Consider the following 72,089-nt stretch of genomic DNA (forward strand, 5'->3'; position numbering starts at 1 on the left):
TTTCAAAACCATCACTTTACCCTACATTGCTGGGATCACAAAAAAGATCTCCAAAATCTTGAATAAACACAAGATCCAGGTCCGTTTCAACACATTACATAAAATCCGTGATCTGGTTCCGTCTGTAAAAGATGTGATTCCGGACATACAATACCCTGGTGTCTACAAACTAAGTTGCCTCTGTGGTAGTAGTTACATTGGAGAAACCAAACGCCATATCTCGGACCGCATTCGTGAACATAAAGCAGACCTTAAACACGGTAGGACCAACACCTCGGCCGTAGCAGATCATTGTTCTAATTCAGTAGGCTCACATGCCATTGACTTTTCCAAGACGGAGGTTCTTTGTAAGCCATCTGGCTTCCATGAGAGATTCGTTCATGAGGCTATCCACATATACAAACACAGAGACAATTTCAACCGAGAAGATGGATTCTATCTTAGCAATCATTGGAAAGATTTGATAAATCATTTCAGTTCTTGATTGATTGTTCACGCTTACAGTGCCTTTCAGACAGCATACATAAAAACAAATTTCGTCTCCCCCCTCCTCTTTTCAAAAAAATAGATGGACTAGTCCTGGCAAACTGCCATCGTTGCGCGTGACGCAAACGTTATTTTTTTATATATATAAATAAATATGCCGTTTTCAAAATAAATTTATGCAAACCGACACACCTGATGATGACCGTTTGAGTTATGGTCGAAACGTCGTGAGAATTTTTTATTGTTTTATATATATTTTGTTATTTTGTTGTTTCTCTTCAACGTGACTTTACCGGAAAAAACTAAGAATATGAATTACTGCAGTCACGAAAGCTTTAAATCAAAATTTGAATAGAACGTGTTGTCTATATTTATTTAAAGTTGCGCATTTTGACGTGTCGTCACATTTCTCAAACCCCCCCCCCCGTCACAAATGTCTGACCCCCCCTCCCCAGGTGCGTGACGTCATTTATGGACGGCCCCCATCGCCTTAAAACGCGAACTCGCGCTTGCAAACTGAAACCGCGGAACTTTTTTTGTTCAGCAGCGCGATCCTCCGCGAGATGTAATGAGTCGGCCTCGCGCTGTGAGTGAGTGTGAGTGAGACAACATCGTCCCCCACTCCTGATGTCGAGGGTAAATGGGCGAGGTTTAGACCTGTGACTCATGCAGCTGCAATGGCTGCTTTGTGTACGCGGTCCAGACCTCCCCAGAGAACCTGGCTGACAGAGGAGGTGTTCAGGATGGTTGAGAAAAAGCGACAGGCTCACTCTAATCGTCTACAGCATCCCACGTCAGAGAATGAGGAGGCTTACCGCAGCCTTCGCTCGGAGGTTCGGAGAGACGTGAGGCGCTGCAAGGATGGGTGGTGGTCGCGGGTTGCTGAGGAGATGGAGTCTGCCTCAATGGCCCGCAATCACAAATCCCTATTTAACTCCATCAAAAAAGTAACCTACAGCGCCACACCTATTACCATTGTAGGGGTAATCGTCACTCACCACTCTGTGGGCTGGTAGCTTCCCCTTATCGTCAATAGGGGGCGGAAGCGCTATCACGCCAGGGCTAATGTCCATGGCCCAAAAGGGGCCAACGGACAAACCCTAGCAAACGGATCCTGGGACACATTCCCCGGGGCCCCGGGAGGAGGGAACCGGGGGATGATGTCACCTTCCAGAACGTTCTAGAAGGGAAGCGTGGCTAGGGCGGAGCAAGCCACGAACCATAAGCCGGACCTCTCAGAGGTCTGGCTCAGTCATCTGCAAGCTGAAGAACGAAGACCTGGGCTGAAGATAGGACTCTGGACCCCAAGCTCCGTTGTCCTTCTAAGGGCCGGAGCTCAGTGAGGCCAGTGGTCAGGACCCACGGACCGGGTGCGGTCAGGTCAAATAGCCTCTCCTAGGGTCCCAGCCGGAGGACGAAGGGTAACGGGGTACCTAGTGATAGGGCCCGCATAATCCGGAGGCCATACCTCCCCAGGTATTGGGTAAAGGGACCTATATTCCCTTTGTGTTAGAGACTTGTAAGGAAGACAATAAATATCGTGTTGCCTCATCAGAAGTTTATTCGTCAATTTATACCCACTACACCACCATTAGGGGAACGAAGGGTGATCCAATCTCCGACCCCCAGGGACAGGTTTGCAGATTTGCTGAGCATTTCTGTGAGGTCCTGGGGGAGTGGGAATCCCTCAGCCTGGAAAACATCATGGGACAAAGTGGGGATGACCCTGCTGAGGATGCGGTGCCTCAAATATTAGAGGAGGAAGTCACCCCCTGTGAGTGGCTGGCTGAGGTACCATCCATTGAGGAAGTACTGAGGGCGATCCAGAGTCTGAGACCAGGAAAGGCACCGAGCAGAGATGATCTCCCAAGCGAAATGCTGAGGGAGGGTTGCGTTTGTGCGTAGACTGCCCTACATGACATCATACAACAGTCTGGGCCACTGGATGGGTTCCGCAGGATTGGAAGGATGCCCTGGTGGTCCCCCTCTTTATGAAGGGGGACCGCACAGACTGTAACAACTACAGGGGCATCTCACTCAGTGTGCCGGGAAAGGTCCTGGCAAGGATTATTCAACATCGCCTTGCTAGGTACGCTGAGCAGAGGCTTGCGGAGCCCCAATGCGGTTTCAGGAAAGGGCGGTCCTGCACAGATGTCATATTTTCTGTCCGTCTGCTACAGCAGAGGTGGAGGGAATTCCAACGAGACCTACATCTCTGCTTTATTGACCTGGTCAATGCCTATGATACCATCAGTAGGCCTGGGCTCTGGGTTTTTCTTTGTGCTTTCAGAGTCCCGGACCCTCTGCTCACACTCATTAAGGACCTTCATGATGGTGAGCAGGCCCGGGTAAAACTACGTAGCCGGGAGTCAGAGCCATTCCCTGCGACAGGGATGTCCTCTGGCTCCAACATTATTTAACATCTATTTCGACCACATAGTTCGTGAAGCCTTCAGCAGCTGTACCAGAGCAATTTACGTCTGGTACAGATATAATGGGAGGCTGATCGATGCCCGGGTGCAGTCAAGGGATGGCTCCCTATTGGTCAACCACATTATGTATGCCGACGACCTGGTAATTGCTGCTCATTCAGAGGAAGAGTTGGAGGCGCTGCTGCTGAAACTGGAGTGTCCCACTAAGAGGTGGGGCCTTACCATCAGCCCCACCAAAACGAAGCACCTGCCTGGGTATTTTGTGCCATCGGGCACTCCACCCCCACAACTCCCAATCGGTGATGGGGCAGTTGGGGAGAGAGTGGAGAGTTTCCCATACCTGGGCAGTGTGCTCATGATCGGCTCCGGTTTAACAACAGAGGTCTCACTCCGAATTAGTCGAGCGGCATTATCTTTTCATCGGTTGTGTAACGTGTGGAAGCTACCTGGTCTGTCGCTCCGCATGAAGCTTCGGGTCTTCTCGGCCACAGTCATTCCCTCCCTTCTCTACGCTTGCGAAACGTGGACCCCCCTAATGCAGCATCTTCACCGGTTAGAAACATTTTGGCTGGCCTGCCTACGATCAATCCTAGGTTTAACCAGGCTGGATTGTGTGAGGAGCTCACAAATTCTCGAAAGATCTGGACAAAGTCCCATCGGCAAGCTCCTCCAGCAGGCAAGGCTGTGTTGGCTGGGCATGTAGCCCGCATGCCCAATCACCGCATGCCCAAACAGCTTTTGTTCGGCCGGATTGATGGAGCTAAACGGGCGTGGCACGGACTTGAGAAGAGATGGAGTGATGTGGTACAGGAGGATGTGGAGCTGAGTGGACTTGCCGATGACTGGTACCAGCGGTGTCAAGATCAGCCTCTGTGGAGGAGGCTTGTGAAGGACGCTACTGGGCAGTTGGAGGCAGTCGCCCTCCAACAACAACGGAGGGCGGAGGAGCGACGCTCAGAAAAACGAGCGGAGCGTCGGGTGGCTAAAGCTCAGCAAGTTGGCACAGTAGGGGGCACAGGTGGTGCATCAGCCAGTCATCTCAGTCATCTCAGTCAGTCGACCATTGGCACCTGGGTCTGCCCCGTGACCTCCTGCCAGCCGGCGATCGACACTTCACGTGGCCTCAAGGTGCACATGGCCTGGCACAAGCGTCGTGGTGACGTCACCACCACTTAGTGGCGAATGGCGGTTGTTTTGAGACAGTAAGAGAGTGTGAGGTCGACTCGGCCTCAGATGAGTACCTGGTGCGGTGTGTCGTAAACATCGCTACTGGGGGAGACAAAGGCCGCCGTGGAGGAGAATCCTAAAATAATAAAAGCTTTTATTATAATAAAAACTTTGATTGTAATATTATATTAATATTATAATAAAAGCTATACTTAAAGCTTTTATTATAATAAAATTTCAATTTGTTATGAAAAGAAATACAAATAATAAATTGAAAATAATAAAAGCTTTGATTATTTACAATTTATTATTTTATTCTTTTTATTTTGCTGCCACCTGCCGGCCACCAACGTGGCGTGTAGATTCTGCAAAATTAAAAAGTTACAAATAAAAATAAGAAATTGAAAATAATAAGCAAAAACCCAGATTAATATTCTTGGTTGCTTTGGTAAAGTCACGTAGATAGAAATAAAACTAAAATAATAACATAAATCTTCTTTGGTTCTTTCGGTAAAGTCACGTAGAATGATAATAAAATAATAAATTGATAAAATAAAATAACAATAATATTCTCACGACGTTTCGGCCACAACACAAGCGGCCTTCATCAGGTGAAGGGGGGCGAGACTGTCTGGTAGGACAGCGCTTTTTTTTAATTAAAAATACAAAAAATAAATTTTAAATAATGAAAGCTTTTATTATTTTCAATTTATTATTTATTTATTTTAATTGGCAGAATCTACACGCCATATTCTTGGTTCTTCAGGTAAAGTAACGTAGATTTGAAATAAAAAAATAATTCAATTTAATAAAAAATATATAAATTATATATTGAAACTAATAAAAGCTTTCATTATTTTCAATTTATTGTTTATTTTTTTAAATTGGCAGAATCTACACGCCATATTCTTGGTTCGTCAGGTAAAGTCACGTAGATTTGAAAAAAAAATAATTCAATTCAATTGAAAAATATAAATTATATATTGAAACTAATAAAAGCTTTTATTATTTTCAATTTATTACTTGAAATTTTTAAATATAAAAAAATAAAATACAAATAATAAATTGAAAATAATAAAAGCTTTTATTATTTTATAATAAATTGAAAATAAGAAAAGCTTTTATTATTTTCAATTTATTATTTTAATTTTATTATAACTTTACCGAAGGAAGCAATAATCTGGCGTGTAGATGCTGCCATCTGGTGGCCACCATCGTTGGCAGGTGGCAGTATCTACACGCCATATTCTTGGTTCTTTGGGTAAAATTTAAATAATAAAGAAAAGTAAAAAAACTAACAATTCATGATTTAGTATTTTTTCATTTAATTCTATTATTTTCAAATCTACGTTACTTTACCAAAAGAACCAAGAATATGGCGTGTAGATTCTGCCAATTTAAAAAAAATACAAATTAAAATAAATTGAAAATAAGTAAAGCTTTCATTATTTTCCATTTATTTTTTGTATTTTTTATTAAATTTTATTATTTTTATTTTCAACCTACATGGCTTTACCGAAAGAACCAAGAATATGAATCTGGATTTTTGATTATTATTTTCAATCTATTCTAATTTTTAAATTGGCAGCATCTACACGCCATATTCTTGGTTCTATCGGTAAAGTCACGTTGATAGAAAAAAATCAAATCAAATAAAAAGTGTGAAATTGAAAATAATAAAAGCAAAAAACCCACATTCATATTCTTGGTTCTTTCGGTAAAGTCACAGAGATAAAAAAAATGAAACAAAATTTTGATTTTAAAATAATAAATTGAAAATAATAAAAGCTTTTATTATTTTCCATTTATTTTTTTGTATTTTTAAATTGGCAGAATCTACACGCTATATCCTTAGTTCTTTGGGTAAAGTCACGTAGATAGAAAATATAAATAATAAAAGAAAAGTAAAAATGTAAATAATATTTAAAAAAATATTTATTTTATTTTATTGTTTCCCTTCTACGTGACTTTACTGAAAGAACCAATAATATGAATCCCTGCAGTCACGAAAGCTTTAAATCAAAATTTAATAATAACAATTCATGATTTTTCATTTAATTCTTTTATTTTTATTTTCAAATCTACGTGACTTTACCGAAAGAACCAAGAATACGGCATGTAGATGCTGCCATCTGCCGGCCACCAAGGTGGCGTGTAGATTCTGCCAATTTAAAAATTACAAATAAAAGTCATAATTTGAAAATAATAAAAGCTTTTATTATTTCCGATTTATTTTGTTTTAAATTTATTTGATTATTTTTAAATCTACATGACTTTACCGAAAGAACCAAGAATATGAATCTGGATTTTTGCTTATTATTTTCAATTTATTATTTTAATTTTTCAATTTGCAGAATCTACACGCCACGTTGGTGGCCGGCAGATGGCAGCATCTACACGCCATAATCTTGGTTCATCTTCTTTGGTTCTTTCGGTAAAGTCACGTAGCATGAGAATAAAATAATAAATTGATAAAATAAAATGACACAATAAAATTATCACGACGTTTCGGCCACAACACAAGCGGCCTTCATCAGGTGAAGGGACGAGACTGTCTGGAGGACAGCGCTGGAGCGAACAAAGCCAAGCTCAGATCGCGACCTTTAAGCTGTGTGAGAAGAAACAGAGCACCTTGACAAAGGAATTATCATAGAATTTAGCATTGAAATAGCTGAGTGATTAGCTTGTGACTGGTCACAGAAATGGCTATATTAAAGTCAAAGCATACACATTCACAGAGGCACCTAGTGCAAATCAAACAGGAGAATTTAGCATTGAAATAACTAGGAGAATTGAGCATTGAAATAACTGAGTGATTAGCTTGTGACTGGTCACAGAAATGGCTATGTTAAAGTCAAAGCCTACACATCTGAGCTATTCACAGTAACTGGGTATACACTACACTACATAATGAATACTACATAGTAAACCAATAAAAAACTAAAATATAAATTACCTCAATGTTATCAATAAACTCTATATATTCTCCAATCAGCTAAGCTACCACACAATAAGTCGTTATATATCACAATGCTATATGGCGAAAAAATTGGTGGATTCTTACCCTTAACTTTAGCACCACGGACAGCTACGAGCCCCGTTCAGACGGACGAGTTAATCCATGGTCGGAACAGACGAGGGGTAGAGAGACAGCTGCGAGGCGCTGTTATACTCCATGTTGTATATAGTATTCATTATTTAGTGTAGTGTATACCCAGTTACTGTTAATAGCTCAGATGTGTAGGCTTTGACTTTAACATAGCCATTTCTGTGACCAGTCATAAGCTAATCACTCAGCTATTTCAATGCTAAATTCTATGATAATTCCTTTGTCAAGGCGCTTTGTTTCTTCCGACACAGCTTAAAGGTCGTGATCTGAACGTGGCTTTTTTCACTCAAGCGCTGTCCTACCAGACAGTCTCGTCCCTTCACCTGATGAAGGCGCTTGTGTTGTGGCCGAAACGTCGTGAGAATTTTATTGTGTTATTTTATTTTATCAATTTATTATTTTATTCTCATTCTACGTGACTTTACCGAAAGAACCAAAGAAGATGAATCCTTGCAGTCACGAAAGCTTTAAATGGAAAAATATTCTCGGTTCTTTCGGTAAAGTCACGTAGATTTGAAAATAAAATAATCGAATTTATTAAAAAAAAAATTTAATTATTTTAAATTTAAAAATACAAATGATAAATTGAAAATAATAAAAGCTTTTATTATTTTGAAAATAATAATAAAAGCTTTTATTATTTTAAATTTTATTTAATTATTTGTATTTTCTATCGACGTGACTTTACCAATGTAACCAACAATACGGCGTGTAGATGCTGCCACCTGCTGGCCATCAACGTGGCGTGCAGATGCTGGCAGGTGTGATTTGAGAGGTGATTGGGTTGGTGATGTTGGTGAGTTGCATGGTGAGTGTGTCGGTGAGCACCTGGAGGATTCGCCTCCACGGTCGCCTTTGTCTCCCCCAGTAGCGATGTTCACTCCACACCGCACCAGGAACTCATCTGAGGCTGAGTCGACTTCACACTCTCTCACTGTCTCACAACAACAACCGCCATTCGCCAATAAGTGTCGGTGACGTCACCACGACGCTTGTGCCAGGCCATGTGCACCTTGAGGCCACGTCAAGTGTCGAACGCCCGCTGGCATGAGGTCACGGGGCAGAACCAAGGGTGCCACTGGTCGACTGACTGAGATGACTGAGATGACTGGCTGATGCACCACCTGTGCCCCCTCCTCACACTCACGCACGCGCACTCACTCACAAGCGCGAGTTCGCGTTTTCAGGCGATATAAAATAATTTATATTTCATGCCAGTTGGTTCTGAAGTGCGGCTGTTTGTAATTTGGGCGTTCGTAAGTCGAGGACTGCATGTAAATAAAGATTCCGATTGTGGATGTGGGGCTTTCACCGTGGGATGAGCTTGGCCCGATCCGCGGGGGCGTGGCTTGCACGACAGTGGGTGGGGCACAGCCGCGACAGGCGTGGCTTATCCAGGAAGTGGGAGGAGGAGTCTCGAGCCTACGTGGGGGCGTGCAATAACAAAGGGGGCGTGGAGTGTCACCCTGGGTGACGCCTGCGCTGACCAATCGCAAAGGAGACCGCGATCGCCGGATTGCAAGCCAGAGAGAAGCGCGCTCCTTTTAAAGTTAACAACAACATTGTTAAATGTAAGTAGCGCCTCTCTACTTTATTATTGTTTTATTTGTTTAATACATTACTTGTGGTGCCGTGAGTCGAGTGAAATGAGTCAATAACTTTGCTAGACATGGCTAAGCTTTTAATAAGGGGCGCCGCGGTGTCGGGATGTTAACTACCTCGCCAGGCCTACAGCAGCGTGGAGGTTCCATCCAGACCCTGACGCCTGCTCTGTATTTGTTTATTTTTTTCCCCTGTGGTCGCGTAGATTCTTCTCCTGGTCCTTCGGTTTTCCCCTCCACATTTAGAAACGTGAGTTTAGAGTACTTGACTGCTATAAATGTCCACATGATAAGCCACTTTCGTTGAGCTATCATTTGTGTCCAGGTCGCTTCTGATAAGAGTTATATAGCTCAGTGGGCCTTACCTGGTAAAATAGAAATAGTTTATAGTTTAGTTTATAGTTCATAAGAACTCGTGACAAGGGTCAGTGTCTACTTCAAATATTGTTCAGGCTCTGGAGACCTCCAAAGTTATTCGTGATGTTATACATTTGGTTCGTTTTGAGCATAATTGCGACCTTATATAATTATTGCGTGATACACATGCTGAATATACGCACACAAACATCGTGTACACGTGTGTCGTGCCCTCTATTGTCCACATAGACGGCTTGTGCTGACGAGAGAACGATCTTAACGTACAATGTCGTGACATGTATCAGCCCTTTGTCGATCCAGCGTTTTGATAGAGGCCTCCCCCACACCATGTCGTTCGTGGGAGTTGTTTAACCATACTTCACCATGCCGGTCAATGCGGGTTTGGCGAAGTGAGGAGGCCCAGAAACTTGTATATGCAGATACGAGTTTGCCTGTGCTTGCATCTGCAGAATTACATTCTCACACATCTTCAAGTGTAGTTTAATACTTCTAAAAATGCATTAATTCTTGAGGATTCCATAAAGTACTGTGGTAAAAATAAAACAACTTGATTTGAATAAATTTCGATTTAAAGCTTTCGTGACTGCAGGGATTCATCTTCTTGGTTCTTTCGGTAAAGTCACGTAGAAGGGAAACAATAACACAATAAAATCAAAACATAATAAAATTCTCACGACGTTTCGGCCACAACACAAGTAGCCTTCCTCAGGTGAAGAAACAGAACTGTCGGAAAGACAGCGCTCCAATGAACACTGCTAAGCTTGGCAGCGTATTTTAAGCTGGGTGGGAGGAGCAGAGCTCCTTGACAAAGGAGTTTACATATCAACAGAAGAATTTAGCATTGAAGTAGCTGTGTTAATGTGATAGATTAGCAGGATGTTAAAGTCAGAAATTAGCATGTAACTGGGAGATTAGCATGATGTTAATGTGAGGAATTAGCATGTAACTGGTGACAGAAGTAGCTATGTTAAAGTCAGAGTTTACATATCAACAGAGGGATTTAGTATATTGACGCTAAAGAACTGCAACTACCCAACTATCATACAATAAACCGATGTGAAAGAACTAAATATAAACTACATCAATACAATCAATGTACTCAATATATTCTCCACTAAGCTGAGCTACTAACAATAAGTTATTATACATTACACTTCTACGTCGCAAAAAATATTATAATATGCCTCCAAATAATATTTTTTTATTATAAACTGCCATAGACAGACCCCAACATTGAATTATACACTGCGTTACTATACACTACCCTATACGTTAGATTATAATAATATTAGACTTGTAATATTACACTATGTATTATTTTACCAACCCTACTGTATACCTCACTGCTGTAGATTCACTATACAATTACGATACTGTATATTACCAAATAAATTATATTAAACATTACACTGAGTACTTTGTTGAACAGGGAATGCTTTGAGCTTGTGGGTTGAATCCATCTGTGTGAAGTTGTGTTATTTCCCAATATGCAAGGTGGGGTCTCTCTGGGTTCCACTCACGCAAACATCTCAATGCAATGGGACCTTTCTGAAAATGCAGTACTTAGACGCAATGAAGCTTTGCTGGGTAACTAGTTAACATTGTAATAATTAGCATGAGAGATAATGACGTTCACTTATAAGTGCCATTAGTAGTACTATACTGTACTTTTAATGAAGACTATTTTACGTAGTTGTTTGTAAAAAAGTGTCCATTCCCAAAACTTATTGACGGGCCCTCATACAGAAATGATATTACAATCTTACATGGAGATTGCGAGTCAGAGTGTTGTGAATAGTGGAATGAACGTGTGGTGCCATCATTATATTGTTGGTGTGTATATACAGAAAGGCCTATTGGGTGGGTAACATTAGGAAATTGGAGGATGTTCGTCATTGTTGTTTAGAAACAAAATATTACTTTGGTGGATAAGAGGGTAAAATCGTACATGATAGGAACTGCAATATTGTGGAGTTCTGGTATAATGAGTTGTAGTATTTATGAATCTTATGTCACCTTAATTATGCCTTTGTGAGTACACTCGTGACACGGGTGTCATGCGCGTGACCTTTGTCTTTTGTTTCAGATGTGCGAGAGCAACTCCGCTGCGAGTCATGGTGGTGCTGGGAGAATTGCCTTCACCATCGATGGCACTTCACCAGCACCCGTCTCAACCCCACCTCAATCCGGTAGAGTTACAAGAGCGAAAAAACTTATCTCTTGTGACGTCTGTGGGAAAAAATTCCAACTGGCATGGTGCCTAGAAGCCCACGTAAGAACGCATAAGGAGACCCGTGAGCAATGGTGCGGCATATGTGGACAAAGGTTTAATCAGCCAGGAAAATTAAAAAGGCACATGAAGACCCATGAAAAGGATTATATGATAAACGGTGCACCAGGTATGGTGAATAACGGCAGTTTTGCCAATGCGGTGTTGAATCCACCGTCGCCCTATGAGATGTGCTCAGTCTGCGGATTTTTAAGTCCTTTTGAAATCCTGAAAACTCATGAAAATCTTCACGCACAGTTCTTGTACAGACCGAAGCCTGAACATGATTACACTTCGACAAAAGATAGCGGCGTTAAGATAAATGACATGAAATCCAAATTTCTTGAATGCTTTGGCCTAGTTCCACGTCAACAAACTGCTTCACCAGTCAGTGAGAATAAACCATACGCTGCTCTCGATCCTATTACGAGCATGAAAGTGTTGATGACCTTGCAGCAGAAGAAGAAGGAAAAGCGAAGTAGACCTAAGTCCATTAAAAGAAAGAAGACCACCACCAGTGTCACCAATTGCAGCAGTAGCAACAGCCAGAATTCGGACATCAAGAGGATGGACTGCACGGGAGCAGGAGGCTGCGTGGAGCAGAGCATCCCCAAGGTGGATGAACCCAACCTGGCACCTTTAGGTACATCCTAGTAATGCACACACTACATTTCATTTGGATGTAATTCATAATTTCACAAATTAGTTAATGTACGCATATGTTGACCATATCTGTATGCCTGCGCTGAGGAGTCTAGAGATCTGATGTGGTGCTGTTCGGATGTTGGGTTAAACCGTGAAACTCTGGGTTTTCTGTCACCGAACCACGATTAAACTGGCTTCTCATTGATGGTCTTATCCAGTTACCAAACACTTCTTCCAGCAAACACTTGGACCTACAGCCCCAGAGCCCACTTGGACTCTTTGATGAATACCTCGAGATGGGTACAATGAGCTCAGAGGATCACACTACGGAGTCAACGCGTTTTACTTTATTATAAAAAAACACACAATTGGGTATCATTTGACTATATAGGCACGTGCGTACGGCCCCTGTGTATCTGTCGGACATTATTGTGGGAGGGAAATTACCCACACTTCAGGTTGTTGAAGGCAGGGAGCACAGATGTAAGAGCTTAGATGTACAATACAACAGTGTAATTTGCTGCACTGTCCTCTGCTGCTCACAACCCCACAATAACTATTGCATGGTCACCCATCCAACCAATTTTCAGGCTCAGCTCTCCTTAACTTCTGGGATCTGATTAAATCTGACGCATACTGGGTGATTTGGCCATAGGCACCAATCTATGGATATACTGCAACACAATTGTCTTTGAGCATGCGCGTATGTGCATATGTACGGAGTTAAGTTTTAGAAACAATAGGAGCACATATTTGCTCCTCTTGTCTGCTAACCAATGCAGCTACATTGGTCAGCTTGGATTGACGTTTTTCCCCCTTACTATTTATTTAAAACTCTTGTGCATCATGTCCACTGTGGTTAACTGCTGTGATTTGTTGGCATTTCAGCCACAGTGCATATGCCTAAAAATGTGTGGTACGGTTAATAGATTCCTCAATACAGGATGTGATCTAGTTATTATAGCCACCTAGTGGTGGAAAATGGTGCAAAAGAAACCCAGGTGAACCAGAGCTGAACATTAAAGATGGTAGTGGCTGGTCGCATCTCAGTGGCCAATGTAATGGACACGATAATTTTGTGAACAAATTACACGAAAATGTGACCATATTTTGGGGTCTCCTTTGACTAAAACACATTCAATGCATTGAAAACATGTTTTGTTTGCTTAAAGTAATCACAACATAACAGCATTAAGAGTGTATGTCTATATCCTGTTTCACTCATTATCCTATCCTTGCCCCCCTACCCATTCTCAAAATATACCCCAGTTATCCAATTCGGGTTTGTCACTCTCTTCGTGGCATCATTTCCACTTGCGCCATTGCTCGCACTGCTCAACAACATCATCGAAGTGCGGGTCGACGCGTGGAAGCTCGTAACAAAGATGAGGAGGCCTGTGGTTTCGCGAGCAAGAGGAATTGGAGCCTGGGCCGACATTCTGAGTATCGTTGCCACCCTCTCTGTAATCACCAATGTAAGTCGCCAGATTGTCCGCTCGCTTTCTCGCTCAATATCCCATCTTATGAGTGACATAACATGACCAGACATGTTGTAAGATGTGGAATTACCTGCGCTAAAACAGTGATGAACCCATTTATATTGCTAATTGGACAGAGGTGGGGGAGATTTAAGAAAATGATCCATTGCTTCAACTGTTGTGTCAGGAGACTGAACTGACGACTGCCAGATTGCAAGTCCTTATATGGTAACCATTTCACTCTGGCAGCAACCCCCCAAATTGTATTTGTGAAAATTAATGTAATTGCCAAGGTAAGATGTTCAGAAGCCTTGGTCAAATCATTGCATGCTAAGTGACCGCTATCGCTGTGCCTCCGTATGCTAATTCCACAGTCATGCATCTTGGCGTTCACAACGGACATCATCCCACGCCTGGTGTATTATTATGGATACTCAGCAGAGTATGGCACAGGTTCGCCTACAATGCATGGGTACACGGAGGACAGCCTTTCAATTTTCAAGATCAGCGACTTCAAGGAGCAAAATCATCCCAACATCCTGCCAGCCTGGTTTGATCCGGCATTCCACACAACCTGCAGGTTTGTGCCATTCAGTGTCATGCCCAGCTATCGGGGGTGCCGTCCCTGCGAATGTGATGCACTGATCTCTGGGTGTGTTGTCCAGGTAGATGCGACATCCTTCTGGGTGTGGCGTCCTTCTGGCTCTGCCCCTTCCTGATTAGTCTGGTTCTCTTCCTCTTTTCACTCCGTGACTTTCCTTTAACGACCCACACTTCCCCTAGGCCCCACCTCTGTTTAGGCCCTGCCCCTTACCCTGGACACAGGGTTTGGCTTAGTTGGGTAGTAAGGGGTTGTGGTAGGGTTGGGGGAGGAGTGTGCGTGGTGGGCAGGGACAGTAAAGGGGGTGGGGGGGGGGGAATTGGAGGGGGGGAGCAGTGGGTACGGGTGGGATGGCTTCACAACCAAAGTCCCACTTAGAGAAATATAATAATAGATTGATATAAATTATAGCTCATTGTTACCCTGCTAAAGAGTAATGTTATTTATTTATCTATCGATCCACGACTGCTTAATTGAGTCTCAAGATCCCTTTTCAGGAAGACCGTGCATTGGGATTCCAGTTTAAGGTGGTTTTATGCATGTGGGATGCAATAAGAGGTCCTGGAGAACCCATGGTAATGAAATGAAGCTTAAAGGTCCACACAGACATGAAACCACTTGCTCTACAGCCATCTTCTGGTCTCCTCACAGCACAGTTAGTTAGGAAATTGATGCGATCTACCAACCCTTTTCTGTAACGTTTTTGAATTGCTGGCATACACAACTATAATCAATATAACCATATTGATCGATATTTAATATAACCTTACTTGACTATGACCAAATCACCACGAATACAGCTAATCTTAGATTCCGGAAGTCAAGCAGGCTTGAGCCTTGTTCGTGCTTAGATTGATGAACACCATGCACAATGCAGGTGCAGTAGGCGACTTTGGAGCTAGGTTGTCAGCAGTGGGTAGTTCAGAAAAAATAATAGTTGTGCTATATTGTTCTCCCATTATCTGTACTCCCTACCTTCACCAACCTGGTACGGACCAGCGTGAACCATGATCAATGGAGCCCCCACAAGCTGCACGTTGTGGGAAGGCCCTCTTTCAGAAGCGGATTTTTTAAAGGGCTGTGAACGCATATACCGTTTGTACACAACCACTTGTTCAATTTAGCGCCAACTCTACTTTCGAGGCACTTTGCTCAATATAGTCCATGCGTGCTTGTGGTTGTATGTGTGTAGGTATCCAGGTTATCGCTACCCGCCGGATCATCCCCAAGCCTACTCCGTCACCAAGCAGTACTGGCAAGTACTGACGGCAAAGCTGGCCTTCGTCATTGCCATGCAGGTACACATCAACATGCACACACACACATTCATAAACCCATTGAAAGATAAAGGTACAGCCCTCCAATTACTTGCTCATGTCACTGATGGCAAAAGGGCTCCTGCTATAGGGAGCTCAAGAGAGACCCTTAAGATGTATTTGAACTGCTCTTCCACACTGGTCAGACGTCTTGGGAAGAGCTGGGAGTTCCCGCACTGAACAGCACCAAACTCAGCCGACCAATTGACTGGATGTATTCCATTTACACTGCTAGGTGGATAGAGGCAGTGGAATGTAAAAAAAAACTTTCACCATTGTTTACACTGCCACGATCAAAGATCAATTCACACCCGCGACCTCTGGATTGCAAGTCTAGTGTGCAAAGCCTTACACTACTGCACCATCGTATAGACTCATCTGTGAGCAGTTGTTAAGGTCAGCAGAGCAAACCGTGATCATTGTCAATGGGTCATTACAGATAATGCCAGTAATGCTATTACACCTCACAATTGCACAGTATTTCTGAGATCACAAATAATAGTGGTAATACAATACGCTCTGTCATCATGCAGCAGACGATCCATGTTGTTTATGACATTTGTCACACGTAAGCATGTGTGCGTGTGGGAAGGGGAGCGGCTGCGTAGTTGTTCGTGAACTGCGCTACCAATCCTGTGTGACCGGAGTACTATTTCTGGCCACAGCCAACAACAGTGGAAAATATTAGAACCAGTGTTGAGCTTTCCTTAAGTTGATTCTGTCTTAAAATGAGTACTTGATGAAGTGTGTGAAAATCATCACTGGCGAGATAAAGGTGCACACCACCCCCGCAGGCACTGTGCCACCCTTCATAGATGCACTTGTCTCAGTCTGTGAAAGGCTACACAGGGAATCTTTGTAGTGGTGACATGGCCGAGTGTGTTTGCTGATTGTTGCGGTAATTTGCGGCTGCCCAGGTGAATACTGTGGGTGCATTAACTGCACATCATAAATGTTGCCTGCTGCATAGTGAACGTAAAAAACCCATTAAGTAATTCAAAAAGTGCCTCGGTATAATTTGCCAAATGTTCAAAAATTACTCAAATGACTTAATTTAATTGGGAAAAACGACGTAACAATATAATATCCCTAGGCTGCAGGTCCCCGGAATAGTTGACCTGAGATGTAAAGCACTTTAAGATGCTGCCATATTATATTTAGTAAGCACCCTTTACATGCAAATCCTGAAACTGAAAATCCTTTACCTGTGTGTGGACGTGTGCAGCACGTGGTGTTACTCACGAAGGCCTGCATTGCATACATCATCCCGGACACGCCATCCCATGTGCGCGCCTGCATGCGCCGCGAGCGCTTCGTCGTACAGACGATTCTGCAGCAGGCAGAGCTGGGCCGTCTCCGTAACACCCTCCTCACCGATGCCCCCAGCTCACCGCCATCGCCTCAATTCCACGTTGAGGATGAGCAGGCAGAGATGGGCCTGCTTCGCTGCTCGCTGCATAAGGAGTCTCCTGGCGTATTGCACCCACCCCAGCGGTGCCACATGGAGAATGAGCAGGCAGAGAAGACTGGTGACGACTCACTGCTGAAGGGATCCGAGGAGGAATCAAGCAACGAGGATTCGTCAACTGTCTTCTACAGCGTATAAATCTACTCTGACTTTTAAAGGAGGCTGCTATCCTAACTCTGTTTGCACGTGGACAAGGACATTGCAGTCGAGGACTATCTGTATATATATTAATAAATACTTTATGATTTAACATGTCTCAATCATCTCATGTCTTTTCATACGAATCACGATGTGAATGAGGAAAACTAGAAATTATTGTTATTTTGTATATATTTTAAATTTTGGTTTAACATGTAGGCTTTCGCGCCCAATATCATCCATAGAGGTGTTTTTTGGATTAGATCGCATACATATATAAACGTGTCGTTAAAACCCGCCACCACTCGACACAGCCAACTAGTAAGGGTTGTCACGGAAACAGAACAAGCCAATTCGTCACTGGTACTTTGGAGAGCCAAGCCACAACATTTACAATCGGAGTACGACGTTTTGCCAGTAATTACAACTAGCTTCATCAGGCGACAGCCAGATTTGTGGCACTCTCGCGCAAAGTGGGGGGGGGGGAGATTACCGAGTCAACGTACATTATGCATGTGCATTATGAGAGCCCTTTGATCTTGTCCTTCCTGTCTATTGTGTATTAAAATAGCCGTACCAATGGTAATCCCTATTGAAGTATGCTGCCCTTTATAGGCATGCATTTAAATAATGTATTATTTGTTGGCACCCATGTTCAGCAGTAGCAGAACACACGTGCCAACAAGGACACTCAGTTGATTTTAATGTTGAAATTCTGTGCAAAACTAGCTACTACTGCCCAAGAATAATTCGAGAATCTATCGAAATTGGAAGAAAAATTTACAGTTCGGATAGCTACCGCCTTTCTGCTGTGTGGAAGCGACTCATCAAATAGTACATTAGATGAAACTCCGAGTACCCACTCAGGAGGTATAGTGGTAAAGCAGTGGAGGAAAAAAAAGCATTTTTTTTTATTTGCCCTTGTTGAATGATAGAGCCGTTACACACAGCAAGCGAGATTAAGAAAGCGCATCGGAAGAAATACCGGAGGAGAGAGAGAAGACAATTGCTTGCTGGAGAAGGAAAGGCATTCCTACCGAGGGAGACAAGTTGACAAAGATTTTGATAATGGGAACCGGTGGCGTGGCTCGATCTTCCCTATGTACGCAACATGCTACCGAAAGAAAACAGAAAATCCTATTCAAAGGCTAAAATAAGCTCCATTTTTTGTATAAGAGCCCGATAAACAATAACCCCATCCATAGACTGAGGAAGAGAGGGAAGAGCCTGAACAAAGGGGAGGAGATTACGACGGAGATGGGTTGGAGGTGGAGAGAAGGGGAGAGGGGAGGCCGTAAAGGCAGCTGCACATTCAAGGAAAGCGGTGTAGAAAGAGTTGAACGGGGACATGGAGACAGTAGAGACAAGGGTGGAGAAAGAGGAAGGGAGGATCTTTCAGTGCTCGCTACAGGAAACCCACAAAACTGAATTTCCTAAACTCGTGTCGCCTCGGTGACAGCAGCACCACCAACGTCACAGACTCACGCTCCCCAAATCGACAATACCATCTCCATTGCCGACCAGCCACGAGATGGCTGCTCTCAACACCTCGGTCGTGGTGTAAGCAGCAAAAGACTTCCGGCTGGTGAGCAACCGGCCATTGCGAGGGTTGGAAAGAAACTGAAGCACGGGGCGACTCCCACAACCTTCGGGTATTTCCAAACTGTATGACGTCTTGGGATGAAGCTAGAAGTAAGCCAAATCTGCACTCAATAAATGGGACAAATATTCCAGAGAAGCCTCCAGAAATGTCACAGGAGGCTCGGGTGTGAGAAACCAGACTCCATGTGGGGTCCTCCAGACCTTTGCCCTCCAGTTCATCAACATTTGTAAAAGCAGGACGTCTCAAAGGTACGTAGCATGGGTGAGGTAAGAGGTTGAGAACCACGTTCCGAGATTAGGCGCTTTGACAGGTTGGGGTCCGAGTTAACGTTTAATGGAGCTCACCCTACGACATTATGGATAGAAGGGTAGTGTGCCGGCACAATCCGGACACCCTGCTACACCGAAACACTCTGCTGCACCAAACTCCCTGGTACAGCTAAACACTGGCACGATTGCGCTCAAATACACACAAACTCTCGCTCGGCCAGTTGGTACACAGGTTGTCAGTTGTGGGGGACGCGGGCCCCCGGCTCCCCCCCCCCGGGGGAGGGCTGATCTCGGGAGGGCTGCGGGCTCCGGACTCCTCGTTCGAGTGAGAGCAGCCGCTACTCGACTCCTCGCTCGCGGTGAGAGGGCTGCCGCTCTCCGGCTCCTCTCCTCGCGCCGCAGCCCCTCGGGTCCGCGGGTCCTGTTTGTGGGGCATAGCTCGGGGCTGGCACGTGGCTGCCTGGAATCAATCCGTCGCTTCTCAGCCACTCAAACGCGATGTCTCCGCTCACACAACCCCGCGCACCACTCACACGAACTGAACGGGGGGTCAGGGGTCAGAGGACAATGACGTCCTTCGCACATGCGTTGCCGCCGATGCAGGGCAATGGAGATTGTTTAAAGGACTGCGGGGCGGGGATTTGGAGTCAGTTTTAGAGCGACACACCAATCGCACGCGCGGGACGGGGGGGTCGGGGGTTAGAGGGCAGGGACGTCACTCATACACGCATAGCCGATTGGGGGGCTGTATTGGAGATTATTTAAAGGGCTGTGGGGGCGGATATTCGGGATTGGTGTTAGCCCGCAGTCACGAAAGCTTTAAATCGAAATTTATGTTAAGTGTAATGTGTTGGTGTTAATAAATAGTGTTGCCTCCCAAGAAGTTGTGTGCGCCTATCTCAGCCCATTACATATAAGTGTAGACATGATTATGTAATTCTTGTGTTCATACAAGGGTAGTGACACAGCGCTGACTGCTGTCCAGCAGCGGCAACTGCAGTGGAAAGTTTGCACACACGCCGTTGAGCATATATACGGGTATGCCGGCCGGGCAGAGGAATTGGGGCAAGGGTCATGGAAGACCTCATAGGGAAGCCTCTGGAACCCTCTGGTCGGTTCGAGAAGGGAGGCGTGGATAGGGCAGAGCCAAGCCGCGCCGAGTAGAATATAGAATATAATATAAGCAGCGGAGAGCGAGAGCTCCGGGCTGCCGGTTCTGGGAGTGGACTCGTCTCATCGTCGCTGTCGTTGCCACCGCATTCGCCCAATCATTGCGTGGCCAGACAGTAGCTGGCCTTCTCGGTCGACGCCGTCGGTGCAACACGGACAGGGTCGTGTCTAGGCCGGGCTCTATGGCAACGTGGTCGAGTGAGGCCGGAGTTGGTGTGAACAAGATAATAAAGAGACGATGTCTCCTGCAACTACCTCGTCTTCGACAGTGTGTGCGACACACACCACACGTCGGAAGGAGAACACTTCACAAGTATAAATGCTGCCTGTGTCAGTCGAGTCACATTTGCTCTAATTTATTTTGGTGACCTAAGACAGGAGAAGCAAAATGCACTTCTTCAGGAAGTGATATTTTTTTCATAATGCAGAGGCTGTGCCTGATACACATCTTTCATGTGTTGTTTGGCAACCCTGGTGCCCAGTAAACGCCATATGGCCAGATCTTTGCATTGAATTCCAAGTATTAATTCCTCCATACTTGTGCACAGTTGAGTTTTTATTCCATTCCCTTCATGAACCATGTCTTTGAACTTTACATCATAGTAAGATAGTACATGCCGATGAATAATTAATAGATGCTTGAAAACATCTATCCCCAACCATCTGCCTGTGTTTGGCCTAAAACCCAATCACCCAGAATGCCCAAATTCACCTTACATACTCTAGGAATGTAAGCAGGTTAATGCTTGGATATCCATCACAATCATCACCCCCAAATGTGAAGACATGTCACGAGACTCGCTGACTTTTCTTAAAATACTTGAGAAATACAAATCATAGCTGAATATTTTCAATTCCATGTGTATAAGCCTTTGTCTCAGATTTATTGTAAAATAAATATACATGTACAATATAAACATTCAAATATCAGAAAATATTTAATGTATGTTGAATTTCTTTCACACTGTACATAACCAATCATGCTAAACAAGACATGATAAAAACAATCCAAGTCATGGGTTGCATACAATATGCAACTTTGGTTTATTGATTACAAGTTACATAAAAGGTTCTGAAATTTTACAATACAGGTATAGTGCAATCTAAATAAGCAAATGTACTTTTACAGTGATTTCCCAAATGTTTATAACTACACAAATACTAGCATGTATGTTCCCAATAAAGTAGTCACCTTCCAAAATGGCTAAAACCAAAATAAGTTTAGTTGTGCTCACAATATTTTTCACATATCCGTTCTCTTTCAAGTGACATTTGAGTCTGCATGGATTTGCTGTGCAAAATACTGCTGCAACCATTCACTAACTCCAACCCTGAACGAACTTCATCACATTTTTCCAATACTTTGTTGTGGCACTGCCATTAACAGGGCAATTACTGTGCCCCATGGGCCCCACAAGTAATTGCGATTCACACCACAGCACCTGAAGTACCATTGATGTTTAACAACCATGAATTAGCAGGACCAAGCGAACGTATCCTTCTGAGTACAAACCTCGACCACCGCCTTAAAATGCAGCCATCCTTGTTCTCCTTGATGGTGTCAACCAGCTCTTTCAGACGCGACAGGTGGTACACGGCCCTGAGAAGAGACACGATTGAGAGAAAATGACTTGGTTAACTTATTATCATGGTGGAAGCCAGAAAAATCTCACCAAGTCTCAGGCGGGTTTGGCAGTGATATTTTGCAAATTTCATCAGCGAGTGGTATGTGAGAGGAAATCGGAGAACCCGGTGAAAACAGAGGGAGTAAAATGCAAAACTCCGGATATAGATTCAAGATTCCATTGCTGTATTACTAACTCCTGGTTACCTAGCAGCCAAAATCTATAATATATGCTATTACCAAATAGTCTCCCATCCAAGTAATAACCAGGCTTACCTGCTTAGCTTATAACATTCATAATCTGACATCATACTTAGAGGCGGTGCAGCCTCTATGCTGTGCGTGAGTGTGAATATAAAGATAAATTCACAATGGCGTGGAGGGGTTTTCCCAGGGACGATCAGCCCCTAGGAAGACGTCCGTGTTGAAGCTGCCCGGGGAGGGGGCCTCCAAGCCGAGGGATTCCAACTCCATGCGCGCCCTGCTCAGCAGCTCCTCCAATGAGGCTGTGCATCAAGAATCACGCATCGCACGTCACAACCACAAGGGTGGCCGCTCAGTCGTCTCTGTGAGAAAAGACTGAATATGTACCTGAAAACATATGAAATGTCATCTGCTATATACAGACTATATATATACACACACACACACCTAGGGATCTAAGGTCCTCTGACACGGGCTCCTCGTTGGCTACATTCGTAAGGCCGGAGATGTCCAAATCTTTGAGCCACTCTGGGTACTTTGGTCTGCTTTGCGGGCTCTGAGCGGCACCTGCTCTCTTTGTGCTGGTATCCGTCTCGTGGCTGCTGGTCTGGGAGTCCACATCGCAGTCACGCAGCCAGGCCGGGTACCTGAGCTCAGGAATGCTCGTGATCCCCGACACATCCAGCTCATCCTTTTGGCTTGTCAACCACCTGGGATAGGTACTTGTCGCACAGCCGCCGTTCGGCAAGTGCTCACGCCTAGTTGCTTCACTGCTCCGTAAGTACAACAAAACATTCTTCTGGTTAGAAAAGAAATAATTTTTGGGCTTTGCCGACTCATTTAATGGCATCAGGGCCTTGTTGCTTCTCGCTGTTGAGCTCAACCGTTCAGTTGGCTTATTGCCCCTCACCAATGATGCGCCGAGGCTGTGCGCGGTGACCCCGAGAGATGACCGCTTGCCTCTGTGCGACACTGCGAGGTCTCGGTGGGCGCCAGGCGAGCGGAACAAGGACTTGGAGGAACCGTCAACTGGCGCCTCTAGGAGCTGGTCCGTGGTTAGACTGACCGTCGGGCTATAAGCCATGACCGCTGCAGCGCAGCAGTGAGGCTGCACGTGCCCGAGATGAGGTCCTCCACAGGCAGCATGCCACCTGCAATGTAAGACCCACAGACATTTTACTGGTACACAATGAATTTGCTCTCCCCTAGATTCCTTGACCCCTGAACGGCAATCCTGCAATGTTGCCTTACTTTGCACCATCAGTAACTAATGATGTTATCCATTTGTGGAGTTTGTGAGAATATGGGATAAATCAGTGCATGAGCTGTTATTGTTTAAACTTCAGATGTGTCCAGTCTAGGATCTGCAAATTTTGACACAAAGGTTGGAGGATCACTTAGATTTCACAAACTTTACAAACGCGATAATCAGTGAAGTTGCTGGAAGATGACAGGAGAAAGAAATGCATGCACCGACCTATCTGTTCAGACCTATGCTATCCTCTCATATGCGTGTGCTTACTGTGGATAGTTTTCTCTGACATAAAATCAACTCATTAATGGAATTTGCCAAGCATCCCAGTGTGGGACTCTCACGAAAATGTATCTTTAGACCTTATTAAGGGTTTTTTTCTAGGGGAATTACATTACATTCATGATAGCATAATTGACAAGCACCCAGTACAAGCAAATAAATGGGGTTCTCCTCTCCAATTATCCCCCCTCCAGTCAACTAGCTTCGATACCTTATGAGACCTCCTTTGCCAGTAACAAGATATAGTAATAGGTTTTTACCCTTTTATCTCGCACAAAAACTGACACCTTTATACAAGGGATCATGTTTGCGATAACCACAACGCAAGTAGTCAAAATGCAAACAAGAAGACGCTAAGAATAAGAAGACGCCTTTTTGCGTCTTCTGGTCCAACACCAGTGGAGACTGGGATCTCAGAAAAGCCATCTCGGGTGTGGACCAATCAAATTCAAGGGCAGTGCATATTATCAGAGTTGTCTTTTTTGTTTGCATTTTGACTACTTGTGTTGTGGTTATTGCAAACATGATCCCTTGTATAAAGGTGTCAGTTTTTGTGCCAGATAAAAGGGTAAAAACCTATTACTATAGCTTCAATACCATTGCACCGCGTGCACACTCGATAGCCACTCGAGTGCAAGCACCACGGAGCGATTCCTCGCGTGGCGAGAAGCGCAACCCACCCTCATCCACACTGTGCATCCTCCTCTCCTCCGCGCGTCTCCGCTCCGCCATGCTGCGCGGCGCTGTGCTCTGCACGTATCCTGGGTGGCGGTGACGCACAGATTCCGCTCTGCTCAAAGTCCTCGATGTAGGCGTCCAGCGCACCGCTCGCCTACGAGCAGCACTGCTCTCCGCACACCACAGGGCTGCGCTAGCCCCCGCTTCCGGTCCGGAGCAGCGTGCTGCCCAGGCTGCCGCGAGGGCTTGTGTCCGTCACCGTGCTGTCGCCCGAAGGGCTGTTTGTCTCACCACCGTTGCAGTACATTTTGTACGATTTGGGATGCCTGGACCGGATGGGGCCAGGGAGAGGAATGGCTGTGGCTACAAGGTCACCACTGGTCCTGGTATGGGGGGCACCATGAGGAGCTGCTGTGTGCGGAAAGTGGGTCCGCTGTCGCAACGCGATCGCATGGGCCAGTGTCGACCACTTCGCGTTAGGTCTCTTAAGCTACTGTGGCTGTTGTCCTTTTTTCAACAAAAATTCCAGCCTTTCCCATGGTTTCCTTCATCACACCTGCAAGCTCTATGTACAATTGAAGTGTCATAAATGCACTACCTGCCTACTACTACATTATGAATGATATACATTTAAGAATTAGCTGGAGACAACTCCATGTTTAAATCACACTGTATTCAAAAGAGAAGGCTTAACATTTAACATTGGTTAACGTTTGGCATGCACACCTGCATATAAAAAAATTACCGTACTACTAATACAATGAATGCTAAATATTAAGTGGTATTACAGTAGTATGACTACTTATATTTATATATTATCGCACCTCCGAAGAGCACGGTTGGCTTTGTACGATGCGAAAGAGGTTCAACACACATACAGAATACAATACTTTCCGAGCACATTATGCGTACCGAACCTCCAAGTTCCTTACCCTACCCTGAATAAGAATGTGTGCGGAGTACAGCTCCTTTTTAAATCCATTGCTGGCTGACAGCTGTCCCATGCTATGCAGCTCCCAGGGGGAGGGGTTATTTACCATACTTCACCACGCTGGTCAGTGTGAGTTTGGTGATGGCAGGGGGCTATAGAAGTGCATTACAACCATGTACTGAATATTGCTGCACTGATGGCAGGGGGCTATAGAAGTGCATTACAACCACGTACTGAACATAGCTGCATTGGTGGCAGGGGGCTATAGAAGTTCATTACAACCACGTACTGAATATTGCTGCACTGGTGGCAGGGGGCTATAGAAGTTCATTACAACCACGTACTGAATATTGCTGAACTGGTGGCAGGGGGCTATAGAAGTGCATTACAACCACGTACTGAATATTGCTGCACTGATGGCAGGGGGCTATAGAAGTACATTACAACCACGTACTGAAAATTGCTGCACTTGTGGCAGGGGGCTATAGAAGTACATTACAACCACGTACTGAATATTGCTGCACTGGTGGCAGGGGGCTATAGAAGTACATTACAACCACGTACTGAATATTGCTGCACTGATGGCAGGGGGCTATAGAAGTGCATTACAACCACGTACTGAATATTGCTGCACTGGTGGCAGGGGGCTATAGAAGTACATTACAACCACGTACTGAATATTGCTGCACTGGTGGCAGGGGGCTATAGAAGTGCATTACAACCACGTACTGAATATTGCTGCACTGATGCTCGCCACGTGAGAGCCACACAGCAGGACAATGCTATACTGTACAATATTGAAATGATTCTCCTACAAATACTAAACATTATTGTCTTAACAATCAATACTACTTTTAACATGAACAATAACTAATAAATGCACGCGTAGTAATCGCCGTGCTAACCCTTAGCGTGCAATGTGAGCAGAACTTGTGTTGTAAGTCGTACCCAGTCCATTACCGTGCCACACACTCCCATTAACAAACCAACGACATTTACTGAATGTCCTCCTCCTTTACACGGCACAACCAAACAACACTTTGCACACCGAAGTGTCCAAGCCGCGTGCTGAGTGAAGCAAACCCCATTCAATTCTAGATTTAAAGCTTTCGTGACTGCTAGGATCCACTCTTTGGTTCTATTGGGTAAAGTCACGTAGGTGAAAATTGTTATTTTATTTTCACCTACGTGACTTTACCCAATAGAACCAAAGAGTATAAACCCCATTCACTCTGCGCTCAGCGTTCAACAAAGTTGAACCTGGCTCGCCCTCACGCCTGCCCATCTCTCTCCGTCTCTCACCGGAGATTATTCCATTGATCGTCTTCGCCTTGCCGTCCAGAGATCCGTGTGGATTATCCGTGAGGGTAGTTAAAGGTCGCGGTTATTCGGAGAAGTTTTTTTTTATTAATTTTCCCGCCACAACCGCCGCGTCGCCAACGGCCGCTGAAGGCGATGTCCGAGACGCGCGGCCTGCGCATGCGCACTGAGGGTTGAGAGAAACCTGCGGGGAGGGGCAGCGGGGGGCGGGGAAGCCGCCGCCGTTGGCCACACCCACATTCTGGCCACGCCTATATTGAACCGACGTCACGGTGACATCATTCTGGGTCGGACTTTATCGTGGGCTGGCTGTGCACGCGAGGAGCTCCTGACTTCTGACTCTGAATTCGAGAAAAAATCAAAGATTCACGATGTCTACCTTCGTCGAGATAGGTAAAGTTTAACGTTAGTGTTAGAGATGTGTGTTTGTGTTAAATGTTGAGCCTGTGGACAAAACTGCTGGGGATGTGCCAGATGTCTCCATCTAACGTTAAGGAGGTTGGAGCCTGGATAGTGCATACCAGGTGTTACAGGCTACACGATGGGAAGCAGAAGGCATTCTAGTAAAATAGGTTTTTGTTTGTACGTTAATGCTCCTACTTTTCCTTTACCAACCCATACTCACCGGCATGGTGAAGTATGTGCAAATAACCAACACGATTCGTGCGATCGTCAAGAGGCTCTCCAGCAGGGGATTGGCAAAAGGCCGTACAGGAGCAGTTTTGTGAAAAATCATTGATTCTTTCATAATGTACATCTATGATTTATTATTATTGTTCATGTGGGTAACCTCGGCGAGGGGAGAAGCAAGGTCGGGAAGAGCGGGGGATGGGGCCGCTTTTGACCACGCCCATATTTAGGTGACGTCACGCCCTTTTGCTGTGACGTCACTATAGCAGGGAGTTATCCTTGGCTGGCTGTGCATGAGGAGCTCCCGAGTTATAACTCACAAGATCTGAGATTAGACCAAAGATTCATGATGTCCACATTTGTTGAGATAGGTAAAGTGTAATGTTCGTGCTATGACGGGGCTTTGGGCCAGTTTTAAATATTGAGATCTCGTCAGTGTTTTAATCGAACGCTCAGCAGGGTTTGAGCCAGGATAGTGCATAACAGGTCTAAAAGTGTGGTGTCGGGCTACATGGTGGGCAGCAAAGGGCAGTCCATCAAAATTGGTTGTACTATACATACTATACGTCTACACCAACCCACATTAACCAGAGTGGTGAAATGTGGATTTGAAGCTTTCGTGACTGCAAGGATCCATACTCTTTGGTCCCTTCACCTGATGAAGGCCACTTGTTTTGTGGCCGAAACGTCGTGATTGTTGTACATTTTATTTATTTATTTTTCCCTACGTGACTTTACCGAATAGAACCAAAGAGTACATATGTTATCTCCCGCGCAATATGGTATCTCCCTCGCAAGATGTTATCTCCCGCGCAAGATGTTATCTCCCTGACAAGATATTATCTCCCTCACAAGATGTTATCTCCCTGACACGATGTTATCTCCATGACAAGATATTATCTCCCTCGCAAGATGTTATCTCCCTCGCCTCGTATGCAGGAAGTCCGTGAGTTCGATCCAAATTGTGACGCCTGTAATATTTGGAGTTTGCGTGTCTCTCTCTCTGTCTTCTCGTGGCCGCGTGGATTATTCCCTGGGTCCTCCGGTTGTTCCTTTAACATTTAGAATCAACGTGCTTTCAGAGTTATTTGGCTGCTATAAATTTCCACGTGATGCGAATTATTTTCCACCTCGCTACCAAGCCGCGCCAGGGCAGTGCCGAGCCAGCCCCGTGTGGCTCTCAAGGCACCAAGTTATGTTTCCACTGCGGAACCCGAGCCGTGCCACGGACGTCACGTGTGACGAGCGCGTCGAGACGCATGTGGGTGGTGTAGTGCAGTAATTTTCTTTTTTTTTACTCGGGGGTACGCGGACCCCTGGGGGCTATGTGGCAATGCCCCAGGGTGTACGTGAGATAATGTATAAATATGTGAAATCATATCGGACATGAGTCATTGGTGAATAGTCATGTATGAATCGGACAATGTAAAGTAACTACGATACAATTTGTATCCACGTGGTAACCTGGAACGATATGAAAGCACTTTCTAAACTCACTGATCGTACACAATGCGGGTTTACAAGAGCAGCCAGGGAACTAATGACGTCTCGCGTGCAGAGCGTCCGTTTAATTTGTTTTTATTCGCTTGCAGTTACTAGCAGCTGGTTAGGATATACCTCTCACAAAGTGGACAATTGGTTAAAATATTGACGTTCATTATTCACACGTTGATTTCTCAGAACCACGTTGGGTCAAGGGGGGAGTGGGGGGGGCTACTCGGTTTAAACTAAATTCAACAACGAGGGGGGGCACCGGTAGCCAACAACGGTTGAGAACCACTGGTGTGGTGTGCGCTGGTGTCCTTACCGTGCACTCACCGAATGTCACGCACAATGTACGCGTCATTATCCCCGCCCCTGGCCCTGCTTGGCCCCAAGCCATATTCAGACACCGCGTGAGGTTAGCGTATCCCGGTTTTTGGTTCTAGCGCAACATGGAAAACGGCCAGTGGAGAACCAGGCAATAGAAATGTGGGAGGCACTGTTGGCACGTCCATATAAAACTGCACATGTTATCCCGTGGATACAAAATGCAGGTTAAGAGGAAGAATCGAGGCACGGTGATAAAAAAAACGTGATAACCCAGCAGGGTTTGAGCCAGGATAGTGCATAACAGGTATAAAAGTGTGGTGTCGGGCTACATGGTGGGCAGCAAAGGGCAGTCCATCAAAATTGGTTGTACTATACATACTATACGTCTTCACCAACCCACATTAACCAGAGTGGTGAAATGTGGATTTGAAGCTGTCGTGACTGCAAGGATCCATACTCTTTGGTTCTATTGGGTAAAGTCACGTAGGTAAAAAATAAACCAACAAAAATCACGACGTTTTGGCCACAACACAAGTGGCCTTCTTCAGGTGAAGGAACAGAACTGTCGGGACGACAGCACTTCAATTGAAATGTGGTCAAGTAACCACCATGATCTGTGTGGTCACGGGGAAGCTCTCGCAGAAGCTGACAAGCTTCCATCTTGGCAGTAATCATGTTGCCTCTTTTTTACTCTCAGCGTCTCTGCAGCGCTTGCCGCGCTCGCACTCCTCGCCCCATTCACCCCCACCCTCCCCCTCTCTGACTTATTTAACTGCCCTAACCCTGGTTTCTCTCCCACTTCAGTAAAACAGTTTCCTTGCTGTGGTTGTCACACCTGATGATGAGTGCTTGTGTTGCATTCGAAACGTCGTGATTTATTTCTATTTTTTTTTCACCTACGTGACTTTACCGAAAGAACCAAAGAGTATAGCTGACAAGCTGTCAGGGCAAAAATGACTTTGCATATTCCAACTAATATTTTTTGCCCTGGTTTGTGTCTGACCATGCTGGGCACGGCTTTGTTAAAGTGTACGATATTCAATGGGGTAAAAGTCCCCTAATGGTAACACAACTTTATACCACAGGTGTACTCACACTGGAGCAGCGTCGACATTTATGAGAAAGCGTTACACATGAGTACCATGTGCGGTTCTTTACCGACATTCCCATCCCTGCACCTGCCTCCCCTGTCCCTAATGCAATGAACCCTCTACCCCCACATTACCTATGCAGAGCTCGTGGAGAGAATGAATGAGGAGGAGGGAGCGGAGGGGCATGAGGCTCAGCCTTCAACGGTGCCGCAAGACTTTTCGACGTCATCATTTCAATCTACCCTGGCCCAGGTACGATGCGGCACAACGTGGATTTGCACTGCCTATAAATTAGCTTGGCTAATGTCAAAGATGGGAGATTCCTGGTATTTACAGATTTAGTTGTTGTTTGCATTCGCCAACTAATGGGCCCCAAAGTGTAGACATGGCTGCTCCTCATTTATAGATTTGCAGCCTTTGCAGCAGTGCGTTTTGGTGACTATACTGTGCTGATGAGTCCGAATGAGGATTACACCGGTCCACAGTTGCATATCACTGCATAACTGCTGCTGTTAGTCTGTCACATTTGCTCAACTTTATTTTGATGGTGGTTTAAGATAGCATTACCACAATGCACTTTAGAAAATACTGATGTTTTTTGTATAATGCACAGGGGCTAGATGCTTTGTGTACACATTTCTCCAGGTCTCTGGTTTCCTCCCATAGCTAAATGACACAGTGTAACTGGTATTGGCCAAACGTACCAATGCTGAAAAAATACATGCAAATTATTCAATTGGAATTAAACTAAGCAACTTCGTTCTCGACTGCAAAAAAACAGAACTTGGTAGGACCCTCCTTGAAAATAAAAATGTAAACTCATTGAGGTTTTCCTGGGTAAACAAGTACATCATCATAGCAATAAACAACTTGCATACAAATAGCAGATTAACTTATGTCCTGATACATGTATCATGAGCTTATGAATAAATATACATTTCATGCATAAGCTATTACATCTCTCATATTCGTGTGTGTGCTTGCCTTTGCGTGTAGGACACTGTCTACTTTTGCGATGGAGTCCGTCGGATCGATTTCATCCTCGCGTTCGATGATGAGGTCCATTCTCAGGACGCCATCAACAATCAGGTGAGAACGAGGAACCTACAAATAATGCTCCACCTTCCTGCACCCAGCATTATCACCCCTCCCCACGTGCAACACCACACGCCTCTAAACCTAGGTTTGACGCAGTGGTGCCAGCTCAGCTCTCTGACTGCTGAATCACCCTGCCACCTCCATACGAGTCTTTAAATCCACAGTATACATCCTTTATCAAACTGTATCGTCAACTGCAGACCACGCTAGTCAATGAACGCTAGACTCCCATCACTCAACTCGCACATCCATACCCTGAACCATACGCCTCACTGCTTTGGCGAACAACAATCAATTATCGTTACGTATCACACTCCATCCACAACTCCTCAATAAATACACCACTTTCATATTGCACACACCGACACCCAGACACAACTTACAGGATATATGTAATATCCACATTCTAACTGCCAAATGGAAAACTATTACAACAGTGCTGAAGTACCCAGTATGCATTCTCTGCAATATTGATGTTTTTGTTTATTTTGTTGCTATTGTACCCACGCACAATGGATCTATCTCCCTTGTAAAATAGCAAAGCAACTAGCTAAGTGAGACCATCCCTGTAACAAATAAGGTGAACTCAAACAGTTGATTGACAAAGAGCTGTGCAAATTTTTATTTTATTAAGGTCTGCTGAAGTGACACCGACTGAAGCAGTTCAGTGATGCTACTTTGCAGAGCCGTTCTCTGATTGATTCCCATGTGAGGCTCTACTCACTGTAAGAGTTCAAGAAGTTTCCTCACCTCTTGACTTGACTCCCACAGTGACACAACTGAGAACAATGTATAACACAGATGGTCAATTTTGTTTGACAGAAGAAGAGGACCGAATATCAGGCAAGCCTGATGAAGATGGGGCTAGATCTCGAGATTGAACCCAAGGAGGTAAGTTTCCTGCGTGTCTCTCTGCTATAGATGACAGACACTGTATACAAATAAAAAGGTGTTAGACTGTGATTGCTTCATAATATCACTGCTGGCATACATTCCTTGATTAGGAGCGCTAAAGATCCCCGCTGGAGGGTATATGGCCTACTCTTCTATGCTTGCCAGACGTCTTGAAAGAGATAGCGAATACCCATACTTTACCCCACCATGCACAATCTTAAGATGGATTAATTGTGGCTTACCCATTTATACTGGAGGGTATAACAGTCTCCACCTTAATGTGGCATGCCAGCTATTTATACTGTAGTAATAAGTGTTCGATAACTGCACGTACATTATGCAATTTGCTTTTGGGTTGTGCCACACGTTGATCGGCACGAGGTGCTAACAACACGTGACACAAGCACGAAAATCCACGCGGCCGTGGACACTCTTCCAAATGAGACCATCCTGTTCCCTTGAACTCTCACCTGGTCAAACAAAGTCTAATAAATACAACTAAATGCACTCATCTAGAGTCTGACGATGAACTTCGTGCCATCCACTAGGAGTCGGTGAGCGGACGCACCACCTTTGTGAAAGTACACGCGCCATGGAACCCACTCACCACCTATGCCGAGATTCTACACATCCAGGCAAGATTCTGATGGTCATTGTAATGATGATCAAGATGATGCCGATGATTGTGATGATGATTGTGGTGATGATTGTGATTATGATGGTGATAATGAATGTGATGACAATAATGTTTGTGAAGATTCATCATGGTTGTGATGATAATTGCGATGATCATGCATGTGATACAGAGTATGATGTTGAGGGTGATGATTGTGATGATTATAATTTATGACGTTCAACGATAATAATCGTAGCACTGACATTACGAGATATCGAGAGACGTAAATATACAAACGGATTAGAAAAACGTACATTTAAAAAAATATGCATATTAGCAACATATTGACTCTTTTTAGAAAAGTGAATGGGCTCGGGAAGGGCACGTTGCTTGAAGGGATGATGTCTGCTGGCCGAAAATGACATTGGAGTGGCAGCAGAAGGAGAGAACGTGCCCAAGATGATGTATATCATAGAGATGGCGAGATAAGATTGGCTCATGTGCGTGTGCTCATGACTGGGGATATTGGTGGGACAACTTGAAGAGTGGGTGGGATATGCAGTGGAGGCTTTTGGCATATTAATTGTTGCATTATAGGACTTGTTGTATTATAGGACTTGTTGTATTATAGGACTTGTATTATAGGACTTGTATAGAAAGTTGTATTATAGGACTTGTTGTATTATAGGACTTGTTGTATTATAGGACTTGTTGTATTATAGGACTTGTTGTATTATAGGACTTGTTGTATTATAGGACTTGTTGTATTATAGGACTTGTATTATTATAGGACTTGTTGTATTATAGGACTTGTTGTATTATAGGACTTGTTGTATTATAGGACTTGTATTATTATAGGACTTGTTATATTATAGGACTTGTATAGAATGTTGTATTATAGGACTTGTTGTATTATAGGACTTGTTGTATTATAGGACTTGTTGTATTATAGGACTTGTTGTATTATAGGACTTGTTGTATTATTGGACTTGTATTATAGGACTTGTTGTATTATAGTACTTGTTGTATTATAGGAATTGTTGTATTATAGGACTTGTATTAAAGGACTTGTTGTATTATAGGACTTGTTGTATTATAGGACTTGTATAGAACGTTGTATTATAGGACTTGTTGTATTATAGGATTTGTTGTATTATAGGACTTGTTGTATTAAAGGACTTGTATTATAGGAGTGGTGTATTATAGGACTTGTATAGATTGCAACAACTTGGGGAGACCTTCATCCATTCGTGGACTGATTTTGGCTGATGATGATTCCATGTGCTCGAGGCAAAGGGTTTAATACATTTAAAATCAAACAGGTGCCACTCAAGGAGAGCGACCTCCCCCAGGTGTCAGGCTCAGACAGTGGGCCTCTTCACTACCTGGGAAATATTCACCACCTGAAGCCGGGAGCCGTGCCCAAACAACCGGACTATTTCACGGCACCCTACCGGCGTTCGCAGCAGGACATCTATCCTATAAAGGATCATGACGTCCTCATCCCACCGGCCGTACGCAGCCAAATCGTACGTTTGTATCAATAATGCTGTATAAAAATGCTAGAATGGGGTGGTTTTTTTGCAAAAACATGTTAATTTAATAGGGTTTTGTCGTGTTTTTATCATTTTAATTAAAGTTTTCAGCTCTGTATCGCAACTTGCGATCTCTGAGTGACATGTGGTTAGAAGTGTAAATCATTATGGTTTATTAAGAATGCCTGGATTTATGATTTAGGGGTTGTGGTAATATGTGTCCCTGTAGAGAAAGCTACCAAATTTTTGGGATGCTTAACCAGGAGACATGGTGAGCTAGCAGCCCCACCCTTTGTAAGTCCTGCCCACATTATATAACCACGTCCCCTCAATCACTCTCCCCTGCACAACAAAAGAATGAAAGACTACTGTTGATATGGTTCTTGGTGAGCAGGTATCCTGTCGAGCCAATATTGTGGGCATTTGGGGTTTTGATAGTATTGTATTCTGAATAAATTGCCTTTGTGCATGGGAAGCATGCATAAAATGTCTCCTTGAAATCTGGATATTGTACTTGCTGAAATCGGTACATATCTGCTTCAGTTTTTGGGGTGTTCTATGGACCTTTCCGAGTCGGGACTCAATAAGAGTTGTGGGCCCATTATAACTGTGTAGGCTGGTGGTGGTTGGAGAGGGGGAAACATTTCAGAGTGGAGTGAGTCAATAATAGCTTACCCACCCAGCCCTATGTTTCATGCATGTTATGTTTGTCATGTGTGTCATGTGTGCTCACACAGGTCCACTACATGCTGCAAAACCCCATGCCACAAGACAGCACGAACATATTAAATATCAACCAAATGATTGAAAATGGCTGCTATACTGCAGCCTATCCACTGCATGACGTAAGTTGTTGGGGGGGTAGGGGGTGGAGGGCACACTGACACCCTACGGGAGGCCCATGTACGACACCTGAATTGCACACCTGTATAGGACGCTATAGCATAGTCTAAAGCTTACCACATACTTAACATTAGTGTCCCACAGAGATGCGCCGCATAGGTGTCCAGGTTCCCCAGCTCACTAAACACACCTCTGATTTGCATGGTTGGCTACATACGGTGCAAAAGAAGTTCAATATCCATGCATTGGAAAGGACTCCACGAGCACTCTAGAGAGCCATTCTCAAGGGTATTTGGTCGACTATTTCACGTGGGACAGAAGTCTTTGGAAGAATTAGAAGTACCCACACTTCATCCCACAACACGTGAACAACCAATAGATTAACTGTGGGTGCACCCATTTACACTGCTTGCTGGGAAGAAGCAGCGTGATTAAGAAACGTGGTCATTGTTTTAACTGTCGTTCCCATGAAATCAAATGGGCGACCTCTAACTTTGCAAGTCCAGTGCAGTGTGCAACACCATTACACCACAGCAGCGCCACGGCAGAGTTTTGGGGGGGTGGAGCTGGTAATTTGTGAATGTCCATGCAGTGTTTGTGACTAACAATTGCTTTCCCCATGTCAGAGTGAGTCTGTTCATCCCACCAAAAACCCGAACACGCTGGGCGACCGCAACACGCTGCGACGGGAGTGGGCGAGAGCCGGGCGCTCTTTCAAGGAGCAGCCTCTTGACCTTGTGCGGTAAGTTCATGCCCTATCCACTGCTGGATGAAGACTTCCCCAAGCCTTCGCCATCTCTCCCAGTCTCCTGATGCAACGATCCATGTGGCTCCTGCACACATGCTGATTTCATTACTTAAATCTCTGTGGTGCACATCCTCTCAGACGCATTCCTTCTCTTGACTGCCACATCATTCTTAGTCTCGACCACAGGCCATCGTACCTCTTAGGGACTTGCCCTGTCCAGAAAGGTCCTAAGGCTGGACTTGAATGCTAGCTGGGAGTTGATAGCACAGACGGCTGGGGAAATGGAGTTCCAGAATAGCATTTGCCCATGCCTTCCCTGCTCTTCACATTTCCCTCCAGCCCATGGTCCTTGCTTACATATTCGATAGCTACACCACTGGTGCCATGTGCGGTTGGTGATGTTTGCGCTGTGTGTGCGAGTGATGTTGTCGGCACAGGTCATACTTCGGGGAGCAAGTGGGGCTCTATTTTGCATGGCTCGGCTTCTACACAAAGATGCTGATCTTCGCTGCAATCGTCGGCCTGATCTCCTTTTTCTTTGGAGTATTCAGCAATGACCGTAACATCACTAGGTACTGGCCCGACACATGCATACAGACAAATGCATACAAACACACATACACTCATGTGTCAGATGTAGAACTCACACAGATCTCCTGTATAGCAATACAGACTGAAGAATGAGTATCAGCAAGCACCTACTAAGGCTATACACAAGTACATATACACGTAAAGTACATATAGACATACATGTACACTTATATACAATCCCATGGGATGCTGCCATGGTGTAATAGTTACATTTCTAGAATTGCAGTTTATAGATTTCCAGTGCGATCACCTGGCATGGCGGCTGAAATAATGGCTAGGTTTCTTCAATTATCCCACATACGCTCAGCAGTATAAACGGAGACACCGCAGTTAGATGATTGGCAGTTCAGATGTGATGGGGTAAAATGTGGGTACTCCCACCGTGTCCAAGATGTCTGGCCATCATGGACGAGTAGGCCAAATATCATCTCGAGGGGCAATCTAGAGCATTCTTTAGTGGAGGACCTTCCACCAGCAGTGGCATGAGCAAGCAATTTCAGGGCCACATCTTTAACATTTCACTATTAAAGTACATATGCACATATATACAATCTCATACAGTTTATATACATATACAGTACAAATATAGTACATTCAATATATTGTATATGTATATATGTTCCAAATGTCTCTGTTTCTAAAAGTAAATCCAAAAAATCAAGCCTAGCTACAATATTTCGGACAATCCAGGGAAAATTAAACATTGTTTTGGATTGCTCAGAAAACATGACATCGCCCATTGTGACGTCACTCACGACGACACGTATCACGTGGCATCGGGTTTCGTCACTCTTGTTCACATGATTATATTGTACATTCTTACGAATTGTAAATAATCCGAAAATCAAAAGCAAAAAATATTCAAATCCAAAATGTTTAAATGTGAAACGTATCCTTATAATACGACTTACACACATAGACTCTGTGGAGCTGCATGACGGACAGCGGGGAGCAAGTGCAGGAAATACATTGCTGTACTCTGTGTCTGGAGTCTTCGCTTCCCATATACAACCCGTACTGACCAGTGTGGGATGACTAGAATTAAATAGCCCTCATGACCCACGAGGTGTGGGGAGGCTCTCAGCCAGAAGTGGATTGATAAAAGGGCTGTAAACACCCCTGGAAATCAATACATAGAGATGTTACACCACTGATATCAACGAAAATTATAATTAAACATCAGGAAATACATTTTACTTTGGAAAATGCTCGACGTTGGAACCCATAATTTAGTCTGACTTTGTTTAAAGGGAGGGTATGACACATTCAAAGGTGGCATGACCTTTAGGCAAATTATATTTCTCATCCAAGTGTATTATGCCCATTAGTGTGTTTATGTTCGTGCGTGTCTATGTGTGCAGTGGAGAAATATGCAACAACACCATCGGAGGATCCCTGGTCATGTGTCCCCAGTGTGACCAAAAATGCACCTTTTGGAGGCTAAATGATACCTGCGAGACTGCGAAGGTATCACACAAATACACCATCGATGTTCCCTCTAAATAAGGATACTTATTAGTTATTGGTGCTGTGCATCATTATCACAAAGCCAACTCACGTTGCTGAGATTGTATCATTAACATTAACCATGATCACTAGATTGCAGCACATCATGCTAAACACTATGCTGCCATTCGTGTGGGTGTTAAAAAAATATTATACTAATAATACACGTGTGATCATTTTGAAGGTAGTTAGTTATAGTTTTAGCAAATAGGGTATTTTAATGGACTAAGTCGATCGTTAGACAAATACATGAAAATGAATGCATCGTCACATCCCAGCGGGAGTGCAAAAGTTACTTTGAGTAAATCCGACACGATGTATTTCATGAGTATTTCTCCACGATCAATACAAGTGGACAAAGTATTTTGAAATCTGAATTTCAGTGCTAATTAGTTGACATGTCATGCCGAAATAATGATTATTCACTTTAAAGTGTCTGAAATGTATGTCCACAATCATGGAACTGCCCATTGCTTATTTTGCTCTTTCTGTCACATTTATACAGATTTGTTTGATACATGAATAGCGCTATAATATCAGACATTGTAGAGCATTGTCATCTCCACAATTTAATGGATGTTTCATGAGTGATTAATCTATTTTAACTTAAAAATCAATCGATGCATCGTTACTTTCCTGCTGTTGATATTGAAAAGACGTGGATGCTAAGATTTAAGGTTTAATTGTGACTAACACCTCTGATTGTGCCGTTGCAGACTTCACACATGTATGAAAATCCGGTCACCATATTCTTCGCAGTTTTCATGGGACTTTGGGGTAAGTGATTCTAAGCATTGGCACACATTGTCCAGACACAGTGACAAGTATCAACATGTTTGCAATGATGATGAGCACATTTGGCCACATACAGTGTTAAAGAAGTTCAACATACATACGTACAACCATATACAGTACCATCATGTCTTGCAATGTTCGTATGCAGTGATCCTGACAGTCCTATTATGAACCCACTGCTCAATGAGGGCACATTTGGACCATGACTTGTACACATTGTCCTACTCTTACGAATGATAACCGATAATCTTTAATGTCCACTGTGAAGCAGATGGTGTGTATTTTTGTGTAATTAATACACCGGCAATATTAATCAGGGCAGCCACATAATTTGAACCACGAACCTCTGCAACAAGCAACGAATGCGCTACCCCAAGGCGATTCCATGAAAAATACAAAGTGGCCAGGTGGCTCAGAGTTCAGAGTGCTGCGTTGCCGCCGCTGAGATTCTGTGTTGAAATGAAAGTGGCCACCTGCGATTAAACAAGTTTTTCAATTATAGCGAGATGATGGTCTCAACTCAATCACCGATATCTGCACAACAAATACAAAAAATCCATAATGTTGAAGTTGCTTCTGTACTTAATTTGGCTACATTCCAGCTCTGAGAATAAAAATGTTAGCTTGACTATCACGTAACAAACGCTCCTCTCCGTGGCAAAGCAGTTGGGAAAGAGCTACCCCTACTATGTGGATCAGAGATCACAGAGGTAGCTCTGTGACATTCGCTTTTGTGTAACGTTTTGTAACACGAAGAGCAGCACTGCTCTGTTATAGATCCAAAAGAAATCTCAATCTCATGCCATGCCACTCAGTGCAAGTGGGATAAAATTGTGGCAATGTACCAAAAAAAGCCAATAAAGGTATTTTTGAAAGAAAAAGAAAGTACTAATGAAGTTACTTTGAACATTACATTTAACAGACTACATTAGGTAACTTTTGAACCCTTGAGCAATCGATAGTCAAATTACTTTTCAAAGTAAATCCTCCCCGTGTGGTGTGTCGCAACAGCCACGGTGTTCCTGGAATTTTGGAAGCGTCGCCAGGCATCGCTCGCGTACCGCTGGGACCTGACGGCAGCGGCGGAGGAAGGAGACCCCATCCGGCCCGAGTACCTGGCTCGCTGCACGACCACGAAATGTAACATCATCACCATGGTAATGCTTTTTGCTGTCACCACGGCGACTACCTCATGGCACAAACACACCTCTGTTTTGTAATGTTGCATGTGTAACTGTTCACTGTTTTCCTAGTTTTTCTTCTAACATATTTGTTGGCCTTTGGTCAATTGTGTTTTCCTCCCAATATTATCCCGATTGTCCTATCGGCATCGTTATGAAACAATGTCCATTTGGAACTCTATGTTATGGAAAGGTTTGCTGAAGCAGATGTTACATAATTACTTATAAGATCCCTTCAAGTGAACACACACTAGAGGGTGGCCCTTTCGCATCAGCCCTGCTACAAAGAAATGTTCATGATGGTCAAACTAATCTTTTTTTATTCTGAAAGGTGAAATTTGTCCAAATTAAGAAAAGAAACAAATGTAATATTGGTGACCAGGCTGATCGGCTTACTACTTGGTTTAATTGGTGGCAGCTGCCTGGATTCAAGCCAATGAATCTCAGCGCTGCCAGCTCAACTCTCAGACATCAGAACCATCAAATCCATTCCTTTATATCATCGCATGCTTAACTAGTAGTGGGGAAAACAAATAATGGTTCATCAGTCAACCTTAACGGCTCACACTAACATTGGTCACTCCTACAGACTAAACTATATACAAATGCTTTTCCGTCTATGTCCGTGCATTGTGAGTGCAGGAGGAGGAGCCTCATATGCCTAAGAGGATACTGAGGTTCCGTTACTGCCTCTCTGGGATCATGGTGTTGTTCTGGGTGAGTCCGCCAACTCAACAGCAACATTGAACCCCTTCTCCTGATCCAGTGAGCTATGGCCAAGTCACCTGCTATGTGCCTCATCTTGGAGGCGAAGCAGGTTTTGAGCCTGGGTACTGCACGAATCGGTAACCATCATGCACAAAATGGACTGTAGGCTGCTGCAGAGCTACCTTGTGGCCAACAGAGAACTGCATTCTCATGCTTCCATCCTTTACCAACCTGTACTGGTGTGCATGGTGAAGTATGGGAAAATAACCCTGACAACCTGCACAGGTTTGGGGAGGCCACCATCCAGCAGTGGATTCATATACGGGTTATACACATATATATATTTTTACTTGACCCAATCCCAACCTCCACACGCTGCTCCCCCAGTCAGAATCGCTCTCAAACTATGTTGTTCCTCCTGTGTGATCCATTGAGTGATTACAAGTGGGGGTATAGATACATGCATAATCATATAACTTACAGCCCTTTGTCAATCCAATCACCTGAAATATCTACTGCTGCCCCAAGGCAATGAATACCTCATGAGCCATATCATGTTATCCACCTGCTCCTGTCAACCTCGATTTGGGTTTCTCGAGACTAGTCCTCGGCCTTAAGGCCAGATGGAAAAGATTTCCTCAGCTCCTTGGCCTTGAGTGTGTGGCCTCAGTCCGAGGAGTTTTACTAGAGGTACCGACCTTGACACTGGCCTCATACTAGCGCACCCAACCTTGAGTGACCTTGACACTGATTGTGGCCTAAAAAGCTGCCGCCTTGGCCTCACCTTGGCCCTGTGGCTTTTGGTCTCAACTTCACATCTGAACGTGGCTCGAGGTCAAGCAGGGCCAGGGATAGTAATTCCTTTCATAACCTTGCATCATTTTCTACAATTGACCACGTGACGTTACCATTACACGTTCATTGTGTGTGATGTTAGCGAAACAGCTCAGGTTTTGTTTAACATGTAGGCTTTTCGCGACCAATATCATCCATAATATTTTTTTTGGATTAGATCGCGTAAATATGTGTCATTAAACCCACCACCACCCGACAAAGCCAATTAGTAAAGTTGTTCACGTAAACAGAACATGCCAATTCGTTACTAGTATAGCAAATTCACAATATCTACAATCTGAGTACGACGTTTTGCCAGTCATTTGGTTCTGCTGTAGACAAACGAACTGGCACCTCCTGAGCCACACCAGGCTAGCTCGGCACAGCTAACTCACGGCTTGGTTATATAGTGGAAAAGAGCTACAAGACTGTAAATCTCACCCACCTCTGTGTTTCTTGTGTTACTGGCAGATCCTCCTGATTCTTGCTGCAATTTTGGGTGTGGTTGTTTACCGCCTGTCCATCTTTGGCATACTCTCCTCGAGTATCCCCAATCATGTGACCAAGATCAAGGTGATCGGTGCCCTACTCACACCTGATATGGTTACCACCATCACGGCCTCCATCCTCAACATCGTAATCATATTACTACTCAACAAAGGTTACGACAAGCTGGCCCTCGTCCTCACTGATCTGGGTAGGTGTCATCACCATCACGGTTTGCATATGTTTATTTTATTATACGCCACAAGAGAACACATGTAAATTTGAAGCTTGGATAAATGTTGTGCATGGTAAATAATGTCGCTGTAAAAATGTCATCATGATTTTAACCTTGCACCATGGGGCCATGAATAGCAGCATCAGTGCATCATCCAGTCACTTGTTCAACTACTGCCTGTTTTTGTCAGAACTCTCTTAAATTTTTCCTCCAGTTTCATTCCGATTGGGCTATCAGAATCGTGTCTTGAGATGAAGTATCCAATGGGATCTCTTGTAGACCAGTGCAACCCTTAATGTCATGAAATGGCCCTAGAAGTGAATATCACTGAGCTACCTCTGAGACCCTTCATTCAAGTGAACTCTGGTTCACACATTAGGGGGAAGCACTTTTCAATCCACACTACTACGGAATATAATGTTAATCTCGTAACAGTCAAATTGCTCATTCTCACAACTAGAATTTCACCAAATTAAGTGATGAACCAAATGGTGTATGTTACAAATGTATATGCCATCATTAGTAACCGTCCTGAAGCCATCAATTCACTGCACTTGAGAACACATGTTACCAGAGGCCGCTGCCTGGATTTAAACCCAGGATCTCAATGGTGCCAACTTAGCACTCTGATTTCACCTCTCGATCCATTGAATCACTGAATGTAATTGTGGGCTGACCCTCACTGCTGCATTGCTACCTTCTAGTCAGCTGTCAGCTATCTGCTTGTGTTGCTCATGTTGCCAGCTACTGAGCCCTTTATTAGTAATTTATCCTGCTGAAGCCTGCACCCCCTCTGAAAGGTGACCCATGATAATTACTAAGATACACCTTATAGATATTTGAGAATCAAGTGCACTGGCTTTCAGACATCATACGGACAGTGTAAATGGCTTAATTGCAAATGGAGACTGAAGGACACTCCACAGGGCGAATGTGGTGAACAACACCTGGTAAACAACTTGTGCACTGTCACTCATTCCCCAGCAACATCTTTGAAATTAACTTTTGATCTTCAAATTCATTTTAATGGATATCAAAGCACGTTACATTGTGAAATGTTGCTATTCCTCAATGCGGCATCATTATCAGTGGCTTCTCGTAGCCTGTGTGCCAGAAACTATGAAAGTAACATCAAAACTGATTGCCCTGTTTGATGTTTGTGTCCATGTGTGCCTTTGTATCACACCCACAGAGATGCCCAAGACGCAAGGAGAATATGAGTATCGGCTGACGTTCAAGAAATTCTTATTTCAGTTCGTCAACTTCTACTCGGCGTCTTTCTACATTGCATTTTTCAAGGGGAAATTCATCGGCTTCCCCGGAAGCTACACTTACTTTGGAAAATGGAGAATCGAGGAGGTGTGTAGATCTGAGGGGTTGGCCCCTCTGTTTTCTATGCTGTTTGTACAACATTTTTATGTTTTACTTTTGTAGTTGATATTTTTCCCAACAATTGTCTTCACACCGTGCTGTTGGTGAAATGTCGAAATAAGGACTCTTTCTTTTGGAACTCTAAAAGGCCTCATTGTCTTCACACCTGGTCACCAGCTCTAGCATTAACACAGTCTCCGGAGTAAAACAGTTTTCGAAACCAGACTTGAGAGAGCACGAGGTCACCACGAGCAGAACACGTGTTAGACTGATGCAATTGGTAACCCAGTTAACTTGAGGGTGTTAGTTTATCACATATTTTGCAAGTAGTACCCTTGTGGTCTCTCATTGGACATTTTCAATTATATACCGTATTTATCAAACGCCATTTATTTAAAATTATATATTTGATCATCCTTAAAAATGTACAGTATTTCAGCCCCCCTCAAGGATATGTTTAGCCACTACCTATGACTCACTGTGGCGCAGTGGAGCACGTTGTGTTAGAGAACGGCCCCGTAATATGATATCAAGAACGAATTCTGGAGTAAGGAATTAAGCAGCATTGCGTTGTGCACACGTTAAATCAATGTCATTAAGACAGTGTTAATGACACGTAGTTTAACATTTACATAATTGCCATTCAGAGTCACCCTGAGTATTTGCAGTCACTCTATGCTCGGAAGAAAGTCCATTGCCCAAAATGTGCACCTGTTGCTCATGTTTCTGTTTGAAGGCAGACTTGTTGACACATGAGATGATTATAATGAGTACATTTGGTGTTATATTAAGGTGCCTACTTCTCCTGCTGCAGATTTGTAGGAAATCGTCACGAGGGCGATTCATTGATTGATATCCTCTCAAAAACAATACACATAAAGGATAAAGAATACAGCTTATTATTTAAGTGCCTCTGTGTTTTCTACCAACTTAATTTCATGTTTTACGATTATTATATTTACTAGACGATGCTCTGCAATTAAACTCACCTGATACTAAACACCAACTGCAGTATGCATGTTGTGTGTTGAACTTATTTTGCACCGTACACAGCCTGCATCGGATGTGTGGGGGAAGGACAACAAACAAAACATTATCAGATGCGCCACCATTTTCTTTATTTAAAATACATGAGGGGGAGGGGGAAAGTGTTTCTTATAATCTGGAGAATATTGATATTCTTAATCACTGTCCCCTCTAACATATGGAGCCGTCAGTTTTGCAGTGTGCAATTGACTGAAGAGAAGAATGTGAGAGGATCATTAGAAATGATGTGTGGTATCCATATATGTATTACCCAATATTTCATATCTTCAGTGTTTAACCTGAATCTATTCTCCACCTCATCCCCCCTCCAGTGTCCCCCAAACGGCTGTCTCTTTGAACTGACTTCTCAACTCACTGTCATCATGGTAGTGAAGCAGATGGTTGGCAATTTTCAGGAGGTCATCATCCCGTAAGTATCGCATGAACACATGATAGCTGTGAAGTCTGATTACGGCGTTTCCTCGTGTAACGCGGTAGATGCGTTCCTGAAAATTTCCGCGTGAAGTAAAAACGCGCAAAGGAAGGAATTACTAAGTTAATCACATTTGCACAGTAAAATCAACCTGCAGTCATCCCATGGTGGGATAAATAACTCAGGCTAGGCTGCCGTGTTACTGTATCATTCGGCATGCTTTATCAAACTGCTCAGCCGCGCAACTCAAGACAGTCGTTCATCGTCGACTGCTCAGGAAAGCATTATAATGGCCGCATTCGGCGTTTTAACAGTGTGCATTCCACATTATAATGGACACGTTCCACGTTGTGTGAAAAGTTTTCCCAAATATAGGAACCATGTTACAATGAAAATGTGTTGTGTGAAAACGCATTCAGCGAAAAGTCCTGTCGACAGCTTGTTAGCAGTGTGCACTGGTTAAGCAGTGAACACCAGTCAACTGGACAAAGTTCACCTCGTTAGTATCATGCGATATTCCGATCAGACGCTTCGTACATAGTTTCATAATATTAGACAAGCAACTCCCATGACTGAAAGAGTGTAGTGGATTGACAACGGGCTAAATGAAAAACAGCTACTACTTAGGTTTTAGCAGTTGTTTTGTACAGCTCTCTGACATGTTTTGTGTCATCGCATATTGTTTGGCATGTCTTGACGTTTCGCTCCACGTGCTTGGGATATTCACATGATACAACCTGAAAACGCAGTGGAAAGCTATGAAATAGCAAACCTAGAGTTGATGAACAAATGGATATGCACGTGTGTAAGGGTGTCTCTGTGTCTCCACATGCGTACCTCCCCCCTCAATTCCCCAGATGGTTCAGCAATTGGTGGGCCCAGCGTCGGGCCAAGCTAAGGCCTGAGGCTGTCTACACGCGCTGGGAGCAAGACATGGACCTACAGCCCCAGAGCCCACTTGGACTCTTTGATGAATACCTCGAGATGGGTACAATGAGCTCAGAGGATCACACTACGGAGTCAACGCGTTTTACTTTATTATTAAAAAAAACACACAATTGGGTATCATTTGACTATATAGGCACGTGTGTACGGCCCCTGTGTATCTGTCGGACATTGTTGTGGGAGGGAAATTACCCACACTTCGGGTTGTTGAAGGCAGGGAGCACAGATGTAAGAGCTTAGATGTACAATACAACAATGTAATTTGCTGCACTGTCCTCTGCTGCTCACAACCCCACAATAACTATTGCATGGTCACCCATCCAACCAATTTTCAGGCTCAGCTCTCCTTAACTTCTGGGATCTGATTAAATCTGACGCATACTGGGTGATTTGGCCATAGGCACCAATCTATGGATATACTGTAACACAATTGTCTTTGAGCATGCGCGTATGTGCATATGTACGGAGTTAAGTTTTAGAAACAATAGGAGCACATAATTGCTCCTCTTGTCTGCTAACCAATGCAGCTACATTGGTCAGCTTGGGTTGACGTTTCTCCCCCTTACTATTTATTTAAAACTCTTGTGCATCATGTCCACTGTGGTTAACTGCTGTGATTTGTTGGCATTTCAGCCACAGTGCATATGCCTAAAAATGTGTGGTACGGTTAATGGAGTCCTCAATACAGGATGTGATCTAGTTATTATAGCCACCTAGTGGTGGAAAATGGTGCGAAAGAAACCCAGGTGAACCAGAGCTGAGCATTAAAGATGGTAGTGGCTGGTCGCATCTCAGTGGCCAATGTAATGGACACGATAATTTTGTGAACAAATTATACGAAAATGTGATCATATTTTGGGGTCTCCTTTGACTAAAACACATTCAATGCATTGAAAACATGTTTTGTTTGCTTAAAGTAATCACAACATAACAGCATTAAGAGTGTGTGTCTATATCCTGTTTCACTCATTATCCTATCCTTGCCCCCCTACCCATTCTCAAAATATACCCCAGTTATCCAATTCGGGTTTGTCACTCTCTTCGTGGCATCATTTCCACTTGCGCCATTGCTCGCACTGCTGAACAACATCATCGAAGTGCGGGTCGACGCGTGGAAGCTCGTAACGAAGATGAGGAGGCCTGTGGTTTCGCGAGCAAGAGGAATTGGAGCCTGGGCCGACATTCTGAGTTTCATTGCCACCCTCTCTGTAATCACCAATGTAAGTCGCCAGATTGTCCGCTCGCTTTCTCGCTCAGTATCCCATCTTATGAGTGACATAACATGTCATGTTAGCCGTGTGGGTTCTTTTTACCATACTTCACCATTCTGGTCATGGCAGGTTTGAGAAGAGGTGTAGTGGGGGACCAGGAGCGGTTCGGGTATCACTCGTCACTGATGTTAGTCGTAGCTGGAAGTCAATTGCATGTGTGCTGAATTCAAAGTGCAGTGCACGAATCACTGCACCACCGCTCCTATCCACTCTCTCCCAAAATCGCAAAAGGTAAAGCCTTGCAATTGCTTGCTCATGTCACTGCTGGCAGACGGGCCTCAACTAAAGGTAGCTCTAGAGAACCCCTCTACACGGTATTTGGCCTACTCTTCCATGATGACCAGACATGTTGTAAGATGTGGAATTACCTGTGCTAAAACAGTGATGAACCCATTTATATTGCTAATTGGACAGAGGTGGGGGAGATTTAAGAAAATGATCCATTGCTTCAACTGTTGTGTCAGGAGACTGAACTGACGACTGCCAGATTGCAAGTCCTTATATGGTAACCATTTCACTCTGGCAGCAACCCCCCAAATTGTATTTGTGAAAATTAATGTAATTGCCAAGGTAAGATGTTCAGAAGCCTTGGTCAAATCATTGCATGCTAAGTGACCGCTATCGCTGTGCCTCCGTATGCTAATTCCACAGTCATGCATCTTGGCGTTCACAACGGACATCATCCCACGCCTGGTGTATTATTATGGATACTCAGCAGAGTATGGCACAGGTTCGCCTACAATGCATGGGTACACGGAGGACAGCTTTTCAATTTTCAAGATCAGCGACTTCAAGGAGCAAAATTATCCCAACATCCTGCCAGCCTGGTTTGATCCGGTAATCCACACAACCTGCAGGTTTGTGCCATTCAGTGTCATGCCCAGCTATCGGGGGTGCCGTCCCTGCGAATGTGATGCACTGATGTCTGGGTGTGTTGTCCAGGTAGATGCGACATCCTTCTGGGTGTGGCGTCCTCCTGGCTCCGCCCCTTCCTGATTAGGCTCGTTCTCTTCCTCTTTTCACTCCGTGACTTTCCTTTTAAGACCCACACTTCCCCTAGGCCTCACCTCTGTTTATGCCCTGCCCCTTACCGTGGACACAGGGTTTGGCTTAGTTGGGTAGTAAGGGGTTGTGGTAGGGTTGGGGGAAGAGTGTGCATGGTGGGTGGGGACAGTAAAGGGGGTGGGGGGGGAATTGGAGGGGGGGAGCAGTGGGTACGGGTGGGGTGGCTTCACAACCAAAGTCCCACTTAGAGAAATATAATAATAGATTGATATAAATTCTAGCTCATTGTTACCTTGCTAAAGAGTAATGTTATTTATTTATCTATCGATCCACGACTGCTTAATTGAGTCTCAGGATCCCTTTTTAGGAAGACCGTGCATTGGGATTCCAGTTTAAGGTGGTCTTATGCATGTGGGATGCAATAAGAGGTCCTGGAGAACCCATGATAATGAAATGAAGCTTAAAGGTTCACACAGACATGAAACCACTTGCTCTACAGCCATCTTCTGGTCACCTCAGCACAGATAGTTAAGAAATTGATGCGATCTACCAACCCTTTTCTCTAACGTTTTTGAATTGCTGGCATACACAACTATAATCAATATAACCATATTGATCGATATTTAATATAACCTTACTTGACTATGATCAAATCACCACGAATACAGCTGATCTTAGATTCCGGAAGTCAAGCCGGCTTGAGCCTTGTTCGTGGTTAGATTGATGATCACCATGCACAATGCAGGTGCAGTAGGCGACTGTGGAGCTAGGTTGTCAGCAGTGGGTAGTTCAGCAAAATTAACAGTTGTGCTATATTGCTCTCCCATTATCTGTACTCCCTGCCTTCACCAACCTGGCATGGACCAGCGTGAACCATTGTCAAAAGAGCCCCCACAAGCTGCATGTTGTGGGAAGGCCCTCTTTCAGAAGCGGATTTTTTTAAGGGCTGTGAACGCATATACCATTTGTGCACAACCATACTTGTTCAATTTAGCGCCAACTCTACTTTCGAGGCACTTTGCTCAATATAGTCCATGCGTGGTTGTACGTGTGTAGGTATCCAGGTTATCGCTACCCGCCGGATCATCCCCAAGCCTACTCCGTCACCAAGCAGTACTGGCAAGTACTGACGGCAAAGCTGGCCTTCGTCATTGCCATGCAGGTACACATCAACATGCACACACACACACACATTCATAAACCCATTGAAAGATAAAGGTACAGCCCTCCAATTACTTGCTCATGTCACTGATGGCAAAAGCGCTCCTGCTATAGGGAGCTCAAGAGAGACCCTTAAGATGTGTTTTTACTGCTCTTCCACACTGGTCAGACGTCTTGGGAAGATGTGGGAGTTCCCACACTGGACAGAACCAAACTCAGCCGACCAATTGACTGGATGTATTCCATTTACACTGCTAGGTGGATAGAGGCAGTGGAATGTAAAAAAACTTTCACCATTGTTTACACTCCCACGACCAAAGATCAATTCACACCCGTGACCTCTGGATTGCAAGTCTAGTGTGCAATGCCTTACACTACTGCACCATCGTATAGACTCATCTGTGAGCAGTTGTTAAGGTCAGCAGAGCAAACCGTGATCATTGTCAATGGGTCATTACAGATAATGCCAGTAATGCTATTACACCTCACAATTGCACAGTATTTCTGAGATCACAAATAATAGTGGTAATACAATACTCACTTTCATCATGCAGCAGACGATTCATGTTGTTGATGCAATTTGTCACACGTAAGCATGTGTGCGTGTGGGTGGGAAGGGGAGCGGCTGCGTTGTTGTTTGTGAACTGCGCTACCAATCCTGTGTGACCGGAGTACTATTTCTGGCCACAACCAACAACAGTGGAAAATATTAGAACCAGTGTTGAGCTTCCCTTAAGTTGATTCTGTCTTAAAATGAGTACTTGATGAAGTGTGTGAAAATCATCACTGGCGAGATAAAGGTGCACACCACCCCCACAGGCACTGTGCCACCCTTCATAGATGCACTTGTCTCAGTCTGTGAAAGGCTACACAGGGAATCTTTGTAGTGGTGACATGGCCGAGTGTGTTTGCTGATTGTTGCGGTAATTTGCGGCTGCCCAGGTGAATACGGTGGGTGCATTAACTGCACATCATAAATGTTGCCTGCTGCATAGTGAACGTAAAAAAACCCATTAAGTAATTCAAAAAAAGTGCCTCGGTATAATTTGCCAAATGTTCAAAAATTACTCAAATGATTTAAATTAATTGGGAAAAACGACATAACAATATAATATCCCTAGGCTTCAGGTCACCGGAATAGTTGACCTGAGATGTAAAGCACTTTGAGATGCTGCCATATTATATTTAGTAAGCACCCTTTACATGCAAATCCTGAAACTGAAAATCCTTTACCTGTGTGTGGACGTGTGCAGCACGTGGTGTTACTCACGAAGGCCTGCATTGCATACATCATCCCGGACACGCCATCCCATGTGCGCGCCTGCATGCGCCGCGAGCGCTTCGTCGTACAGACGATTCTGCAGCAGGCAGAGCTGGGCCGTCTCCGTAACACCCTCCTCACCGATGCCCCCAGCTCACCGCCATCGCCTCAATTCCACGTTGAGGATGAGCAGGCAGAGATGGGCCTGCTTCGCTGCTCGCTGCATAAGCAGTCTCCTGGCGTATTGCACCCACCCCAGCGGTGCCACATGGAGAATGAGCAGGCAGAGAAGACTGGTGACGCCTCACTGCTGAAGGGATCCGAGGAGGAATCAAGCAGCGAGGATTCGTCAACTGTCTTCTACAGTGTATAAATCTGCTCTGACTTTTAAAGGAGGCTGCTATCCTAACTCTGTTTGCACGTGGACAAGGACATTGCAGTCGAAGACTCTCTGTATATATATAAATAAATAGTTTATGATTTTACATGTCTCAATCATCTCATGTCTTTTCATACGAATCACGATGTGAATGAGGACATCTAGAAATTATTGTTATTTTGTATATATTTTAAATTTTGGTTTAACACGTAGGCTTTCGGGTCCAATATTATCCATAGAGGTGTTTTTTGGGTTAGATCGCGTACATATAGAAACGTGTCGTTAAAATCCGCCACCACTCGACACAGGAAAAAAAGCAAATTTTTAAATTTGCCCTTGTTGAATGATAGAGTCGATACACACAGCAAGCGAGATTAAGATAGCGCATCGGAAGAAATACCGGAGGTGAGAGAGAGAAGACAATTGCCTGCTGGAGAAGGAAAGGCATTCCTACCGAGGGAGACAAGTTGACAAAGATTTTGATAATGGGAACCGGTGGCGTGGCTTGATCTTCCCTATGTGCGCAACACACTACCGAAGGAAAACAGAAAATCCAATTCAAAGGCTAAAATAAGCTCCATTTTTGTATAAGAGCCCGATAAACAATAACCCCATCCATAGACTGAGGAAGAAAGGGAAGAGCCTGAACAAAGGGAAGGAGATTACGACGGAGATGGGTTGGAGGTGGAGAGAAGGGGAGAGGGGAGGCCGTAAAGGCGGCTGCACATTCAAGGAAAGCGGCGTAGAAAGAGTTGAACGGGGACATGGAGACAACAGACAAAGGGTGGAGAAAGAGGAATAGAGGATCTTTCAGTGCTCCCTACAGGAAACCCACAAAACTGAATTTCCTAAACTCGTGTCGCCTCCGTGACAGCAGCACCACCAACGCCACAGACTCACGCTCCCCTAATCGATAATACCATCTCCATTGCCGACCAGCCACGAGATGGCTGCTCTCAACACCTCGGTCGTGGTGTATGCAGCAAAAGACTTCCGGCTGGTGAGCATCCGGCCATTGCGAGGGTTGGAAATAAACTGAAGCACGGGGCGACTCCCACAACCTTCGGGTATTTCCCAACTGGATGACGTCTTGGGATGAAGCCAGAAGTAAGCCAAATCCGCACTCAATAAATGGGACAAAGATCCCAGAGAAGCCTCCAGAAATGTCACAGGAGGCTCGGGTGTGAGAAACCAGACTCCATGTGGGGTCCTCCAGACCTTTGCCCTCCAGTTCATCAACATTTGTAAAAGCAGGACGTCTCAAAGGTACGTAGCATGGGTGAGGGACGATGTTGAGAACTACGTTCAGAGATTAGGCGCTTTGACAGGTTGGGGTCCGAGTAAACTTTTAATGGAGCTCACCCTACGACATTACGGATAGAAGGATAGTGTGCCGGCACAATCCGGACACCCTGCTACACCGAAACACTCTGCTGCATCAAACTCCCTGGTACAGCTAAACACTGGCACGATTACGCTCAAATACACACAAACTCTCGCTCGGCCAGTTGGTACACAGGTTGTCAGTTGTGAGGGACGCGGGCCCCCGGCTCCCCCCCCCGGGGGAGGGCTGATCTCGAGAGGGCTGCGGGCTCCGGACTCCTCGCTCGAGTGAGAGCAGCTGCTACTCGACTCCTCGCTCGCGGTGAGAGGGCTGCCGCTCTCCGGCTCCTCCCCTCATGCCGCAGCCCCTCGGGTCCGCGGGTCCTGTTTGTGGGGCATAGCTCGGGGCTGGCACGTGGCTGCCTGGAATCAATCCGTCGCTTCTCAGCCACTCAAACGCGACGTCTCCGCTCACACAACCCCACGCACCACTCACACGAACTGAACGGGGGGTCAGGGGTCAGAGGGAATGACGTCCTTCGCACACGCGTTGCCGCCGAGGGCGGGCAATGGAGATTGTTTAAAGGGCTGCGGGGCGGGGATTTGGAGTCGGTTTTAGAGCGACACACCAATCGCACGCGCAGGACGGGGGGGTCGGGGGTCAGAGGGCAGGGACATCACTCGTACATGCGTAGCCGATTGGGGGGTTGTATTGGAGTTTATTTAAAGGGCTGGAGGGGCGGATATTCGGGATTGGTGTTAGCCCGCACGCAGCAGGGCGGGAGTCCGGGGTCACAGGACGAAGCGCTCACTCGCCGAGTCCTTCGGGCGCGGCGTTTCTTCTACCGTGACACCGCGCGCCGACCACACGCGTTACGGCGAGCGCAAACACACTACCATGCACTTTCCCCACACTCGTAGAAACCACACGAGGCTGTTATCGATCACTAACGATTTATTCCCGGCGTGTCTGCGAGCCACTATTACCCAAATCAGTCTGAGTCAGCAGGGTGTGGTGCCGCCGCAGCGGAGCCGCTCCAGCGGAGCCGTGCCCACCGCCGCGACGCCGTCACCGATGCCTCGGATTTCCCGCCACTCTCCCGGGGCCGGTGCCTTCTCAGACGTCCGCGTTTTGCCCACTGCACAGTCGTGAGGCCGCCGCAGCAGAGCCGCTCTGCCGAGGCCGTACCCACCACCGTGAAGCCGCCACCGGGGGATTCCGACGCCGACGCGGTGCACCCTCGCCACCACCCCCCCCCCCCCCCCGCATGAAAGCACACACGCCCCACGTAGAGCCGGGAGGGGAGGTCACCCGGCCGATAGGTTTTTTTCCAGAAGTCCCTAATGGGATCGAACTTCATGGTTTCCTGCGGCCAGGAAATTGGGCGATCTTCCCCCTGTAGCTGACATGCACTGCGGCGCCATGACCTAATATTAAAGTTGCATGGTCACGGCAAGGGCCATCGTGCCACCGCGAGTGGAACCACACACGCACAAGCACGGGTCAGTGGACTGGTAGCGGGAGAACAGAGAGCGGACGTCGGAGAGATCACTGCGGCGACATCACCCGAGCTGGGATCCCGGTATCGAAAGGGCGGGAAAATCCGAGCCCCTGATTGGACGGGAGGCCAAGAGAGCAAAACGGCGTAATTGCTTTGTTGTAGGTGGGATAAAGGGAGGGGGATTCAGGTAGCAAGACAGTCTTCTTCAAAAATCATCGCGGTCCACGCAGGAGGGGAGTCAGCCGTTCGAGACGTCCGCGTGACGAACTTCAGACGGACACCTCAAAAAGTTTTGAGAATGGACACTTTTTTACAAAAAACTACGTAAAATAGTCTTCATTAAAAGTACAGTATAGTACTATTAATGGCACTTATAAGTGAACGTCATTATCTCTCATGCTAATATTACAATGTCAACTAGTTACCCAGGAAAGCTTCATTGAGTCTAAGTACTGCATTTTCAGAAAGGTCCCATTGCATTGAGATGTTTGTGTGAGTGGAACCCAGAGAGACCCCACCTTGCATATGGAGAAATAACACAACTCCACACAGATGGATTCAACCCACAAGCTCAAAGCATTCCCTGTTCAACAAAGTACTCAGTGTAATGTTTAATATTATTTATTTGGTATTATATAGTATCGTAATTGTATAGTCAATATACAGCAGTGTGGTATAGTAGGGTTGGTAAAATAATACATAGTGTAATATTACAAGTCTAATATTATTATAATCTAAGGTAGTGTATAGTAACGCAGTGTATAATTCAATGTTGGTGTCTGTCTATGGCAGTTTATAATACAAATATTATTTGGAGGCATATTATAATAATTTTTGCGACATAGAAGTGTAATGTATAATAACTTATTGTTAGTAGCTCAGCTTAGTGGAGAATATATTGAGTACATTGATTATATTGATGTAGTTTATATTTAGTTCTTTCACATCGGTTTATTGTATGATAGTTGGGTAGTTGCAGTTCTTTAGCGTCAATATACTAAATGCCTCTGTTGATATATAAACTCTGACTTTAACATAGCTACTTCCGTGACAAGTTACATGCTAATTCCTCACATTAACATCATGCTAATATCCCAGTTACATGCTAATTTATGACTTTACCATCCTGCTAATCTATCACATTAACACAGCTACTTCAATGTTAAATTCTTCTGTTGATATGTAAACTCTTTTGGCAAGGCGCTCTGCTCCTCCCACCCAGCTTAAAATATGCTGCCAAGCTTAGCAGTGTTCATTGGAGCACTGTCTTTCCGACAGTTCTGTTTCTTCACCTGAGGACGGCTGCTTGTGTTGTGGCCGACACGTCGTGAGAATTTTATTATGTTTTATTTTATTATTTTATTATTTCCCTTCTACGTGACTTTACCGAAAGAACCAAGAAGATGAATCCCTGCAGTCACGAAAGCTGTAAATCGAAATTTATTCAAATCAAGTTGTTTTCTTTTTACCACAGTACTTTATGGAATCCTCAAGAATAAATGCATTTTTAGAAGTATTAAACTACACTTGAAGATGTGTGAGAATGTAATTCTGCAGATGCAAGCACAGGAAAACTCGTATCTGCATATACAAGTTTCTGGGCCTCCTCACTTCACCAAACCCGCATTGACCGGCATGGTGAAGTATGGTTAAACAACTCCCACGAACGACATGGTGTGGGGGAGGCCTCTATCAAAACGCTGGATCGACAAAGGGCTGATACATGTCACGACATTGTACGTTAAGATCGTTCTCTCGTCAGCACAAGCCGTCTATGTGGACAATAGAGGACACGACACACGTGTACACGATGTTTGTGTGCGTATATTCAGCGTGTATATCACGTAATAATTATATAAGGTCGCGATTATGCTCAAAACGAACCAAATGTATAACATCACGAATAACTTTGGAAGTCTCCTGAGCCTGAACAATATTTGAAGTAGACACTGACCCAGTTACTATTAATAGCTCAGATGTGTAGGCTTTGACTTTAACATAGCCATTTCTGTGACCAGTCACAAGCTAATCACTCAGTTATTTCAATGCTAAATTTTCCTGTTTGATTTTTACTAGGTGCCTCTGTGAATGTGTATGCTTTGACTTTAACATAGCCATTTCTGTGACCAGTCACAAGCTAATCACTCAGTTATTTCAATGCTAAATTTTCCGGTTTGATTTTTACTAGGTGCCTCTGTGAATGTGTATGCTTTGACTTTAACATAGCCATTTCTGTGACCAGTCACAAGCTAATCACTCAGCTATTTCAATGCTAAATTCTATGCTAATTCCTTTGTAAAGGGGTGCCTCTGTGGATGTGTATGCTTTGACTTTAACATAGCCATATCTGTGACCAGTCACAAGCTAATCACTCAGCCATTTCAATGCTAAATTCAATGCTAATTCCTTTGTCAAGGCGCTTTGTTCTTCTCACACAGCTTAAAGGTCTCGAATTGAGCTTGGCTTTGTTTGCTCCAGCGCTGTCCTCCAGACAGTCTCGTCCCTTCACCTGATGAAGGCCGCTTGTGTTGTGGCCGAAACGTTGTGAGAATTTTATTGTGTTATTTTATTTTTTAAATGTATTATTTTATTCTCATGCTACGTGACTTTACTGAAAGAACCAAAGAAGATGAACAAAGATTATGGCGTGTAGATGCTGCCATCTGCTGGCCACCAACGTGGCGTGTAGATTCTGCAAATTGAAAAATTTAAATAAAAAATTGAAATTAATAAGCAAAAATCCAGATTCATATTCTTGCTTCTTTCGGTAAAGTCACGTAGATTTAAAAATAATGAAATAAATTAAAGAAAAAATAAATCGTAAATAATAAAATTACTTTTATTTGTTATTTTTTAAATTGGCATAATCTACACGCCATATGCTTGGTTCTTTCGGTAAAGTCACGTAGATTTGACAATAAAAAGAAAATAATTAAATGAAAATCATGAATTGTTATTATTATATTTTGATTTAAAGCTTTCGTGACTGCAGGGATTCATATTATTGGTTCTTTGAGTAAAGTCACGTAGAAAGGAAACAATAAAATAAAATAAATATTTTTTTAAATATTGAACATTTTACTTTTCTTTTATTATTTATATTTTGTATCTACGTGACTTTACCCAAAGAACTAAGATTATAGCGTGTAGATTCTGCCAATTTAAAAATACAAAAAAATGGAAAATAATAAAAGCTTTTATTATTATTTTCAATTTATTCTTTTAAAATCAAAATTTTGTTTCATTTTTTTTAATCTCTGTGACTTTACCGAAAGAACCAAGAATATGAATGTGGGTTTTTTTTGCTTTTATTATTTTCCATTTCACACTTTTTATTTGATTTTATTTGATTATTTTTTTTATTTTCTATCGACGTGACTTTACCGATAGAACCAAGAATATGGCGTGTAGATGCTGCCAATTTAAAAATTAAAATAGATTGAAAATAGTAATCAAAATCCAGATTCATATTCTAGTTTTTTTCGGTAAAGCCATGTAGGTTGAAAATAAAAATAATAAAATTAAATAACAAAATACAAAAGATAAATGGAAAATAATGAAAGCTTTTATTATTTCAATTTATTATTTTAATTTGCAATTTTTTTTTAATTGGCAGAATCTACACGCCATATTCTTGGTTCTTTCGGTAAAGTAACGTAGATTTGAAAATGAAAATAATAGAATTAAATGAAAAAATACTAAATCATGATTTTTTTAAACTTTTCTTTATTATTTATATTTTACCCAAAGAACCAAGAATCTGGCGTGTAGATGCTGCCACCTGCCAACGTTGGTGGCCACCAGATGGCAGCTTCTACACGCCAGATTCTTGGTTCTTTCGGTAAAGTCACGTAGATAGAAAATAATAATACAATTTTAAAAATGAAAATTATGAAAGCTTTTATTATTTTCAATTTATTATTTGTATTTTTAAATTAAGTTATATTATTTTTATTTTAAAATCTACGTGACTTTAACGAAAAAAACAAGAATTCGGCGTGTAGATGTTGCCACCTGCCGGCAACCAACGTGGCGTGTAGATTCTGGCAATTAAAAATTTAAAATGATAAATTGAATATAATAAAAGCTGAAATAATATTAAAAGCTTTTATTCAACTGATAATTTAAAATTGGATTTTTTTTTTATCTCCGTGACTTTACCGAAAGAACCAAGAATATGAATGTGGGTTTTTTGCTTGTATTATTTAAAATGTCACATGTTTATTTGATTTGATTTTTTTTTTATTTTCTATGGACGTGACTTTACCGAAAGAACCAAGAATATGAATTCCTGAAGTCACGAAAGTTTTAAGTCACAATCTACACCCAACAATGGTGGCCAGCAGATGGCAGCATCTACACGCCAGATTATTGCTTCCTTCGGTAAAGTCATAATACTGGTAGGAACGAAGTTGTAAACTGAGTGTACCAGCCTGCAATAGATTAATGTGTCCGTCCGTCCGTCCCCTTTCAATACTTTAACGAAGTGAAATACTGGTAGGAACGAAGTTGTAAACTGAGTGTACCAGCCTGCAATAGATTAATGTGTCCGTCCGTCCGTCCCCTTTCAATACTTTAACGAAGTGAAATCTCGTGCTGTTGGGTGTAAAATCAGCAATAGACAGCGCAGAGACTTGTCCTACCAGCCCACCCTGCAGGGACCTGTTAATAAAATTAAAATAATAAATTGAAAATAATAAATTGAAAATAATAAAAGCTTTTATTAGTTTAAATATTATAATTTATATTTTTAAATTAAATTTAATTATTTTTATTTTCAAATCTACGTGACGTTACCTGAAGAACCACGAATATGGCGTGTAGATTCTGCCAATTGAAAAAAATAAATAATAAAATTTTAATAATTAAAGCTTTCATTATATTTTTTTATTTAAAAAGCTTTTAGTATAGCTTTTATTATAATATCATAATATTATAATCAAAGCTTTTATTATAATAAAAGCTTTTATTATTTTAGGATTCTCCTCCACGGCGGCCTTTGTCTCCCCCAGTAACGATGTTTACGACACACCGCACCAGGTACTCATCTGAGGCTGAGTCGACCTCACACTCTCTTACTGTCTCAAAACAACAACCACCATTCGCCACTAAGTGGCGGTGACGTCACCACGACACTTGTGCCAGGCTATGTGCACCTTGAGGCTACGTGAAGTGTCGATCGCCGGCTGGCAGGAGGTTACGGGGCAGACCCAGGTGCCACTGGTCGACTGACTGAGATGACTGAGATTACTGGCTGATGCACCACCTGTGCCCCCTACTGTGCCAACTTGCTGAGCTTTAGCCACCCGACGCTCCGCTCGTTTATCTGAGCGTCGCTCCTCCGCCCTCCGTTGTTGTTGGAGGGCGACTGCCTCCAACTGCCCAGTAGAGTCCTTCACGAGCCTCCTCCACAGAGGCCGATCTTGACACCGCTGGTACCAGTCATTGGCAAGTCCACTCAGCTCCACATCCTCCTGTACCACATCACTCCATCTCTTCTCTAGTCCGTGCCACGCCCGTTTAGCTCCCTCGATCCGGCCGAACAAAAGCTGTTTGGGCATGCAGTGATTGGGCATGCGGGCTACATGGCCCAGCCAACGCAGCCTTGCCTGCTGGAGGAGCTCACCGATGGGACTTTGTCCAGATCTTTTGAGGATTTGTGAGCTCCTCACACAATCCAGCCTGGTTAAACCCAGGATTGATCGTAGGCAGGCCAGCCTAAATGTTTCTAACCAGTGAAGATGCTGCATTAGGGGGGTCCACGTTTTGCAAGCGTAGAGAAGGGAGGGAATGACTGTGGCCGAGAAGAACCGAAGCTTCATGCGGAGCGACAGACCAGGTAGCTTCCACACAACGTTACACAACCGATGAAAAGATAATGCCGCTCGACTAATTCGGAGTGAGACCTCTGCTGTTAAACCGGAGCCGATCATGAGCACACTGCCCAGGTATGGAAAACTCTCCACTCTCCCCAACTGCCCCATCACCGATTGGGAGTTGTGGGGGTAGAGTGCCCGATGGCACAAAATACCCAGGCAGGTGCTTCGTTTTGGTGGGGCTGATGGTAAGGCCCCACCTCTTAGTGGCACACTCCAGTTTCAGCAGCAGCGCCTCCAACTCCTCCTCTGAATGAGCAGCAATTACCAGGTCGTCGGCAAACATAATGTGGTTGACCAATAGGGAGACATCCCTTGACCGCCCCTGGGCATCGATCAGCCTCCCATTGTATCTGTACCAGACGTAAATTCCTCTGGTACAGCTACTGAAGGCTTCACGAACTATGTGGTCGAAATAAATGTTAAATAATGTTGGAGCCAGAGGACATCCCTGTCGCAGGGAATGGCTCTGACTCCCGGCTATGTAGTTTTACTCGGGTCTCCTCACCATCATGAAGGTCCTTAATGAGTGTGAGCAGAGGGTCAGGGACTCTGAAAGCACGAAGAACAACCCAGAGCCCAGGCCTACTGATGGTATCATAGGCCTTAACCAGGTCAATAAAGCAGAGATGTAGGTCTAGTTGGAATTCCCTCCACCTCTGCTGTAGCAGACGGACAGAAAATATGACATTTTTGCAGGACCGCCCTTTCTTGAAACCGCATTGGGGCTCCGCAAGCCTCTCCTTAGCGTACCTAGCAAGGCGATGTTGAATAATCCTTGCCAGGACCTTTCCCGGCACACTGAGGAGTGAGATGCCCTGTAGTTGTTACAGTCTGTGCGGTCCCCCTTCTTAAAAAGGGGGACCACCAGGGCATCCTTCCAATCCTGCAGAACCCGTCCAGTGGCCCAGACTGTTGTTATGATGTCATGTAGGGCAGTCTACGCACAAACGCCACCCTCCCTCAGCATTTCGCTTTGGAGATCATCTCTGCTCGGTGCCTTTCCTGTTCCCGGACTCTGGATCGCCCTCAGTACTTCCTCAACGGATGGCACCTCAGCCAGCCACTCACAGAGGGTGACTTCCTCCTCCAATATTTGAGGCACCGCATGATGTTTTCCAGGCTGAGCGATTCCCCCTCCCCCAGGACCTCACAGAAATGCTCAGCAAATCTGCAAACCTGTCGCTGGGGGTCGGAGATTGGATCACCCTTCGTTCCCCTAATGATGGTGTAGTGGGTATAAATTGACGAATAAACTTCTGATGAGGCAAAACGATATTTATTGTCTTGGCCCCTTTTTGGGCCATGGACATTAGCCCTGGCGTGATAGCGCTTCCGCCCCCTATTGACGATAAGGGGAAGCTACCAGCCCACAGAGTGGTGAGTGACGATTACCCCTACAATGGTAATAGGTGTGGCGCTGTAGGTTACTTTTTTAATGGAGTTAAATAGGGATTTGTGATCGCGGGCCACTGAGGCAGACTCCATCTCCTCAGCAACCCGCGACCACCACCCATCCTTGCAGCGCCTCACGGCTCTCCGAACCTCCGAGCGAAGGCTGCGGTAAGCCTCCTCATTCTCTGACGTGGAATGCTGTAGACGATTAGAGTGGGCCTGTCGCTTTTTCTCAACCATCCTGAACACCTCCTCTGTCAGCCAGGGTCTCTGGGGAGATCTGGACCGCGTACACAAAGCAGCCATTGCAGCTGCATGAGTCACAGGCCTAAACCTCACCCATTTACCCTCGACATCAGGAGGAGTGGGGGACGATGCTGTCTCACTCACACTCACTCACAGCGCGAGGCCGACTCATTACATCTCGCGGAGGATCGCGCTGCTGAACAAAAAAAGTTCCGCGGTTTCAGTTTGCAAGCGCGAGTTCGCGTTTTAAGGCGATGGGGGCCGTCCATAAATGACGTCACGCACCTGGGGAGGGGGGGTCAGACATTTGTGACGGGGGGGGGGGGTTTGGGAAATGTGACGTCACATCAAATGCGCAACTTTAAATAAATATAGACAACACGTTCTACTTAGGTAAATAGACTTTTTAATGTTTTCTCCGACAACAACTGAGTGCAGCACCACATTAAATACGCGCTACAATGACAATAGTTTACAGCGATTTGAAGCATGTTTAATTTTCAAAATGTAAATATGGTTTGGGGGGGGGGGCAGAGCTTTGTGACGTCATATTTGAGGGGGGGGTCTGACTTTTTGTGACGCCGTGTGACGAGGGGGGGGGGGGGGGTCAAAAATCGTCCAAAATCGCGTGACGTCATTTATGGACGACCCCATATAAAATAATTAATATTTCATGGCAGTTGGTTCTGAAGTGCGACTGTTTGTAATTTGGGCGTTCATAAGTCGAGGACTGCCTGTAAATAAAAATTCCAATTGTGGATGTGGGACTTGCTGGTAACAGCTTCTCTTCACAAGGCAGCAGACATCGTGCTGCTCGCAGCAGACATCGCGGCTGTCGCGATTTTCACCTGAAGACGATGGCTTGTGTTGCTATCGAAACGTCGTGATTTATTTTATTTTATTTTTCTTCCACAGTGACTTTACCGAAAGAACCAAAGAGTATGGATTCCTGCAGTGACAAAAGCTTCAAATCAAGATCGGTTTTAATTATTTATCGAGTGTGGGTAGAATCTGTGCAGAGTTGTGCTGTTTCCCCATGTGCAAGGTGGGGGTCTCTCTGGGTTCTACTCACACAGAGCCAAACGCTCATTAATGTAATTGCCAAATATCTCATTGCAATGGGAAACTTCTGATAAAAAATCAGTCTTTAGACTCAATGAGGCTTTCCTGGGTAAATAGTTAATATTGTAATAATTAGCATGAGCAATAATGAAGTTCACTTATGAGTGCCACGAATAGTACTATACTGGACTTTTAATTAAGACTATTTTACGTAGTTTTTTGAAAAAAAGTGTCCATTCTCAACACTTTTTGACGGGCCCTCATGCAGAAATTATATTGCAATCTTACATGAGGATTGGGAGTCAAGTGTGTCATGAATAGGAACCGAACGTATGGTGCTATAATTAGCTTTCTGTTGTGTATATGCAGATAGGATCTCTGGTGGGTAACAATGGGAAAATGGAGATAATTAGTAATTGTTGTTCATATACAACATCTTATTTTGGTGGTGATTTGAAGCTTTCGTGACTGCAGAAATCCATACCCTTTTGTTCTTTCGGTAAAGTCACGTAGGTAGAAAAATAAAATAAAAAATAATATATTACGTTTCGATCGCAACACAAACGGTCGTCCTCAGGCGGAAAAAAGAATCCGCTGCATCTCTGATCAGCGCCACCTAGCCAGTGAACTGGAGCACATATGTTGTGGGTAAATCATCGGTGGAGAACTTCTTGTGAGGCAACACGATATTTATTAACACTCTATTTTACAGGGTCCCTAACACAAAGGGGTAGCGGCCCCTTCACCCGATACCTGGGGAGGTATGGCCTCCGGACTACACGGGCCCTAACACTGGGAACCCGTTAATTCCCCGTCCTCCGGCTGGGGGCCCTAGGGGAGGCTCTGCTGACCCGACCGTGCCAGGGTCTTCGGGTCCTGACCACTGGCCTCACTGAGCTCCGGCCCTTGGAAGGACGACGGAGTTTGGGGTCCAGGGTCCTATCCCCCAGGACCTATCTTCCCTTGACCACTGGCCTCACTGAGCTCTGGCCCTTTGAAGGACGACGGAGCTTGGGGTCCAGGGTCCTAACTTCAGCCCAGGGGCCAGTGACGTGTGAGCCGGTCCCAATGTGCACCGGCAAATATTTATCGCCAGGTGGCCCCAGTGTTCATTGCTGTCCACACGTGGATACCTGAAGCCCATGTCAATCCACTGCTGGATGAGTCCCGCAATGAAGATACAATCAGTACATCCACTTTGCTTTTGGACTCCACCTGTTCCATTGGCGGCCGAATGCGAATCTAAATATGCATACGTTAGAGACTGGTTAATGCGCATAGAAATCAAACCAATTGACCTACGACCTTTGCCCCATCAACTTTTGTAGAATTTTAGATGTGCATTACAGCTACTTTAGCCGGATGGTTGTGGTGGCTATGTATGCCTGTAATCAACGACTACGTGGAGGTGAGGGTTGGTGGATCACAAAAATGTTGCGACAACTCCCACCCCTTGGTCGTCTAGGAGGTAGAGAAGGCAGTGTGGAATAATGTGGACTCTGCCTGTTCCATCTGTAGATTTGTGGTAGAGCGTTGGCCCCTCATTTGCTTGGATTTCTCCAGGTGCTCCGATTTCCTCCCACATGTAAACACTCATTAATCTTGATTTGAAGCTGTCGTGACTGCAGGAATCTATACTCTTTGGTTCTTTCGGTAAAGTCACGTAGGTATAAAAAAAAATAGTCGATTGCTTGTGTGGCGATCGAAACGTCGTGATCCATTCTTATTTGTTCTACCTACGCGACTTTACCTAAACAACCAAAGAGTACAAACTCTCATTAATTGGCCGATAACATCTTTATATAAAGAGGACAACAGAGCATGGGCAGGAGTGGTGGGGGGGGAATTGTTGACAGCTGCTCACCATTTGACTGCCGCCTTCCCTCGTCTGTAGTTCCTCGCGCCAAAGTGAAGGAATTCTGTGTGCCAGTTACAATTATCACTTGAACGTAACTTGATGTTTCAATGAAAACAGCCACAGATTTAATCCTGAAAATCTTTATTTTTCACATGCAGTGAAACAATGTTGTTAGTAGGCTTGTTTCCCTGGGAAAGCCTCACTGAGTCTCAAGACTCTTTTTCAGGAGGGGCCTGCCAACTTTTCGCAGGAGTAATTTGGATGTTTGGCTAGTACCAGTTACATTGTATGTTGTTGTTGTTTTGCTATGGGAGTAAACCCATGCAGAGAAAGGGACCAGAATGAGGAAAGCGAAGCCAGGCAGTCCTTCAGAAGATGTCATGCACGGGCGTGACCACTGCACCACCCTACCGCCCAAACAAAAGTAATTTAAATAATGTACAATACTGGCAAATAAACCCTATTAGTATCAACTGAATTTCTGGCCAATATGGCACATGTATAGCTGCATCGGTGTTTCTAAAAGTTGTGTTCACATTGCCTGAAATTAATAATATAAAGAACAGATTTCCCACCTCTGGTTTCATTTGGATTACCGGTTGTCCTCATTATGTGTGTCACAGATAATATGGAAAGGAAAATATTACGCAGCACGAGTTGTAGGATTAGGGCAATTATGGTGACACACGTGACCCCCTCTACACAAGAAACAGCTAAGATTCATATTCTTGGTTCTTTCGGGAAAATCACGTCGAAGGGAAACAATAAAATAATACAAATATAAAACAATAAAATTCTCGCGACCTTTTGACTGCAACACAAGCAATCATCATCAGGTGTGAAAACCACAACAAGAAAATTTGAAAGAACCAAGAATATGAATCTCTGCAGTCACTAAAGCTTTAAATCAAAATTTAACAGCTGAGAGTCAATGCTGTGGTGTTGTGCGATTGGTGCAAGCGACCCATCATTGTGTTTTGATGTTGAGCTGTTAAAATTGCACTGTTGTGGGGTGAGGTCAAGGCCGATGACTGCTTCCAGCGGTGTCAAGATCAGTATTTTGAAGAGGCTCGCGGAGGATGATACTGGGCACTAGGGTGCAGTCTCCCTCCATGAACAACAGAGGGCAGAGGAGCGACGCTCACAACAACAATTGGCGGAGCACCGCGCGTATAAAACACAAAGTTGGAAGAAAGTTTATCTCGGGGAGTTAACCCACAACACCTGGGTCTGTCCCGCGTGTTCACACGATAACGCGTTTTCACTACAACGCGTTTTCTTTACTTTAGGGAACGCTTCTCGCACAACGCGGAACGCGCTCCGTCACAACGCGCTTTCTGAGCGGACTACTTTCTTGAGCAGTGAAATTTATTAAAATCTTTTGCTCTGCCATTTGATTTTAAATTACGACTCTTCAAAGAGCTTTGGTTGTAGTAAGCAATATTTGAATTTGTTTAAACGACCTGTATTTTCTTACAACATGTTTTATATTCCTAGGCATTAAATGTGTACTAAAGATTCAGACTAATTGTAAATCTAATGGGACCACTTTAATCGATGTCCGTTAATATATGTAGGCGTGGTAAGGTTTCGAGACGCACTCTGCGATGCGTGAAACGCAGTCCGTGTCCTTCCTCATCCATTTGTCTTCATTCCAACGTCAACTTTGTTCTGCCGGTCTCTCTCATTAAGGCCACATGGCCACACTGTGTCTCTTAGTTCTTGCAAGCTAAGCTGGAGTCAGTCTCTCTCATTAAGGCCACATTGCCACACAGTGTCTCTTAGTTCTTGCAAGCTAAGCTGGAGTCAGTCTCTCTCATTAAGGCCACATGGCTACACTGTGTCTCTTAGTTCTTGCAAGCTAGCTGGAGTGAGTCTCTCTCATTAAGGCCACATGGCCACAGTGTGTCTCTTAGTTCTTGCAAGCTAAGCTGGAGTCAGTCTCTCTCATTAAGGCCACATGACCACACTGTGTCTCTTAGTTCTTGCAAGCTAAGCTGGAGTGAGTCTCTCTCATTAAGGCCACATGACCACAGTGTCTCTTAGTTCTTACAAGCTAAGCTGGAGTCAGTCTCTCTCATTAAGCCACATGGCCACACTGTGTCTCTTAGTTCTTGCAAGCTAAGCTGGAGTGAGTCTCATTAAGGCCACATGGCCACACTGTGTCTCTTAGTGCTTGCAAGCCAAGCTGGAGTCAGTCTCTCTCATTAAGGCCACATGGCCACACAGTGTCTCTTAGTTCTTGCAAGCTAAGCTGGAGTCAGTCTCTTTTCGACATATGTCCCACCAAATTCTGTAATAATAATGTTCCAGTTTCTCTATATGTTTTTAAATTTAGATTTAAATAAATCTACATTTTAAAATCCACAAATCTGGCTGCCTCCTGATGATGCTGGTTGTAATTACTGGCAAAACGTCGTACTCAGATTGTTAATGTTGTGGCTTTGCTCTCTAACACACAACCGGTGTGCTGTACTAGTAACGAATTGGCATGTTCTGTTTAAGTGACAAATCTTACTAATTGGCTGTGTCGGGTGGTGGTGGGTTTACCGACATATTTTTATATTTACGCGATCTTACCCAAAAAACCTGTATTATGTAAAAATACATTTATTTTCCCCCTTTCTTTTTGGACAGTTTCAAATCTCTAACGTCTTTCAAATTGTTCTGATGTACAGTGCTACATTTTAAATTACTGTCATGTTTGCAACGGGTTGTTTAAAATATATTCAAATGGTGTAGATTCATGTTTAAACTCGATTCGAATCTGCATTCATCATTTTCTTCTTAAGCAGTCCGTAACCACAATTGGTACATCGATGCATGACCCATTTGATTATGGTTTGTTGGTCTTAATTTATCAATTAAAATGTTATTGAGTGTGCCAAATCCTAAAGAGTGGCGTTTGAGTCGACCTTATTTTATATTCACATGTGAAACGCCTGTGCACATGAATGTAATCCAGTTACACACTCTCCTACTTGTTCATCAACTCTCTTCGTGGTGTAGATTTGATGGCTTGTATAGCAACCATAAACAAACGCAACAAATCCGGGTGACTCATGATCCATGATTCACGATGCCAGTGGGCCAGGTTTCACTTTCAACCTGTGTGGCATGAATTAAACGCACCTGTAAATTTGACCTGAAATGATTGCACAACAATTGCCCCGCCTTCATGGGATGTTTATCCTCCACTGTTTATCTGGCTTTGACCTGAATTATATAAAAGTGCGGCTCTGCAACTGCTGTAGAGTCACATTTGTATAAACGCATTTTACAATATGAACAGCGCATTGAAAACGCGTACTATTTTATGTATTGTTTAACAAGTGTGTTTACAAATCCACACTGTGAAACACGATGATTGACACAGGGGAGTAGATTATGTTTTCGATAGTGTATTTAAATAGAGCTACTGTAGGTAAGTAGTTTTCAGTTTTAAAGGCATAGTTTAACAAGACAACACTTGCCACCATCCTTCAAACCCATTGGTGAAAAAGACCACAGTTTATGTTTACATTATAATATGTTTACATTATATATAATATATAATATAATGTTTATATTATAATATAATGTTTACATTTTATATAATATAATGTTTATATATAATATAATGTTTACATTATAATACAATGTTTACATTATATATAATATAATGTTTATGCAAGAGCCGGGGACTTATGGGACCCCGGGGTCCCACCATAAGGTTCATATGAATGGTTACCTAATAACTTTTGAAACACGGTAATCGCTGTGAAGTGCAGTTTCCAATTCTTATTGTTGACTCAATCTCTCTGGCCTTTCTATGCAATATGAAGAAGGGTCATTGCCCGAAACGTCGCTTATCGGATGTTTTCCCTTTTTCAAGGCCCCAGTGCTACTGATGCATGAATTTGTTTGGTATTTGAAATGATACGAAGGCTCAGCAAGTGATTCCGTGCAGACATAAACAGAAGCGATACGCGCCACCCCAGCCACCCATGTCGCGAATCAATCGATTATAGCGATTGAGGGCTCGTGAATTAATTCTAGATTCAACGCCTTGTTTTAAAACGTGAACACAGCCGGCTCTAGTGACTGGAGTGGGTGCGTGTTGGACAATGTGAAACAATGACACGCAACGTATACAAATCTAAAACATAAATTCTTACGCACGCGATCCGGTGTGCATATCGCGATCTTCAGGATGAATGATCACATCCGAATCAATGCGTCGTCGTTGCTCCCCTACCATGCGCTCTGCGTAACCCGCTCGTGTTGTTGTTGTTTGCGGCAGAGTTTAGGACCTTCGTGGCCAAGAGCCGCAGCTCCCGAGGCAAAGGAGTGATGGCACGCTTCAAGGTGCCGGACTTGCTGAAGCATCTCATGGAACGATACGGGGCTCCGGATATTCACGATCTGGGCATCCGCATCACCAGCATACCTCTGGGCATTTCCGTACGTGCCGTGCCTGCGTGTATGAGCGTGTGTGTGTGTACGTGTGTATGCATTGCGTCGCTTGTTGACTGCGAATTGTATTATTATTATTGGATGCCTCAAGTAGACTCTTTGGTTCTTTCGGTAGAGTCACGTAGGTATAAAATAAAATAAATCACGACGTTTCGGGCGCAACACAAGCGTCCGTCATCAGGTGGGAAAGCCTTGGTGTGCTGCTGAGGCAGACTGTTTTAAATGGTTTGAAATGTGTGTAGCCCATGGGTCATAAAGAAGTGGCCAGGGATAGTGATGTTAACGTGAGAAATTAGCGTGTAACTGTAAGGTAGGAAAGCGGCCTCCTCCTCGATTTTACGTGACTTTACCGAAAGAACCAAAGAGTATGGATTCCTGCAGTCGCGAAAGCTTCAAATCAAGATTGCCTCAAGTATGTATTGTTGTTGCCCTTGAGGGGGTTTACTTTCTGAATTAAATGCGTTCTGGAATTGCTGACACACAGCCACAACGTACGTGTCGCTGTGTTCACACCTGAGAGTGACACTGCATCAGCCTTTTACCAATATTCCCCCGCCCCTGCGTTTGCCTTACACGGCCACAATGCTGAGCTATCCTCAGTTGCTCAGGCACGCAAGTTTCACACCTGTCTCCCTGTCAAGTGAATGTGGTGTATCCTTTTGTCATGCAGTCTGAGACAGACTTCCAACACGACTTCAGTTTTGTGGGTGCAGTGCTGTGACAAGAGCACTGAAGTAACTGCTCGTGTAAGTACATCATGTTAATATATATCGTATAGAAGGCTGAGGCCTATTTTACTGTACCACTCCTTACAGAAATCTTCTTTCCCGAGTGGTTGTGCATTTGTCGCTTGTTTCAGAGGTTCGCGATTCGATCCCAGGAGTCGCCCTAGTTAATATTGCGGGTGTATTATCCAAAACTGCATTTCTATATGTTTCACAAATAATGTAAAAAAATAAATCCCGTGTTGTTATTAATGAATGAGGAGGACGTGTGTGCCGGCGTCAGAATCAAAATTTGCAAATCTAAACAGGTACTCAGAAATGACTGGATTGGGTAAAACCACAAGTATATATGTTGAACTTCTTTCGCACTGTACGTAGCCAACTGTGCTAATCGGAGGTGTGGAGGACAACAAACTGAACACAAAAAGCAGTTCTAAAGAAATTGTTTTCAATCTAGATTTAAAAGTGCATAGCTCCAATGGCTTACTAATATCGGAAGGAAGAGCATTCCAGTTGGCCGCAGAAGCGCATCTGAAAGCGAGTGATGCGGTGACTGTCTTTGTTCGATGGCTTGCCAAAAGCCACTGCTGCTAGGATGATCCACCAATCCCATCTCTCGATTGCAATCGTGCATTAGCTGCACACCTTGCATTCGCTGTTGAACCACTCGTCCATCACGTGTTCCATCATCGCAACTACAGCACTGCCCTGCACCTGTGGCCACCACAGTTGCTAACATTGTGTTGTTTGTTTAGGTGATCGGCAAGGCCCAGAAAGGCGAGCGGGAGGTGATGGACCGTGGGCTGGCTCGCATTGAGTGTGACATCAAGCAGGAGGTGGAGGGCCGGCCACACAAGATCAAGAAATACCTGTTGGAGTCGTTCCCCTTGCCAGGGACGAGCGCCGATCTTCGCCAACAGTTCACGACACAGCCGGCGGCCGAGATGGTGCTGCAGGTCTTCCAGAACGCCGATGACATCTTTGTGAATAAGCTGAAGAAGGTGGGGCCATGGCGTCTGGACTTAATGCAACAAAATTACCGTGCGAGAAAGTTCATGCATTTGCTTAGATTTGTCAAAGATTTTCCAAAATACATTTGTTCTCAGAATTATTTAATGAGTGATAATTGCCATACGTTTCAAGTCTGTCGATACTTCCACCAGTATCAATGGCTTGTTCTACCACTGAATTAACTCTCCTCTATAATATTTAGGGCCATCGCTTTCACAAAATTCAGTCACACGTTGAGACAAAAGTAAGGGGGGCATTGAAATCGGTAGGACATCTATGCATGTGTCACCCTCTATTTGTCCCAACAGAGTGATATGGCTGCACGTGGTTTGGGTCCTTTGTTGTTTCCACCAACAGTGTGTGCAGGACTTCTTGGGGCAGGTGAAAGGGGACACGCTGGCCCAGAAGCTGTTTCAGTTGGCCCTGTGCTGTGGCTCCCTCGAGACTCCTCGCGACCTCGTGGTCAAGGAGAAACCGGCCGCGTTTCTCGGCAACATCAGCACTCCCGACACCAGACCGCCGCCTCCTCCGGGGAGTAAGGAGACAAATTTGCATATACAGTAGACTCTCGATTGTCCGCGCTAATTACGGGGAAGATGGCTGCGGATGATAAAAAAATCTCGGATTATCCAAAGATATCTATTTTCTGCGGATCTCTATGCCACAAACTAACGATCGACCGATCGATGCACATGGTCGGTGATAAAACTTTCCTGCTCCTGAGCAGAGGACTCGGCCCTCTAAGTGGATAGCAGAGCCACGCCAATCACCATCAATCAAACTCCACCCACTGTTGTAAAGATATGCAACTACTGTACTGTCGAGGTGATCACGTAGATTTCGGATTCATGGGCGCACATATTTGCTCGATATAAGCACGTGACTTGTAACAAACATTTCCAAGAATTACAATGTATAACTATTTTTAGATTATTAATTTGGGCCTAAGGGAAAATCCATGAGTTATTAATAAGTTAAAATCTCATGTGCGTGGTTAATCCGCAAATCAGATAAACCGCACACGGATAATCAAGAGTCTACTGGATTGCACGTGCGCTGAATTGTCGTAGCTTCTCTAAACACCTTATTTCACATCTCGTCTCGATTATTACTAATGCATTAGTAAGAGTTTGGCATATCACGACGCATCAGTTTGTTAAATTTACATCGAGATGACCCGGGTGGATGAGAGAGATTATTTGCATTGAGCTGGAAACGCTGAGATCCTGGGTTCGAATCTGGGTAACCACCTGTGATTAAACTTGCTTTTGTCAAGTGCAGCCAGTTGATGGTCTCAGCTCGGTCATTAATGACTGTCAAAAAAACCCAAAACATACTCAGTAAATGGCTATGCACTTAATTTGACCAAGTCCAATATCGGCTCAACAGAGTGGGTGGGAATGTGCTTCCCTTTACTCTGTGGACCAGAGGTCACTAGAAACAATGTCAGAGGTAGCTTTGTGATGTTCTCTTCTGCGGGCCATTCTCCAATAGGACGGGTTCCGCTGCTCCGTGAGAGATCTCCGTCTCATGACACGATATCGAAAGCACAATTTGAATAAAATGTAGTTTCTTATATTGTACATAAGGGGTCAGACCACGGAGGACCTTCAGAATGCTCAGTGTGAACTTGAAATTGATTCTGGACTGGTTCAGGGGATAGTTGAACAATTCGAATATTGGGGCGATATCGTCTTGCATACGGGTGTGAGTGAGAAGTCTGCCAGTGGTTTTTTTAGGCCATCATCTAGATTTTTGGG

At 44.3% G+C, this 72,089-nt stretch overlaps 1 long non-coding RNA gene across 1 annotated transcript; it reads right to left on the reverse strand.

Moving 5' to 3' along the window:
- Window positions 1–21,045: 21,045 nt before the first annotated feature.
- Window positions 21,046–26,653, reverse strand: LOC142924806 (uncharacterized). The gene is made up of 3 exons (XR_012941874.1): window positions 26,404–26,653; window positions 23,025–24,336; window positions 21,046–22,260 (listed from the first exon to the last, which is right to left on the reverse strand). It is a non-coding gene; the product is annotated as an uncharacterized LOC142924806 (long non-coding RNA).
- Window positions 26,654–72,089: the final 45,436 nt, after the last annotated feature.

The sequence above is a fragment of the Petromyzon marinus genome, chromosome 17, assembly GCF_048934315.1.
Source record: "Petromyzon marinus isolate PM22_M1 ecotype Great Lakes invasive population chromosome 17, UKy_Petmar_22M1.pri1.0, whole genome shotgun sequence".
Classification (NCBI taxonomy): domain Eukaryota; kingdom Metazoa; phylum Chordata; class Hyperoartia; order Petromyzontiformes; family Petromyzontidae; genus Petromyzon; species Petromyzon marinus.